Source organism: Neovison vison, chromosome 4 (assembly GCF_020171115.1).
Source record: "Neovison vison isolate M4711 chromosome 4, ASM_NN_V1, whole genome shotgun sequence".
Classification (NCBI taxonomy): domain Eukaryota; kingdom Metazoa; phylum Chordata; class Mammalia; order Carnivora; family Mustelidae; genus Neogale; species Neogale vison.
The window spans coordinates 754869-807129 of NC_058094.1; the positions used below are offsets into that span (position 1 = coordinate 754869).

The following is a 52261-nucleotide window of genomic DNA, read 5'->3' on the forward strand; positions in this document are numbered from 1 at the left end:
GGGCTGAGGAATTGTAAGGACCTATTTAGAAAAGGCTTTCATTAAAGTTAAACTGTCCCTGTCCCCTTCCCCCAGGGGATTCACTTAAAAACAAGTCCTGGAAACCAGCTCCAGGTTACAAAGCCCAGATACAAGGGTGGGTCAGGCCAGGTGGAGACATCCGGACAGTCGCACACTGTCTCCCTGGTTACCAAGGAGTGTGGGCCCCGCCCTTTGGGCGCCCTTTTGGCGCCAATCCCAGCCAAGGTGTGATAGGCTGGGTGCAATGTCTACTAGGGTAAATTGTAAGTCAGCTGGTCACCTAGCATCACTGCGGAGTTTCCTGTGTGTGTTACAATCTCATCGGTCACCTGTGCAGGGCCAGGCCCAACCGCACGGCCTTTGCCCTTAGAAGCTAGTCTGTGAAACAGAGAAGGGTCGCCCTCTCCTGGAAGAGGTGCGGCCCCGAATGTTCGGTTAGATTCCTGACGCTTGGCGCGGAATAAAGCTTTGCTTGACCTTCGCTTTGTATCAGTCTCGCTCCTTTGATCACGGACCCATTATTGGGGCCTAACAGGAATCCCCTCCAGAGACCCAGAGCCTAGGCCTGAAAGCTGTGAACGGTACTTTCTAGGGCAAAAGGAAGCTTGTGCATATGGTTAAGTTGAGGCGGGAAGACTGTCTTGGCCCTCGACGTCATCTTTGCGAGATGGAAGCGGACAGGGGTTCGGTTACAGAAGAGAAGGCAAGTGACGGTGGGGACAGAGACCGGACAAGCACCGGAGTGCGGCGCCCCCGGAATTCTCCCCCAGAACCTCTGGAGGGAACGTGCCTGTGAACAGCTCGATTTTAATCGCCGAGACTGCGCCCGAGCTTCAGCCCCCACAGCGCGGTGCTTGCGGTTCCAGCCTTCAGCCTGTGCTGAGACCCTTTCCGTCCTCCGTCGCGAGAGGATCTCCACGTCCCGACATAGCACCATCAGCGCCAACGTCCAGGCCGCCGCCTCCAGGGCAGCGTGCGGGGGAGGCGGCTCCGCCGGGAGCAGCGGTCCCGGCTCTGATGGCGGGTGCCGGGGTATGGCGGGCCTGGCTCGTCCTGCCCGGCAGGCCCCTCCGCCCAGCGGCTGGCCTCGGGGTGCAGCCTCCAGGACTGGGAACTGGGCTGGGAGCAGGGAGGTTCTGGTCCCAGTGCCAGGTCCTGCCGCAGGCCCGGCCCAGACAGCAGACCGCCTCCCACACACGCTGCGCGCCCTTTGGTCCAAGTCCAGAGTGAGGGTCACCGAGCCGTCCGGAACGTCCTGGCCCTCAAGGTCAAGGCTGGATGGAGGCGTGCTGTCACTTCAGCCACATTCTTCTGGTCAAAATAAGGGACAGCGCCGGTTCCCACGCCAAGGGACGATGCCTGGGCCTCCTTTCCTGCGGGAGGGCCCCGGGTGAGTCTCCGTGTGGCTGCCGGGTCTGTGGCCACGCGTCCTCTGGCAAGGCAGGCGCGCCTGCTTCCGCGGGGGCTGGGAGGCTCAGCGCCCCTGTGTCCACGCGGGGTCCCCGGCTTGGCCTCGGGGCGCCGGTCCGTCAGAGGACAGCGTGTGCGTGGGCTCCGGGTGGCGCCCGCGGTGCTGCCCGGGGAGTGGCTTCCCAAAGCCGCAGCGGGGCGTCGCCCAGGGCCCTGCCGGCCGCACCGGGGACCTGGACCTCTGCGACGGTCAGAGGGGACCGCTGCTCACCTAAGGACTTTCCCTTTGGCTGAAATGGAGGTAAAATTGGTTGACAACCTCCTGAGTGAGTTTCGGGTCTGCGACCCCCGTCTCACACCCGCGCTCGTCGCAGCGGGGTCCCCACTGGGAGGCCACTCCCCGCCGCCACCGGCTCGCTGCGCCCCCACCCCGGCCCCACGCGGCTGCGGCGGGTCCGTCTCCCTGAGCTGTGTCCGCGCGTGCCGAGGTCCCGCGTGCTTCCTCCTCCTCTGGCTCCGCGCTCACACCTCGAGGGCCATCCGTGGGGTGACAGACAGCGGCATCTCGTTCTGGTTTCTGGCTGAGTGATGCTCCACGGGGTGTGTGTGAGCGAGCCAGTGAGTGTGTGGGTGTGCGAGCGAGTGTGAGCGGGTGCGAGCGGGTGTGCGAGACAGTGTGTGGTGTGAGCGTGCGCGCGCCGCCCCCTCTGTCCGCTCCTCTGCGACGGGACAGAGTGTCTCACTGTGTCGATGATGCTGCTCGGACCCCCCCGCCCCCCCACCCCGTGCAGACAGCGGGTGGAATTCGGGATTCTGTTTTCTCCGAAATAGGCAGGAGGACTGCCTGGGTCACGGGGCACTTCTATTCCTGCTTTTCTGAGAAACCCCGCGCTGTTGCCCACAGCACTGCCCCAGCTAGCCCTCCCGCCGGCAGCGCACCAGGGTTCCCTTTGCCCACATCGCTGCCAACGCCTGCTCTTTCCTGTGTTTCCGACACCCGCTGATCTAACAGGCGGGAGGTGACGTCTCCTTGTGGCTTTGCTTTGATTTCCCTGACAATCGCTGATGTCACATGTCTTTTCATGTGTCCGTTGGTCGTCCGCCTGTCTCGGGAAAAGTGTCTGCTTAGACCCTCTGCCCGTTTTTTAATCAGGTTGCTTGGTGGTTTTGTTGTTGTTGTTGAGTTGCACGAGTTTTTGTGTATTCCGAGTATTGACCCCGTATCAGATCGGGGACTTGTAAATATCCTCTCCTGTTTAGTACATTGCCTTTTCCTTTCCGTGATGGTTTCCTTTGCGCACAAGCAGGGGGCGAGGCAGAGACAGGGAGAAACAGACCCTTCGCTGAGCAGAGAGCCCCACGTGGAGCTCGATCCCAGGACCCCGGCATCACGACCTGAGCCGAAGGTAGATGCTTAACCGACTGAGCCACCCAGGGGCCCCACTTGTACCCATGTCTCTTTTTGTCCTGCGTTGCGGAGGCTCTGTTCGTCCACTTCTGAGGGCTGTTTCCGAGGAGGCCCCTCCACATGCAGTTGTGAATTTGAATTTGTTGCGTCCTTGGAAGGAGGCGAGTTCTGGACCTTCCATGCCTCCGTCTTGTGAAGAACTTTTAAAAATATTTTTTGTAAGGCAGGTCTTCTAGCAGGAAATTCTCCATCTTTGTCATGGACTGCCTTTATTTTACCTTAATTTCCCAGAGGTCACTTTCCAGAATTTAGGATTCTTGCTCAAGTCATTGAAAAAGGACTGGAGTGTCATCTCATTGCTTGCTGCCCTCCATGGTTCCAGTCGAGAAGTTAGGTGTTGATCTCACTGGGCTTCCTCACGCGCAAGAAGTCGTTTTTACCTTGTGACTTTGGAGGTTTTCTCTTTGTCTTTTATGATATGCTCCCAGAGAGCAGCCACATCCCTTGGCACGTGGCCCTTCCGCGGCCAACGTCTCCCTTGCACGGAACGTCTTTCACGCTGTGATCTCTTCCCTCTAGGAAGGAACCTCTTCTTCCAAGGGCCCACCTGATTCAGTAGGTCTCACCCCACATAAACTCCCTTTATGCCTCCTGTAATTATGTATAAATAACTTTATTGTGGCTGTAAAGCCCCTTCCCTTCTTGGATTACACAGGGTATGTCCAGGAGTGCAGGCATCCTTGGGGGCCTTTGAATTCTGCCTGCCACATTGCCTCTCTGAGAGGGGCTGGGCTGGAGGTTCACTGCCCTGAGCCTGTCATTCCTTTGCGCTAAGGTCTCTAGTCTTGGCAGAAATGCCCTACTCCATAACCCTGAGACTCGGGGTAGTTCCTAGTTAGAGGAACTCTTAAAATTGTCAACATGTCCATCAAGCTTTAGGGCAGTCGCTGCCCCATCTCCTGGAACACGGCTGTCAGAGGCGGCCCCCTCCACGGCCGGCACTGTGAAGCCCCCACCCCCCTCCCCGGAGCTCGCCGTTCCCAGAACCTGCCTGTTAACAAGTGGAAACCGCCCCGAGCAGACCCGCAAAAAGGAAATGACGATGTGAGATAAATACTCCTTGTAACTAAGGGAAGGACAGGCAAAGCGCAGAGCCACCCCATTAGAAGCACCCGGGTGAGGGAGGGAAGTCCTTCATGGCCTCGAACCTGTAAACCTCACTGCTACCCTTAGGTGGGCTCCCATGCCACCCGGAATCTGCTGTCTTCAGCCCTTTCCCGGGGTCTCCCTGCTGCGTGCCCCGCCCTCTCCCACGACATTGTGTCCCCGTCTCCACTGTCTCCCCAAGGGCCCCTGGCCTCCATGTGCGCTGCCCCCCCACCCCCTGCCCCAGGCTCAGCCCCAGCCTAATGCACTTGCTGACTCACCCCCGTCCCTGGATTCTGACCTCCCCAGTCTTCATTGTGTGGCTCCTGCTGCCGCTAGGCCAGAAGAGCCCCCTCCTTTAGGCGGCTGGAACGCTCCCTCTCCCAGCCCCTTCCGAGGTCGTGTGCTGGCTGCCACTGCCTTGTGGACCATGCCTGGCCACCCAGCCCCATGACAGGCACAGGCAGGTGGAGATGCTGCAGCTGGCGGCAGTGGGGTTGCCCGGATCCTTGACTTCCTCTTCCTGCACCACGTCTGCACCAGGCTGGGATAAAGGAGCTTCCAGTGAACAGACACTTCTCCAAAGAAGACACTTCTCCAGATGGCCAAAAGACGCATGAAAATGTGCTCCACATCACTCGACATCAGGGACATACAGATCAAAGCCACAATGAGATCCCACCTCACAGCAGCCAGAATGGCTAAAATCAACCACTCAGGAAACAACAGATGCTGGCGAGGATGCGGAGGAAGGGGAGCCTCCTGCACTGTTGGTGGAATGCGAGCTGGTGCGGCCACTCTGGAAAACAGCATGGAGGGTCCTCACAAAGTTGAAAATTGAGCAGTCGTACTACTGGATATTTACCCTAAAGATACGAATGCAGGGATCCGAAGGGGCATGTGCACCCGAATGTTTATAGCAGCAAAGTCCACAATAGCCCAACTGGAAAGAACCGGGATGTCCATCAACAGATGAATGGATAAAGAAGATGTGGTATCTCACTCTCTCTCTCTCTCTCTCTAATATATATAATATTTTAATATTATATATTTAATAGTATCTAATTTAATTTAATAATATTTAATATTAATAATATATATAATTATATAATATCAATAATATATATTCATATATATAAATACTATGCAGCCATCAAAAAGGAAATCTTGGGGGGCGCCTGGGTGGCTCAGTGGGTTAAAGCCTCTGCCTTCAGCTCAGGTCATGATCTCAGGGTCCTGGGATCGAGCCCCACATCGGACTCTCTGCTCAGCGGGGAGCCTGCTTCCTCCTCTCTCTCTGCCTGCCTCTGCCTGCTTGTGATCTCTGTCAAATAAATAAATAAAATTAAAAAAAAAAAAAAGGCAATCTTGGGTGCCTGGGTGGCTCAGTTGGTTGGGCCACTGCCTTCGGCTCAGGTCATGATCCCACAGTCCCAGGCTCGAGTCCCGCCTCGGGCTCCCCGCTCCACGGGGAGTCTGCTTCTCCCTCTGACCTTCTCCCCTCATGCTTTCTCTCGCTGTCTCTCTCAAATAAATAAAATCTTAAAAAAAAAAAAAGAAATGAAATCCCCCCATTTGGGACGACGTGGATGGAACTGGAGAGTATCGCGCTGAGGAAGTCCGTCAGTCGGAGAAAGGCAGTTTCATATGAGGTCTCTGATAGGAGGAATTCGAGAAACAAGGAAGGGAAGGAAAATAAAGTAAGATGAAACCAGAGAGGGACACAAGCCATGAGAGACTCTTAACCACAGGAAACAAACTGAGGCCCGCTGGAGGGGAGGGGTGGGCGCGGGGTGGGATGGGCGGCGGGTGTTGTAGGACACTGATGGCTGTCCGAGCTCCATGTCTGAAATGGAGAATACACTATATGTTAACTGAAGCTAAATTAAATTAAAGAAAAAAAGCAGCTTTTCCCCTGCAGAAGGGGCTTCCTAGAGGGATTCTAGACCCGAGTCATTGGGCTGTCAGGGGCCAGAGGTCAGAGGTCAGCGGTCAGGTGTGCCAGAACTGCCAGGCCCCGGAATGCGGCCGAGGCACGGGGGCAGGGAGGCCACTGACCTCACAATGACGGGGTCCGGTCCACTGTCCCCGGCCAGCCCGCCAGCTGCTGGCAGCTGCCGCCCCTGATGCCGGGCATGTCCCTCCTGAGCAGCTACGAGGGCCTGCGGCAGGAGATCCAGCGGCTGGCGCAGGAGAACGAGGAGCTGCGGCGGCTGGTGCAGCTCATCCAGGAAAACCAGGAGCTGAAGCTGGTGCTTCGGAACAGGGGCAGCAGCCTGGGCTTCTGCAGCTCAGGGATCCTAGCTGAGGTGGCTGCTAGCCCCCGGCCATCCCGGAGGAGAACCATCAAGTTCAAGGATGCCGAAAGAGGTGAGAAGCGCCAGGGCCCGTGGAGCTTCACTCCGTCAACGTGTGCCAAGAGCCTGGAAAGTGGGGGGAAGCCCTGCTTCCAAGGGCAGCAGCCTGTCGGGAGTGGAAGGTGCTGGGGGACCAATATGAAGGAAGTGCAGCGGCGAGAAAGTGGTGTTGGAGCAGGGCTGGACCCAAGTGAGGGAGCCACAAGGCTGGGGCTGAGCTGAGAGTTAGTCTGTGCAAAGGCCCTGAGGTGGCAGCAAGCTGGGTGTGTTGAGGCGTCGTGCTGAGCCAGCGCTGGTGAAGGGGAGGGCAGACGAGGACCAGGAAGGCCCTGCAGGTCAGAAGGAACCTGACGGCAGGATCGGGGCCTCTGGGGCTCCCGGCCTGATGGGATGGGGTGGGTGAGGGTCGTTCTCCTGGTGAGAAGTGACAGGCTTGGCTAGGGCAGGGGCCTGAAGGCTGGGTGTGGGGGGTGAGGAGGTGGGTGAGGGCAGCTCCCAGGCTTTAGCCTCAGCTCTGCAAGTAGAGCACTGTCCCTGGTGCGGGCAGGCTCAGGGGACCCCGGTCTCATGGGGACAGGCACCATGCTGCAGGGAAGCCTCCGGCTGTGCAGATCCACAGGGAGATACGGGGAGGGGGCATGCCAGTGCTGGCGCCGGCTTCCATCCCTGCTGCTGAGGGACCTGAGGCGACGACGAGGGAGAGAGTGTGACGGGAGCTGGGACTTACACTCGGGGCTGCTCTGTCCAGACGCTGCAGGCAGGATCACTGCAACAGCTTGCTTCCCACAGTCCTGCAGCCTGGGAGTCCGAGCTCAGGGTGCTGGCGGGGCTCTCGGTGGGGCCCTGCGGCCGGCTTAGAGCTGGCCGCCGCCGTCTAGCGCGTCTGCAGCTTCTGGAGAGAGCGAGTCTCTTCCTACAGGGGCGCTGATCCCGCCCTGGGGCCTCACTCTCACGACTTCATCAGCTCGCGTAGATCCCGCCTCCAAACCCCAGACGGTGTGGGGTAGGTAGGCTCCAACACACGCATTTTGAGGGGACGCCATTCAGGGCATAGCAGAGGGGCCCTCCTCGGAACACTCGCATCAAGAAGGTGTGGTGAAGGAGGCTGGCAGGAGGAAGTCGGGGAGCAAGTCAGGAGCCCATCACGGTAGGTGCTTCCCACACACACAGCTGGGGGGTGGGTGGAGCACGGGGTGGTCAGAGCGGGACCGGGCACTGGGACGGCTGGGGGGCCTTCTTTGGTCTTACCAGCTATGATCTCAGTGGAGGGGACGTCAAGAGAACCAGGACATGAGTGGGGCGGAGGGTCGACCGCGCCGGGGAGGCGCAGCCCAGGGACGGAGCCGCGGGGCGCTGCTGGAAGGGCGTGGGGTGGGGACTGAAGCAGGTGTGCGCTGACAAGGGCCATCACCAGCCACAACGGGAAGATGGTGCGTGTCTGCGGGGGAGGGGGGCGTGGCTGGGCGGCACTGAGAAGGCTGGGCCGTGGGGATCCCCAGGCGGTGGAGGGTGCGGGTCGTGGAAGTCTCCGGATGGATTCTCAGCTGAGGGCCCAGTCGGAGAGGCCGTGTGGGGGATCTGGTGGGATGATCACCCAGTCATGTGGACGAGTGCATGGGCTGTTCGCCGGGCAGCTGCTGTACGGGAACGAAGGAGACACGGTGGGGCCGCAGGTGGGGGTTCTGGCTGGAAGGGGGCTGCTGACCACCACCTTGTGGTTTGCTCAGAGCAAGCAGAGGTAGAGCTCTTGCGTGGTGGCTGTACTGATTATGGGGGGCCCCAGCTGGGCAAGAGGGATGGGGGAGGTGCTAAGCATCAGTGTGTCTGGGGCGTTCCCATGGCTGCGACCTGCCACTGATGCAGGAACACAGTCACCTGCACATGGTCACAGCTCACCCTTGGGGGCGTGGGTCCCGTGTGCCTGATTCCAGGGCCAACCCCGTGGGCTGGGGAGCTCAAGTCCTCCACGCTTGGCCCAGGCAGGGCTGGATGTGGGGAGACACCCTCTGGAGCCTGGGCTGGTGGAGGAGGCCATGGGCCACCAGCAGAAGGTGTGAGCAGACCTGGGCACTGCTCTGAGTCACTGAATCTCATGTCTCTTTCTTGGTCCAGTTCTTTCAAAACCATGTCTCCTCTCCCTCCCCCACCACATGGAAGGGGATGCTGAGGCTGCCAAAGGCCTGCAGGCAGATGGGAGCTCCCTGCTGTAGCCTGGGGTGCACCCCAAAGCCTGTGGTCCCTACCCGGCCCACCTCCCTCCCACCTGCAGGGACCAAGCAGGGCCGGCAAGTTTCCTAGGGGACAGGGGAGCGTGTTGGGGGGGGGGGCCTGCTGGCCTGGCTACCCGGCCTGGGAAGCCCTCTCCACCCGCTGTCCCCTCTGCCTGGGACACCCCCACCCCACGCACACACACATTGTTCCCTCTAGGGAGTGGGAAAGGCCTGCTCCAGTCCCTGCACAGTTTGAGCCCACTCCAAGCTTGGGCACCTCTCTGCCATTGGGGAACAGCCAGCGTGGGAGAGCCATCCGCCTCCTCAGGGCACTCGCCGCAGCTTCTGGGGACATCAGCCCGTCTGTTGTGGGGGTCCTGCTGCTCCAGCCTCGGCTGCGGCAGGGTTAGCCTTGGACGGGCAGCAGGGGTGTTGATAGCTTGTGGGGGGGCCCTTGCCCGCAGCATCTGCAAGCACGCGGGGAGCAAGGGGTTCTGCAGGGCGCGCCCCCCGACCCGCGCTCCCCCCCCCCCCCCCCCCGGCGCCCTGGCCCCATTCCCGCGGCGGGGCCGCCTCGTGCCAGCGCGCAGCTCGGGCTGGCATTTCTTTGCCGCGCGTTCTGCTCTCCCTGCCCCGGGGCTCCCGGAGTGGGCCCCGGGGCTCCTAGGCTCGGCGACCTCTGGGCCGGCTTGGGGCCTGACGGCCGGCGGAACGGAGGTGCCCGGAGGCCGGGGAGGCGCCAGCACCGCGCCGCGCCTGGCCCCGCTCCGCCCCGAGCCCCGCCGTGTCCCCGGGTGGCTCCCGGCGGAGGAGGGAGGCGGTTCCCGGCGAGCCGAGCCTTACGCAACCGGGAGGGCCGTGCGCGCCCGGACCGGTCGTGCGGGGGGCGGGCTCCGCTTCCGGGCAGGGGACGGGGCGGGGCGGGAGCGCGGGGCCCGCAGACCGCCGACCGCTCGGAGCCGACCCGCCAGGTGGGCCCCGCACCCGCGCGCTCGGGACCCTCTCCTTGCCGCCCTGCCCCGGCCGCGCGACCCCCGCGGCTCCGCGCCTCCCGGCCCCGCCCCGGCCCGCCCCGCCGTCTGCGCAGGCCCCGCCCCGCGTCCCCCAGGGCCCGGGCCCGAAGGTCGCGCTGCTGCGAGTGGGGCTTCCCCCGCCCGTCCCCGGCCCCCGTGCCTCTTCGTGCCAAAAGAGCCCAGGCCCCCCGGCCCGTGGGCTTCCGTGGCGCGTCCCCCTCCGAAAGACCTGCTCCGGGCGCGCTGGGAGCCGGGTAATGCAGGCCAGTAGGGCGCCGGACCCACCCTGCCCTCTGAGCTGGGTCTGCAGCTCCCGCTCTGCCCAGGGCTCCTTCGGGACCTGGAACCCTCCCCCCCGCCCCGCCTGCCCCGTCCTCTCCCCATCCCATCTCTACCCAAGGCTGCCAGCCCGCCGATGCCCCCCTGGGCCTGTGGCCTGATCCGCGGTCTCCGTCCAGTTCTTCCCGGACTACCGGCTGAAGAGTCGCTGCTGGACTCCAGCCCCATCATCATGGGCAGCCCCGAGGGGCGTTTCCACTTCGCCATCGACCGCGGAGGCACCTTCACAGATGTCTTTGCCCAGTGCCCCGGGGGGCATGTGAGGGTCTTGAAGCTGCTCTCAGAAGACCCCGCCAACTATGCAGACGCGCCGACTGAAGGCATCCGCCGCATCCTGGAGCAGGTGGCCAGGGCAGGAAGGCGGGGTGTGGCGGGACCTGGGGACAGAGGCCTGACACCGACCATGGGGTTCCCAGGAGGGGGGCATGCCGCTGCCCCGGGACCGGCCGCTGGACACCGGTCGCATCGCCAGCATCCGCATGGGCACCACAGTGGCCACCAACGCCTTGCTGGAGCGGCGCGGGGAGCGGGTAGCCCTGCTGGTCACACGTGGCTTCCGAGACCTGCTGCACGTGGGCACCCAGGCCCGAGAGGACCTCTTTGATCTGGTGAGCGCACCCACTCCAGCTGGTGGCTGGGCCCAGCAGCTCGTGTTTCTCGGGGATGCCATGGTCCCTTGGGGAGGGATGTCCTTGGTCAGTGCTGGCCCAAGGCCGTCCGCTGATAGGCGAGGGGAGGTTCCAGCACTGTGGCCCCCAAGCCCTCGGAGGGCTCACAGGTGGTGCTGTTCTTGTCTGCCACCATGCCCTGTCCCGGACTCGGGTGTGCAGCGACACAAGACAGACCTTACAGGGTGAGGGGTAGGAGCCCGCCCTCCCGACCCTCCCCTTCGGGGTTGGTGGAGGGAGCTGCCCCTGTGGGGGTGGGCCCTTGGCTACACTCAGGTGCCTGGGAGTGGGGAGCTGGCCCCTGGGTGGGCCTTGCTGGGGCCGCCCTGTCTGACCGTGTCTCCTGGGCCTGTTGACAGGCCTGTTGGGACACATCCCTGGCCTGCACTGCCCCACCCACGCAGGGCCCCAGCAAGGACCCTCAGGCCCGGGCGTCCTATGAGTCTCTGCCTGCCCCCAGGCCGTGCCCATGCCTGAGGTGCTGTACGAGGAGGTGCTGGAGGTGGAGGAGCGCGTGGTGCTGTACCGCGGGGAGCCCGGCGCCGGGACACCTGTCAAAGGTGCGGGGGGCCTTCCGGCAAGGGCGCGGGGTCACCTCCGGGGCCCCCAACAGGGTGGTAACGGGCTTCCCGGCAGGCCGCACAGGGGACCTGCTGGAGGTGCAACAGCCCGTGGACCTCGGGGGTCTGCGCGGGAAGCTGGAGGGGCTCCTGGCTCGAGGCATCCGCAGCCTGGCGGTGGTGCTCATGCACTCCTACACGTGAGTGCGGGCTGCGGGCGCTGGGGCGGGCGGGAGGGGCGGGCGGAGGCCAGGACTGCTGGCTCCTGTTGCAGGTGGGCCCGGCACGAGCAGCAGGTGGGCGCCCTGGCCCAGGAGCTGGGCTTCACGCACGTGTCCCTGTCCTCGGAGGCCATGCCCATGGTGCGCATCGTGCCGCGGGGGCACACGGCCTGTGCCGATGCCTACCTGACACCCACCATCCAGCGCTACGTACAGGGTTTCCGCCGCGGCTTCCAGGGCCAGCTCAAGGTGAGCCCCTCGCCCCCGCCCCACCTCCTCCACCGCCAGCCTGAGCCGGCCCTGTCCCCCTCACTGGCCACCCGCTCACCCCAGGACGTGCGGGTTCTGTTCATGCGCTCGGACGGCGGCCTGGCACCCACGGATTCCTTCAGCGGCTCCCGCGCTGTGCTGTCTGGACCCGCGGGGGGCGTGGTTGGCTACTCGGCCACCACCTACCGGGTGGAAGGCGGCCAGCCTGTCATTGGCTTTGACATGGGAGGTAGGAAGGCTGCGGGGGTGGGGGGGGGCAGGCAGTGCGGGGGCGTCTGCGTCTGAGTCACTACTCGTGTCCCTCCCCCGAACAGGCACGTCCACTGATGTGAGCCGTTATGCTGGAGAGTTCGAGCATGTCTTTGAGGCCAGCACAGCTGGTGTCACCCTCCAGGCCCCCCAGCTGGACATCAACACAGTGGCGGCCGGTGGGGGCTCCCGCCTCTTTTTCAGGTCAGTCCCTGCCCCTGGGCTGGGCCCCCCAGCCCTTCCTCCCAGGGCACCTCTGAGTGCAGCCCACCCTGTCCCAGGTCCGGCCTCTTTGTGGTGGGGCCTGAGTCTGCAGGAGCCCATCCCGGCCCCGCCTGCTACCGCAAAGGTAGGAGCTGTTGTCTGCCCAGCCAGGGCCCTGCCCCTGCTGCCCAGGCCCGCCCCAACCCTTCATCCCAGCCCCCGCTGCCCAGTCCTGGGCCCTATCTCCACCCCCCAACCCCTACCCCTTGCACACCTCCCAGGGGGGCCCGTGACAGTGACGGATGCCAATCTGGTTCTGGGTCGCCTACTGCCTGCCTCCTTCCCCTGCATTTTTGGGCCTGGAGAGGACCAGCCACTGTCCCCTGAGGCCTCCCGAAAGGCCTTGGAGGCTGTGGCTACCGAGGTCAACAGCTTCCTGACCAACGGGCCTTGCCCAGCCTCTCCCCTGAGCCTGGAGGAGGTGGCCATGGGGTTCGTGCGTGTGGCCAATGAGGCCATGTGTCGGCCGATCCGCGCCCTCACGCAGGTATGCCCGCCTTTGCCCTTGCCTTCGCCTGCCCCGCCCTCCATGCCTGCGCCCCACTCCCCTGCCTCCCACTCAGGCAATGCAAGCAGGGGGAGGGCTGGGTGGCCAGCAGGGTTAGGGTCTGCCACCGACCCCCTTCTGGTTTCCCAGGCACGAGGCCATGACCCCTCGGCCCATGTTCTGGCCTGCTTTGGGGGAGCTGGTGGGCAGCACGCTTGTGCCATTGCCCGGGCCCTGGGCATGGACACTGTGCACATTCACAGGTACGTGTGGGAGTGGCACCGGTGTCCTAGGCTGGGGCGCTGGCGTCAGGAGGTGTCTCACATTGCCGAGGTCCCTGTCCCACAGGCACAGTGGGCTGCTGTCGGCGCTGGGACTGGCCCTGGCGGACGTGGTGCACGAGGCGCAGGAGCCGTGCTCCTTGCCTTACGCGCCTGAGACCTTTATGCAGCTGGACCAGAGGCTGAGCTGCCTGGAGGAGCAGTGCGTGGACGCTCTGCGGGCCCAGGGCTTTCCCAGGTGGGGAGCGAGGGGCGGGCTGGGGGGCACCGGGCCAGGCCAAGGCCTGCATCCCAGCGCCCCGCCCCCCAGGTGGATTGACCGCCCGATTTCCCAGATGGTGCTGGGGCCCATGGGGGCAGTGGTCAAGGAGGGCTGGGGAAGACAGGACAGGAGTCCCGTTAGGCGGCCCTGTGTGAGCGCCCCTCTGGCCCCTGCCCCAGGTCCCAGATCAGCACTGAGAGCTTCCTGCACCTGCGCTACCAGGGCACCGACTGCGCCCTGATGGTGTCTGCACAGCAGCACCCGGCCACAGCCCGCTCGCCCCGGGCTGGCGACTTTGGGGCCGCCTTTGTGGAGAGGTTGGCAACCGCGCGTCCCTGGGGGCGCTGGTGGGAGGCCCGCCAGCCTGGCCGCCCTGTTCTGAGAGTTCCCTCGGGGCTGGGGACATGCAGGTACATGAGGGAGTTTGGATTCGTCATCCCTGAGCGGCCCGTGGTGGTGGACGACGTGCGCGTGAGGGGCACAGGCCGCAGTGGCCTTCGCCTTGAGGATGTGGCCAAAGCTCAGACTGGGCCTCCCCGGGTGGACAAGGTGGGTGGCTCTGCATCTGCCCACCTCCCACACCCACAGGGACGTGGGGCCGGGCGTGGGCGGGCGGGGAGACCCAGGAGGGAGCCGGACCCGGGAAGCGCACTCAGCCCCCAACCCGCCCACCCACACCCACACCCACACCCACAGGGACGTGGGGCCGGGCGTGGGCGGGCGGGGAGACCCAGCAGGGAGCCGGACCCCGGAAGTGCACTCAGCACCCCCCTCCTCAGATGACCCAGTGCTACTTTGAGGGGGGGTACCAGGAAACCCCCGTGTACCTGCTGGGAGAGCTGGGCTTCGGGCACAAGCTTCAGGGGCCCTGCCTCATCATCGACAGCAACAGGTGGGCTGATGCCTGGTGAGGGCTGGGGGCACAGCTGCCAGGGCCCGGGGGAGCTCGGGGTCCTGGTGGAGGGTTCTCGGGCCCGAGACTAGAGACTGTGGGGGACTCTAGGGTCCCATTAGGGTGGATGCGGCCCCAGCCTGGGGATGTGTGGTGTCTACTTGGGAAGGGGGCTCTGCTCTGGCGTGGCACCTCCAGCCTCTTGTGCCCCTGCCCTCAGCACGATCCTGGTGGAACCGGGCTGTCAGGCAGAGGTGACCGAGACGGGGGACATCCGCATCTCTGTGGGGGCTGAGGCCCCAAGCACAGTGGGGGCCCAGCTTGACCCCATCCACCTGTCCATCTTCTCACACCGCTTCATGAGCATTGCTGGTCAGTGGCTGCCCCTGTCTGTGGGAGAGTGTGTCCAGGGCAGAGGGGGAGCAGGCGGTATGGCCCTCGGGGGTGTGTGGAGAGAGGTGGAGTGTGACCCAGGGGAAGGTGGGCAGTGTGGCCCAGCGCTGGGATGGCCAGCCCCCCGGCACCGGTGAGTACCTAAGTCCCACCAACAGCCATGGGGTCCGTGGACAGGAGGTGGGCTCAGCCCAGTGAACCTGCCCTTGCGGGATCGGGCTGGGGCTGCTCGAGGCCCTCAGTCCTGTGCCTGGGCACTGGCTTCCTACTGTGCTGGGCATGCTGGAGGGGGACGGGTGGGGTCTCAGGTTCTCGGTGAGGCTCCAGGCAGGATGGAGAGGAAGGGGATGGCCCTCACACGGGCATAGTGGCCCGGCTGTGGCCTCTCTGGCTACACATGAGCCACTGCCACCCTGGGGGCCCCTGGAAGGCGGCAGGTCCACGTCTTGCTGTTGTGCGCGTCGGCCGGCTGCGCTGGGGGTGGGGCCAGCGGCTGCCCGTCACTCTGTGCCCCCAGAGCAGATGGGCCGCATCCTGCAGCGAACAGCCATCTCCACCAACATCAAGGAGCGCCTGGACTTCTCCTGTGCCCTCTTCGGGCCGGATGGGGGGCTGGTGTCCAACGCCCCCCACATCCCCGTGCACCTGGGTGCCATGCAGGAGACCGTGCAGTTCCAGGTTTGGCGGGTCCCCTCCTGCTTTCCCTGGCCCCCTCAATCCCTGCCCCTTCCAACCCGGGGCTGTCTCCTGGCCTCAGATCCAGCAGCTGGGGGCTGACCTCCACCCTGGCGACGTGCTGCTGAGCAACCACCCCAGCGCCGGGGGCAGCCACCTGCCAGACCTGACCGTCATCACGCCGGTGAGGACGTCCTCCGCTGGGGCGGCCGCGGGGGTGAGGCTGGCCGAGCAGCTGACGCTCGCTCTGTGCCGCCAGGTGTTTTGGCCAGGTCAGACTCGGCCCGTGTTCTACGTGGCTAGCCGCGGGCATCACGCCGACATCGGGGGCATCACGCCGGGCTCCATGCCACCCCACTCCACCACACTGCAGCAGGAGGGCGCTGTCTTTCTGTCTTTCAAGCTCGTCCAGGGGGGCGTCTTCCAGGAGGAGGGTGAGTGGGGGTGGGGGTGGGGTGATGGCGAGGGCAGGGCAGGAGTTGGTGAGCGGGACAAGGGGCTGCTCCTTACAGCCAGGCCAGGGGGGATACTGGGACACTGCCTAGCAGCCCAGGCCTGCCTTGAGCCTGGGGGGTGGGTCACGACAGTGGTTGCAGACCGTCTCTCAGAGATGACCAGAGGCTCTGAGGCACATTCTGCCTGGGCCCAGGAAGGCCTCAGTGATGTTGGGGGTGGGGAGCTGGCCAGGATACCCATGGGACTGGCCAAAGGAGGGAGAGAAACCTGTTGCAAGGTAGGCAGTGGCCCACGGTGGTTAGTGTGTGCTGCGTTTGCACTGGGTCTGGGGGCTGCAGAGAGCGGTGAGGACAGGGCCCAAGGACTGCCAGCTCTTAGAGAACTTTCCTGGACTTGGGTCTGAGACACTGGGTGGAGGGGTGGCTGTGAAGGGCTTCAGTGGGCCTGCACTGGTCTGCCTGCACACCACAAGAGCCCCCAGCCTGCGTGCAGAGTGGGTGGGTGTTAGAGGGTGGCCCAGAGGCCAAGCTGAGGGTAGTGAGGGGCAGCCACGGTTGCCCTGGGTGGTGCTGACCCTCGAGCTGGGCAGCAGGCATCACGGTAGGGACAACTGTCTCCGAGATCAAGGTTGGCATTGGGGGGGATTGGTGGATGGGGCGAGGAGTCAAGTTTGGACAACTAGGGGTTGGAGGGAGGCTCCGACAACAGGCGGGCACAGGGCAGCTACATGGAAATCGGGGCAGGGTTTGCAGTGTGGCCCAGGACACAGGGGCAGTGGCAAACACAGCTGGTGAAGGCGGCAGGGGCCTGGGAGCCTAGGGGGGCATCCCAGAGTGAGGGCACATGGTGTGGGCAGGGTGGAGGGTAGAGCAACAGAACTGCAGGCCGCTGTCACACACCCAGAGTGACCCAGGCCTGGCTGCCCTCTTGGTTGGGGTGCGGGGAGCAGAGGGCAAGGGGCAAGAATCATGGGAGGGACATGGGCAGGTGCATGACAGAGGACGCAGTGGCCAGGGCCCAAGGGAGTACTGTATCTCAGACTAGGGAGAGAGGCTGTCCCTCGGTCTCTGGGGCTCCCAGATTTGTTTGGGGGGACACGAGGCAAAGAGAGACCCCCTTCACAGTGGTTGAGAGAGCCACACCCCATGGGGCAGTGTGATTGGGGGAGGGTTATGGAAGAGGGGAGGGAAGGCCAGAAAGGGCAGGGGGTGTGTGGCAGGTGGTGGGGGGGTGGCAGGTGGCGGGGACCTGGGGCAGGGAGAATTAAAGATGGAGGCAGGGTTTGCTGAGGGAGGAGCCCCTGCCAGCCCCCGGAGCCTCCAGCTCCTATGAGGTCACAGGCAAAGCTGCCTGTCCTCGTCTGGGGTACCTTGGGGGGCTGGAGTGTGGGAAGGAGAAGGTTGAGCAGATGGGAGGGGGCTGGGGGAGAGCCCGTGAAGGGCCAACATGGGGTGCCCCACACAGTGCCCAATGGAGGTAAGGCCGGTGTGGAGCGGGGCGCCAGGGAGCCTGGGGGCTCGGGGGTCTCAGTGGTGACCTCCTCTGTCCAGCGGTGACTGAGGCCCTGCGGGCTCCAGGCAAGATTCCCGGCTGCAGCGGAACTCGGAACCTGCACGACAACCTGTCCGACCTGCGAGCGCAGGTGGCAGCCAACCAGAAGGGCATCCAGCTGGTGGGGGAGCTCATTGGGCAGTACGGGCTGGACGTGGTGCAGGCCTACATGGGCCATATTCAGGTGGGCCCAGCGCGCCTGGGCAGGGGGCAGCTGGGTGGGGAGGTGGGGGCGCCGGCACCACCTGGAAGGCGGTATGACTGCCCACAGAACATTCTGTCTGCCAGGCAAACGCAGAGCTGGCCGTGCGGGACATGCTGCGGGCCTTCGGAACCTCCCGGCAGGCCCGGGGCCTGCCCCTGGAGGTGTCGGCAGAGGACCACATGGACGACGGCTCCCCCATCCGCCTGCGCGTGCAGATCAACCTGAGTCAGGTCAGACCGAGGCGGCGGGCGGTTGGAGGAGGGTTTGGGAGGCGCGGCCGCCAGGCTGCGGCTGACCCCTCCCCTCCCCCCGCGGGCAGGGCAGCGCCGTGTTCGACTTCAGCGGCACCGGGCCGGAGGTGTTCGGCAACCTCAACGCCCCGCGGGCCATCACGCTGTCGGCGCTCATCTACTGTCTGCGCTGTTTGGTGGGCCGCGACATCCCGCTTAACCAGGTGCGCGTGCGCGTGTGCTGTCGCCCTGAACCGTCCTGGGGGCGCAGGCGACCCCACAGAGGGCTGATCCCGGGGTGCTGGGGGTAGGCGCGGGGATATCCCCCGAGCGCCCTGAGAGCTGGCCCCTCCCCTCAGGGCTGCCTGGCGCCGGTGCGCGTGGTGATTCCTAGAGGCTCCATCCTGGACCCGTCCCCCGAAGCGGCCGTGGTGGGCGGCAACGTGCTCACGTCCCAGCGCGTGGTGGACGTCATCCTGCGGGCCTTCGGGGCCTGTGCCGCCTCCCAGGTGCGGCGGGTGGGTGGGCGCGCTCGGGCATGTTGCGGGGGGTGCCCCTCTAACCCAGTGCAAATGCCACCTGCCCCTGCCAGGGCTGCATGAACAATGTGACCCTGGGGAATGCCCACATGGGCTACTACGAGACGGTAGCCGGCGGCGCGGGCGCGGGCCCCGGCTGGCACGGGCGCAGCGGCGTGCACAGCCACATGACCAACACGCGCATCACCGACCCCGAGATCCTGGAGAGCAGGTGCGCTGCGGCGGCGGGGCCGGGGGCGGGGCCGGGGCGGGGCCGGGGCGGGGCCGGGGCCGGCCGCACTGAGTCCCCGCCCCGCGCAGGTACCCAGTCATCCTGCGCCGCTTCGAGCTGAGGCTGGGGTCTGGGGGTCGCGGCCGCTTCCGGGGCGGCGATGGCGTCATCCGCGAGCTGCTCTTCCGCGAGGAGGCGCTGCTGTCCGTGCTGACCGAGCGCCGCGCCTTCCGGCCCTACGGCCTCCACGGTGAGCGGCCCGAGCCCCTGCCCCCGGGGCCCCTGCGGCCGGGTGTCCTCCTGTCTCCCCACCAACCTCCCCTGTCCCTCCCCCCCGGCCCCGTGGGTTGCCCTCACCTCGCCTCCTCCGGCAGGCGGCGAGCCTGGCGCGCGTGGCCTAAACCTGCTTATCCGCAAGGACGGCCGGACGGTGAATCTGGGGGGGAAGACGTCGGTGCCCGTGTACCCCGGGGTAAGGACTGCGCCCCATCTTTTCTTTCTCCCGCTAGCCCCCCATTGATCCGCCTTCCGCAGAGTGAGCAGAGTTGCAAAGATGACCGGAAACTGAATTTAATTTGGTTTCTGAAGGGCAGAGGGCGCGCGCTGGGCCTCCGTGGTCCAGGCGGGCCGCTGTGGAGGGAGGCGGGGGTGGCTGGGGCCGCAGCGGGAGGCAGCCTGGTGGGGAGGGCATGCCCGCGCTGAGCCTGTCCCCCTGTTCCACAGGACGTGTTCTGCCTGCACACACCGGGCGGTGGGGGCTACGGGGACCCGGATGACCCCGCCCCGCCGCCACCGCCGCCGGGGTCGCCCCAGCAACCCCCAGCCTTCCCCGAGCGCGGCAGCGTCTACGAGTACCGCAGGGCCCAGGAGGCAGTGTGAAGGACGGCCCCCACAATAAACAGCTCTTAAGGCGCCCCGTCCCCGCGGCAACTGGCCAGGCTCACGCTCTGCCTCCGTGTCCGTCTTTCCACCCGGGCCCGCGCCTGCGTGCTTGCGTCAGGAGGGCACAGACACTCGGAGCCGAAGTCCCACGGCCAGGTGGTCAGTGAGCCCCGCCAGGGCGGTGCTGAAGGTCACGTGCTCCACCTCCTGGGGGCAGGAGTCAGGCTGAGGGGTCGCCCCAGCTCCGGCCGGCCCAGCGCCCTGAATTCTGCCACTTACTGGGCTCAGCGGGCCTCCGGCCACTCCCCGGTACATGACATAGTCCACGCGCCGGCCCCGCCAAGGCTTAGTGCGGGGGCCCTCGCCCGGAGGGCCTGCCAGGTAGCGGTGGCGCCCCTCCTCCTGCTCCAGGGCCCTGAGGACGGGCGGTGTCATCACGGCCAGAGGCCAGGGCTCCCCTCCGTGCTGGGCGGTGCCGGACCCCAGGTGTGCACTCACCTCCGCAGCATCTCGGAGGAGCAGGCCACCGAGTGGCGCAGGGTGGAGGTGTTCAGCATCGTGCCTGGGGCAGGGCGGGGAGGGCGGTCATCGGGGGCGCCGAGGCCCCAGAGCCCTCCCTAGGACCAATCCCTGCCCGGGCGCCGTACCCAGGGCCCAGGGCTGCTCCCGGCGAGTGCCCAGCCGGCAGGGGTCCCGGAAGTGGCTGAAGAGCTCGTGCTCCTGCTCCTTTGCGTGGTCTGCGGGGGAGAGGCCAGCGCTCGGTGGGCGTGGCCAGGCGCTGATCCCGCCCCCTGCGGCTTCCCCCTCACCTAAAGAACAGTTGTCGAAGTTTAGGTCACCCAGAAGCACGCTGAAGGCCACGGCATCGCCCCCCGGGCGGCTCTGGGCTTCAAACTGTTGGATCCAGTCCAGCAGAAGCGTCAGCTGTTTGCAGCGCAAGGGCGCGTCCCCTGCGGGGGTGGGGGAGGAAGGCGGAGTCTGGATGCACACCCCACCCCGGCCTCCGCCCGGCCCCGACCTGCGAGCCCACCAGGGCGCTCCACCACCCGGCTCGCGGTGCTTCGGGCCGTGGACAAACGGTGGGGGGAGCGGAGACAAAGACGAGGGCTGGGACCCGCCGCCGCCAGGATGAGAGAGGGGAGACCGCCGGCCCACGTGCTGACCCGTCCGCGGGGCTCACCACTCGGCGCATGCAAGTGCGTGCAGTGCAGGAAGCCCACGATGCGGCGCCCGTCCAGGATGCCCACCTGCGCCTGCAACACCGTGGACCGCCCAGCAACGTCGCCTGTTCGACCCCACGCCCAGCCCTCTCCCCGCGGCCGGTGGGCTTATACCTGTGCGGAAAGCAGTCCTTTGGAGGCCAGCGCGTCTTCGCGCCGTGCGTGGGGGAAGCATCGGAAGGCGGCGCGCAGCAGCGGATAACGCGAGGCCAGCAGCAGCCCGCTGCCGAGCAGCTTGAGGTGCGGTCCGGGCTGCAGGCCGAAGGAGCCCACGTCGTACAGCACCGGGCCCAGATAGGGCGCTAGGCGGCCGACGAGGCGGTGCGCCGCGCGCAGGTCGAACACCTCCTGCAGGCACACGAAGTCCAGCCCCGCCGGCACCGCGGCTATCAGCGACCCACCGGGCGTCCCCGGCCCTGGCGGACTGCAGCCCGTAGTCCCATAGCGCGAGGGCCGCAGGCCGGCGAGGAGCACGGCGCCCATTGCCTCGGCGCGCCGCTGGCTGTGCCGCAAGTTGTTGAAGCGCGCTAGGCCGTCGGGCAGCAGGCACAGGTTCGCGCTGAGGAAGCCGAAGCAGCGCGCGGGCTCAGCGGAGGGGCGCCAGGGCGCCGGGGGCGCCCAGCACTCGGGAGGGGGCCGGTAGCAGAAGGGGCGGCGCCAAGCCTGCAGGGGCAGCCAGAGCAGCAGGCCGGGCAGGGCGAGGGGCAGGCCGGCCAGGAGCAGCAGCAGCAGCGCCCCCACGGCGCCCGCGGCCGCTCTCAGCGCGCGGCGGCGGTTCGCGCGCGCCAGCGGCGCCCCGCAGCCCAGCAGCTGGTCCAGCGCCCAGTAAGCCGGAAAGAGCAGGGCTCGGGCCAGGCGGTGCAGGGCGTGCAGTGCAGGGTGCGGGAAGGGAGAGGGCCGCAGGGTGCCGGACGTCGGGGGCCAGTCGGGAGGGGACTGCATGGCGAGGGGATTTCTTGGCCTCGGGACGACCCCGCGACTCCGTCCCCTCCAGCGTGCGAATCGATTCGTTGGTGCGTCCGCGGGAGCTGCAGGGGAGTCGCGGGTCAAGGCTACGTGGCGCAGCCTCTGCGCGGAGCCGGGAAGGTGCTGTGCTCCCGGGCGGTGCGCGCGCGGGCGGAAACCGGAGCGCCCGGGAAGCCGCGCGCTCCTCTCCCGCGCGGAGTGTCGGCGACGGTTGGAGAGAACAAAAGGGAAAGCGAAAGAGACCCCGGTTTCGCAGCCACGCCTCCGATCCTGCCCGTCCGGCCCCGCCCTCCCCTGAAGGCCGCCGGGAGAACCCCCAGCACTGCCGCTCGGGAACCGGGGCTGGGGAGCAGCCTGCACCCAGCGGAGAGCGGTCCTCGCCGGCGCAGGCGGGCTGGCGAAGGGAGCGCGGAGCGTGCTGCGTTCGACTCCCTCCCTTCTCCCGGCAAGTCCGCGCGGAATTGCAAGGGCGCTCCGGCCGCCGGGACTGCTGGGTCCGCCCGTCTGCCTCTGTTGCAACGTCCATTCGCCGAGTTCAAAGACCCACCCCCAGAGGGGGGACGAACTCCTAGGCTCCCGCTGAGCGTCCCAAGAGCTTCCCCCAGAGGCCTGTCGCCCGTGGTGACGGCTCTGTGACCCCACCCCAAGGAGCTTCCGATCTCGGGGTAAGGGACCGTTGGTTGGGCTTTGTGCGGCTGCTTCCCCCCGGGGCACGTGAGCCACAGGAAAAACAGCTCCCATCCGGAGAGCCCTCTCGCACCTGCTCGGTTGGCTCCCGGGACCTGCTGCCTCGCGCTCCTTCAGCGGCTGCCTGGGCCCCACTTTCTGATCTGAGCTGTGAACCCCACCCCTCATCTCCCCGGTTTGCTCCCAAATTGCCCTGTAGTTTGAGTCAGGGCTGCCATTAAGCCTACAGGCGGCGAGGTGCAGGGCTTCCTGCCTCCCCCACTCCCAGTTCTCCAGGAAAACCTGATTCCCTTTAGAAACCAAAATCTGGTGCTGGCTGTGTTCCCTGTTACTGGTGTGTCGCGATGCTGGGCCTTCTCCGCAGACAGAGCGAGATTTCTATCTACAGATCTCCACATCCCTATATGCAGAGTCCTTCCCTGCCTGTCCTGGGGGTCTGGCTGGATTCTCTGAAGTAGCAGGCCTGGGAGTGGGGAGGGCAGAGAGGCAGGGGGCTCCTGGGTGCACTCCATGACCCTCTCCTTCCTGCATTCCTCGCTGGGGGCTGATAGGAGTCCCTTGGCCCCTTGGAGTCCTCTGGCGGGCACACACGCATGCCGCAGGAGCCACCTCTGCCGGGGTCCGCATTCCCACCGCTTCAGCCCACCCTCGTCCTCCCTTCACAGCCCAGGCCCTCCCCTTCCTCAGGCCGGTCCTCTTCTGTTCCTCTTCTGGGCCAGAGGCTGCTCTGCAGGCTGCCCCCCCCCCGCCCCACCTTCACCCCCCCGCCCCGCCCTGCTGCCCTTTCCTCATCTCACACACACACCCTGGCAAGGACCAGCAGCCTGCCTGCACTGCTTGGTCTGCAGCGCTGCCCACAGGCCCTTCCCCATCTGTCCACAGCTGTCCTGTCTTACAGCACCCCTGCCCCCCTTTCCCATTCTGCCCATGCTCCACCCTGCAGCCCTCTGCACGCTGCCCTCTCCTGCTCAGCCCCACCCCCACGAGCCCTGTGGAGCCAGCCTCCTCTCCCTGGGCCCACGGCGCCTGCGGAACTGGCCACATCTCCCTGGGCTGACCCGGGGCTCGGGTTTGGGCTACTTTCTCCTGGTTCCCTCCCCGCCATCTAACACCCTCTTGCCCTCAAGGAAGGTCCAAAGCTCTCCCCGCCGCCTCTCCCACTCCCCTCCTCCAGCCTAGTGCAGAGGGAAGGATTCCCACACCCACGTCCTGTCTCCTCCCCGCTTCTGCCTTTGACTCTGCACCAGGCTTCAGTACCCCCGCTCAGCACAGTGCTACTGGCCCAGCGCTTCCTGCTCTTCCCCTCCAAGTCTCCCCCCACCTGCCAGGTGAGGGAAGCCTTGGGACCTTTGAACACGCCCTCCCTTAGTCTAACAGCTGCCACCAAGAGCCCCCGGGGTGGGCATGGAGCCCCAGAGCAGGCAGGATTGAAGGGGTGCCAGGGAGTGAGGTGCTGGCCAGCCACCCCCGAGGAGCGGCAGCCCCCGAGTTCTAGCGTCCGTGGGAAGCTTTAATGGCTTTGCACGAGGGTGCGGGGCGTGGTGAACCGGGCGGGCGCGGGCCCGTGTCACCAGATGAACATGGGCTTGCCGTCGTCGTGGGCCAGCTGGCTGAGGCAGGACAGCAGCAGCAGCGCGTCGCTGAGCATGCTGGGGTGCACGGTCTCCACCAGCACGCGCTGCAGGAAGTCCATGCTGTAGGAGCCGCCCTCCGAGGCCGCCAGCTCCGGCCTCTCGCGCAGGATGCCGTAGGCGTTCACCAGCTGCTCCGTCAGCGCCGGGTGCACCCGCCCGTTGTAGCCCAGGCTCTGGAGCCGGTTCATGATGCTCACGTACCGCTGTGTGAGGGTCTGGCACAGCTCCTCATCCAGCTTGTGGTCGCTGGGGTTCAAGGAGGCCTGAGGGGACAGCGGCCATCAGGTCCCTCTGCCCCGCGCAGGCACAGGGCAGGAGAAGGGCAGATGTGGCTGTGGGTGCGGGGGCTGCTGGGGGAAGGGGGCCTGGAGGTCCCGGGGAGAGGCTCTGGGGGGTCTAGGCTTAGGGGGACCCCAGGGGTTGAGCTGCAGGGGAGAGTTCCCCAGACTCCATCCCCGTGGCCTGCTCCCCCCACCAGCACGGATGGAGCTGAGGCGATGAGCGGCCCACAGAGAGCTCGGATGGGAGCCTGAAGGTGTAGGAAAGAGGAGGGGTCCCGGCTGGCCCACGCCCCTGGGGGCCTTTCCCAGGCACCCCGCTGGCTCCCTGCCCTGAGACCTCCCCAGCCTCTCCAGGTCCCTTCTCTGTCGCCCCGCGCTGCCTCCCCAGCACCCAGCACCCGTACCCCTCCTTCAGTGAGGCCCATGCCCTCATGCTGAACTGACCGCCCCAGACCCTGAGCCAAGCACCCTCCGTCTCAGCCCCAGGGGGCCTGCTGCCCCTCTGCGACCCCTCCTGGGCACTGGCAGCAAGGAGGGGCTCCACCCACTTCTTCAGTGCCTGTGCCCCCCAACCAGGCCGTGACTGCGTCCCGTCCCGCAGCAGCTCACCAGGAAGCGGGGAGTCAGCGCCTCCTCTCCACTCCCGCCATGGCCTCTTGGGCACGTGATGTGCACACTGACTCGGGGCCCCTGCTCGGGAGGACCCACACCCAGCCAGTGCTCTGCTGTGGCCATCTTGAAGTTCTTTATAAGTTTTGAACAAGGAGCCCTGTTTTCATTTGCACCGAGTCTTGCAAATGATGTAGCTATCACAGGCGTGGCCGTGCCCACACCCCTGGAATGACAGGTCTGAAGTAGCTGGAGGGGGTCTCTCCCTGCCTGAGCCCCCCTGCACTGGCCGCTGCCCCACCTGCTCATCCCCTTCCCGCCTTTCCCTGGATGCACACCAGGCTGGGTCCTGAGCGCGAGCTGGGTCCTCACCCCCTCCAGGAAAATCCTCTGCCCTCCCCTCTGGTCATGTGAACAGAGCACTCGGACCGGGGCTGGGCTCAGCTAAAGCAACTCCTGACCTCTCGCAGACGCACCCAGAGCCCCGTGCTCAGGACTTTGGGTGCACACTTAGCAGCAGAACTAGCCTGTCTCCTCGACTCGAGGCTCCTCTTGGCTGCTAAGCCTTGCCCCTCCCTTTGCCTGTTCCTGTGCCCCGTGTCGGTGACGGCAAGAGCTCGGCCAAACTGAGTGAGCACGTGAATCTTCATGCTGAATGCCCCAGAGCGGGGCGGGGGGCGCACAGCTTTAAGCCTCGGCCCCCTGGGGATGTCAGGACCCATCCTCTACTCACCCTGGGGCTGCGGCTGAGTGCTCACTGGTGCTGCACTGGGGGCTTGGAGATCCAGACCGGAGCTGGAGTCTGCAGGGGGCCCACCGCACCCACCCCGCCAGAGCGCGGGACAGAGGAGAGGAGTACGGGCAGACAAGGCCAGAGCTGCCCCAAGGAGGTGGCCCCTTGACCGTGGGGGGACAGGAAAGAGGAGTGAGTGAGAAGCGCAGGAAGCCAGGGAGCCGTGCGCATGGGTCCCTGACACACGTTCCGGGCACGGAGAAGCAGGCAGGGCTAAGCAGAGTGTGGCTGAAGGCTCTGTCCTAATGGGTCAGAGACTTCTGGTCCATTGGCATCGTGGTTCTAAAAGATCATGCTGACTGTATAAGGAGATGGACAGAAGCGCAAGAGAGGGTGAGGGTTCTGTCCATCCATCCCACAGATATTCTCAGCCGTCCCCTGTGTGGGGCACTGTCGCTGGTGATGGGATTCCCGTCCAAGCAAAGCCCTCTGGGTTCATAGTGATGAAAAGACAGAGCAGGAAGAGGCTGCCACGGGGAGCCTGGGGAGGGAAGTTCTGCAGCGGAGGGGATGGCAGGGCTGGTGCCTGGAGGATGAGGACAACAGGAGCAAAGGAACCTCCGGGACAAGGAACAGTGTGCACAGCATGGAAGGTGCCAGGAAGCGGGGCACAACTTTTAGTTGAGCACGGAGCAAGGGGCCCACGCGGGAGAGCCGGTTTCAGTGGCTGCTTCTGTCACCGTACTGGAGCCTCCGTTTCCCTGCTAGGACATGAGGGAAACCAGACTGCCTGGCAGCTATTTTGAAGATGAAAGGAAATGTCTCTAGGGGTGATGAGCACAGCATCTGGGCTGCTCTGCCCCACTGCAAGGGGCCCCCAGTTCCGCAGGACACATCAGTGGGCTCTCACGTTGAGCAGAATTGTGTTTCAAAGGAATAGAGGAGAGAGAGGCTCTCCCAGGATGTAGGAGCCAGAGTACAGGTGGGGAGTGCGGGGGAGGGGGGGACACACAGCAAGGCCAACCCAGTCCCTCGCTCTCACACCCTTACAGCGTGAATCACCCCCCAACCTCTAGCATAAATGTCTTTTGTTACTTATCCAAGGCCTCCCAGGCGCGGGTGAGCTCCCCGAGGGCAGAGACTGTCTGCTTGGCATGAACTTGGCAGGCGCTGAATGCCCCATAGTGGGAGTGACTAGATGGAGGGGGAAGGGCAGCTGTGGGGCAGGAAGGTGGCCGCCCGTTGGCCCGGGGGTAGGTAAGTGTAGGTGCAGATGTGTCCATGGGAAACATCCTTAGAGGAAGATCAGTGGGGGAACCTGGTGTTGGATCAGCTGTGGAGGAGGGAACAGGTGTGACCAAACACGCACGCACCTCGCACCTCGGAGGGACGGAGCCCCGGGGCGCACCACCCAGTCCTCCATTCCGACACTGGCCACGTGCTCAGGGACAGGGAGGTGGCAGCCAGTGTAACGGAGTCGTGTGGTTCAGCCGTCGTCCTCCGAGCAGAGGGCAAGCGCTCAGACACCCGCACTCCGGCGACGGCGGAAGGGCCGTCGGATGATGGAGAAGATGGAGACGGGAGACGCGCACCGACGGACGCCGCGGTTAGGGAGGGCAGCGCCGCAGCCGGCGAACTACGCACACCCACCTGCACAGCCGCCCACCTGGGGCGAGGCCGCGGGAGGCGGGGGGGGGGGGGCCGACGCCCCGGGGCGCTGCGGGGGGGGGCCGCCTCTCCGCGGCCGCGCGCAAACCTCCGCCAGGGTCCGCCCGGCTTTGGCTCCCGACGCTCCGCGGGTGGAAAACTGGCGTATGTGCCGGGCTGGAGGGCGCTTCTCGCCCGGAGGGTATCTACCAGCGAGAGACGTGAAGTAGGACCGCGTGGGCGCTCAGCCCGAGAGAGACGCAGGCCACGCGGACGCACGGACGGACCGACGGACTCCTAAGGCTCAGGAGGGACGGTCAGCAAGACCAGACCGGGCAAAGGGGCCGGACTGTCCCTTTCCCTGGAAGGGGGAAGCGCGGGGTGGGGTGGGGGACCGCGCTCGCGCAGCCCGGCCTGACGTCATTACACTCGAGCCAATGGGGTGAGTCTGCGGCTGCGGGCCCCGCCCCCGGCCAAGTCCGGGGATCCCCGACCGCCCACCTGCCCGGACTTGGACCGCGGGGTCCGGCGGAGAATTCGCTGCGTTTGCGTCCCGGTGCCCGGGCGTGTCCTCCGAGTCCTGAGCCGCGGCGAACGCCGTCCCGGGACGTAACACCACCGGGGCAGTGCGCCTCACCACCGGGATGCCTTCCCCGCACCTCGAGATGCGGGAGCCGGGAGGGAAAACTCATGCGATCTTTTCAATGAAAGAGAAAATACATTCTTAGAAAGAAAAAAAAAATCAGCATTTCTTCATGGCTCGGAGAGCCCGCCCGGAGCTCTCCGTAAATGAGGACGAGGGAGAACTTCCCCACATGACGTGGCAGGTGCTGAGGGGGTCGTCGGGCTTCGCGGCGCCTCTTTCCAAAGCGCTTGTGCTTTGGGGGGGGGGGCGCAGTGGTGAAGCGGAGGCCCAGGGGCGAGGTGCGCTCAGGTTTGGGGAGAGGCGGTGGCTGGGACCCTGTACCAACCTCTGTGCCCAGTTTCGGGTTCTCACCTAAACACTGACAGCAAAACCCCTGGTTACATCAGCTCGTGTGGCTTCTGTTCCCTGCAACCAAGACCTGGGGCTTGAGAAGGCGAGAAGTCTGGACGCACAGCACACATCACGCAGACAGGAAGCCTGTGTTCCTACCTAGTGGGAAGCATGATGAGGTTGTCCCATCGACAGCTTCCTTTAAGTAGTGTGCGATATGACTGTGTACACGGAAGGGCCAAGATGATACACAGGCCGTGAGAACCAGACCAAGGGTCTGGCACCTGGAAACAAACCATTGTGCAAAAACCAAAACCATGTGTGCAGGCCAGCGAGTGGGGCCCCAGAGAGCACCAGGGGCCCCGGGCCCTGGGTGGGGGGGTACGCCACAAGGTACCCTCACACGGGTGCAGCTGGGCTCCTGGTCTGCTAGGATTGGGACCCGAAAGGAAGGCTGAGCGCACACGCCCCCAGCAGAAGGCCTTTGCAGCTGGGTAGAAGAGGTGACAGGTCTGGGCATTGGGACAACTTTTAGTTGAGCTTAAAGGATGGCCTAGGCCACTGAACCTTAAAGCAGATGGCCAGGCCCAGTGGAAATAGTCCACAAGTCCCCGTTCAGTGATGAGGCTCTGTTAGAGCTTGTCGGCGGCCACTACACAGTGTCCACAAAGCCTGCGAGCCGGGACTGGAGCTCAGGTTTAGTGGGACAGCAGGTTTCGTGGGTCTGGATAGAATCGAGGGATTCTAGCAACAACCAACGCCGGGTCCAACGTGCAGAAACACAAGATGTTCGGAGGAAGGGAAACCGAAATCCGGGCAAAGTGGAACTGGGTGCTGGTAGGAGCCCGCAGTGGGCCAGCCAAGCAGGCGGGATGCGTGGCCTTGAGAGCAGGAAGATGTCTAGGCTCCTCAGGTGGAACCAGACACGTTCAGCCTGCTGTGGGCTCTACGGAGGGCGAGCCAGGCGGCATCTGCCCGGCCCCCACAGCCTCTTTGCAGGTGGGCTCCGGTGGGGCCGCTCTCAGGAGCCTGGGTGCCAAGTGTGTGGCCCCCGGCAGCCCCGGTCATTGCCGAGGGAAGGAGATAGTTCTGACCACGTGAAAACGAAAAAGCCAACCCCAGGACACGCTGAGTCAAGGAAGAGGGAAGCTCAAACCTGAATACAAACAGGCTCCCTCACAGCCAGCCACTATTCGCGGGGACCACGCACCAGCAGCCGGTGGGCCACTGTTCCCAAGGGCTACACGCCAGGTCTGTAGTCTAGAGATAAAGACGCTGGAGAGAAGGCAGCCGGGAGCACGGAGGGCTGTTTTCCAAAGAAAGCTGGAATGGCCCTCCTCCCCCATCCTGGCCCGGGGTCCCACCCAAAGCTGGCACGTTAGCAGGGGAGGGGTGCACTCTCCCTCCTTCTGGGACACACTTCTGGGCATCCAGCCAAGCACAGCATCCCATGACTACTTCCTGTCCCACTGCCTTGGAGAGCTCCCACATGGGGTGGCAAGGCAGACGTGCCTAAGCACCTTTGGGAAGCGTTGTGCTTCCTGTCCCTCCACGGAAGGAACGGCCTCAGTGAACGGCATGCTAAGAATATACTGGAATGAGCGTGGCCTGAGGCCCCCAGCTGCCCACAGGTTGTGGGACCTGCCTCCCCTGTGCCACCATAGCGGCCCTTGAGGCTACCAGAGGGGTGGGGAAAGCGTCAGTTCGGCTAGTATGGGGAGGGCCCCTGGGAGTGAGGGCTGGCCATCTGGGGGCCACTGCAGGGGCGAAGGAGAGGGCTGTCCCAACCGTGGTCAGGACCGTCCTCTGCCCTATCCTCTGGGGAGGCCACAAGGCCAAGGCCACAGGTTCCTGACACCAGATGCCCTGGACACCCTCAGGCCACCCGGACTGAATGCCAGGCTTCCTCCATTCCAGGGGGGCCTGGGATTCTGATGTCTTGCCCGGGTTGGAGTCTAGGGCCCCCCAGCAGCTCCTCCAAGGCCAGCATGCACCCCATCCCTGACAGGTGAGGGGGCAGGTCCTCTGAGTGGGAGGTGGGAGCCACACACCTGGATGATCTTCTCTGGAATGTTGGAGACAGTGAAGCCGTAGAGCCGCACACGCTCCGGGAAGATGCTGGACAGGATTCTGCGGTCCAGCTGGAAGGCGATCTCCCCCACCAGCCTCTCCCAGGCTAGCTGCTTTGACTCTGGGGACAGCAAGGGGAGAAGGACTGGTCAGGGGCCATGGTCAGCCGCCCAGGCTAGTGCCAGGGAGGTCTGTAAGGGCATCAGGCATCAGGGGAGACCACCCCCCTCATGCTGGACTTGTGTCACCGACCTCGGGGGCTGTCAGGGAACTTGCTGGCCTTTCGATGGGCCATCTTCCGTTCCAGCTCTAGGATGCTTTTCCGAGATGTCTCCATGCCGCGTGGACCCCGGGCGTCGCTGACTGTAGCCGGGGAGGACGAGGTTCGGGGCGGGGAGTGGGGATTTCGTGGAGGGGAGCGGGGTGTGGGCAAGGGCTGGGTGGGAGGGTGGTGTGCCCGGGGGGGAGACTGAGGGGGGCACTGGACAGTGTGGGTGGTGCTCGAGGGAGTGTAGTTGGTGGTAGGTTGGGGGGCGGCAGTAGGGATAGGGACGAGGACTGTGGCAGTCGGAGAGGTGGTTGGGGTCGTGGGGACAGACGCAGGAACCGCTTGTCCCTGAGGGGCACTGGGCTGGGCCTGGGCATCTGAGCCGCTGTAGGAGAAGGTGGTCATGGGGTCAGGCGTGCCCCTGGTCCCGATAGGGGTGGAGGCCTGGATGGGTGAACCCACAAACGTCATGCTGAAGGGCTCCAGGTCCTGGGTCGGCTGGGGATGCTCAGTGGAGATTGGGGCTAGTGACGTGGTAGGGCAGGAAGGAGAGAAGGAGGATCAGAGCAGGACCAAGGACTGGCCTGGCAGTGGGGCTGTGGTCCCTCCCCCTGAGCCAGTTACCTTTCGGGGTGGCGACAGGCCCTGCTCCAGCCGAGGGATGGGGTCCGGAAGGGTACCCCCGGAGCGGATCTGACAGCACCAGATTGCCCATGGGGTTGGCCAGAAGGTTCTGAGAGACACCTAGAGGGGCGGCTGCGGAGGTGAGGAGGGGGCTGCTCAGAGAGACGGCCACGGCGCCTGTCATTGGGGCCATCAGGGCACTGCTCGGAGTCAGGGGGCCAGTTGAGGGCAGGCCCAGGGAGCTGGTCAGCGTGCCCCCCGGGGACACCGCCATGGGGCCGGTCAGGTGGCTGCTCGGAGTCAGGGGGCCAGTTGAGGGCAGGCCCAGGGAGCTGGTCAGCGTGCCCCCCGGGGACACCGCCATGGGGCCGGTCAGGAGGCTGGTGAGCGGGCCACACTGTGGCAGAGAGCCCGGGCCAGGCAGCAGGGGGCTGAGGGGGCCGGTCAGGGGGTTGGCGGCTGGGCGTGCCGTAGTGCCGGGCTGCGGGCTGTTTAGCATGTCGGCCAGGGGTGCCAGAGTCATGATCCCCACTTCATCCAGGAGAGGCTCGTTTGCTGCTGCCGGGGACGGGGGCAGGAACACACCTGGGGGACACAGAGAAAGCACTGAGACCCCAGGCGGGCTCTTCGAAGAAGGGGCCTGGGCCAAGGTGCTGTCTCCCTCTGCGGAGCGGACCAACCCTGAGCCTCTTCTCCCAGGCGGCCCAGACGATGGTACTTTCCCTTTGGGGGCGGTCTGTGGGGCGCCTCGGCAGATCCCCCATGTGGGTCCGGCCCTTTGTCCACATCTTCTGAAGGAGTCTTGCTCCTCCGGGCCCACTTCTCTGAACACCCACCTGCCACCAAGCCAGAGGGCCCGTCCTCAGCTGCCCGCGGTCTCCTGGTGGCTGGTCCCCCGGGCTGCCCCGCTGCCCCGTCCATCCCCCGGCAGGGAGCAGTGGGTCCTGGCCTCCTGTCCACTGCTGCTGTGGGGACAGCCTCACCTCTTGGGTGCAGGGCCTTGGGGCCCTCACGCTCCAGTCCCTGTGTAGGTGGAGGGCCCAGAGAGCCTGAGGGGGTCCCGAGGTCAGTGCCCTTGAATGACCTCTGTTGTGGGGGAGAAGGCCCCTGGGGGCGCAGAAGCTGGGGGCAGGGTGCAGGGAAGGTTTTAACCGAAAACTGTTACCAAGAGCCATTAGCTCAGGGTAGAGAACAGGGAACGGAGCCACCAGGACTAGAAACGAGGTCGTCCCCTCCCCCGTGGGTGGTCGCAGTACAGAGCTCCGTGTTGCCTTGAAGACTTTCTAGATCCGGGGTCCAGAACCTTTCCTATCAAGGGCTGGTGGTAAATATTCCGGGTTTTGCAGGCCCCCCGGTCTCTGTGCTGACTCTCGGCGAGGCCAGGGGCTGGCAAAGCAGCTGCAGACAATGTGGAGACAAACGTGGATCTGTGGCAACAAAACTTGACTCAGAGATACTGATGTCTGAATTTCATGGACTTTTGGCATGTCCGGAAATAGCATTCTTTTGATTTTGTTTCAACCATTAAAAATGTAAAATCCGGGGCGTTTGTAAAAATGTAAAATCCAGGGCGTCTGGGTGGCTCAGTGAGTAAGCATCTGCCTTCGGCTCGGGTCAGGATCTCTGGGTCCTGGGATCGAGCCCCGCATCAGGCTCTCTGCTCAGCGGAGAGCCTGCTTCCCCCCCCTGTGCCTGTCTCTCTGCCTGCTTGTGCCGTCTCTCTCTCTCTGTCGAATAAATGAGTAAAATCGTAAAAAAAAAAAAGTAAACTCCGTTCTTAGCTCCAGGACCTCGTACCCAGAGGTGGCGGCCTCGTCTGGCCTCCTGGCCTCCTGGCCTCCCTGTCTTCCTCCTGGACCGCCTCCAGCACACCCTTCTCTCTGAGACCCTCGCTCAGGGTGGTGGCCCGGCTCCCGCAGGCGCCTCTCTTCCTTGAGCCTCTCCAAATCTTTGTTATTAGGTTTTAGCTGTTCATTCCAGCGTCATTAACACGGACCGCAGGATGAGTTTCGGGCCCGCTGTGGCGATTCGACACTGGGAGGCATCACCTGCAGCTCATCAGCACAGGTGCCCGTCCTAATCCCCACCACCTGTCCCCCGCCCCGGGCCCCCCAGGGTGTTCTCGAGCTCGGATTGTGTTTTCTGGTTTGCCTTTCTCTTTCTTTCTTTCCTTCTTTTTCCATTCGCTGGTTTGTTTCTTAAATTCCACAAATGAGTGAAATCATGTGGTATTTGTCTTTCTCTGCCTTATTTTGCTCAGCATAATACTCTCTACTGCTCCATCACATTGTTGCAAATGGCAAGATTTCATTTTTTTATGCCTGAGTAATACTACACTGTGTGTGTGTGAGAGAGAGAGAGAGAGAGAGAGAGAGAGAGACATCTTCATCCGTTTACCTGTCGATGGACACGTGGGCTGCTTCCATATCTTTGCCACTGTAGATAATGCTGTTACAAGCCTGGGGGGCATGTGTTTCTTCGAATGAGTGTTTTTGTATTCTTTGGATAAATACCCAGTAGTGCGATTGCTGGGTCGTGGGGTAGCTCTATTTTCAACTTCTTGAGGACTCTCCATGCTGTTTTCCAGAGCGGCTGCACCAGCTTGCATTCCCACCAGCAGTGCAGGGGGGCTCCCCTTTCCCACATCCTCGCCAACACCTATTGTTTACTGTGTTGTTGACTTTAGCCCTTGTGACTGGTGTGAGGCGGTATCTCAGTGTGGTTCTGATTTGTATTTCCCTGAAGATGAGTGATGTTGACTACATAAATCTTTATTATTGATTTTCCCCCCGAAAACAGACATTCCAGTGGTCCTTAACACACATGGCTAAATCTACCTTCCTTAAGACTCCCAGAAACATCCCTACATTCCTTCGGAAGTCTCCAGGCTTATTGCTTAAATCTATGCCCGTGAGACACCCTATAGAATGTGTGGCAAGATGTCTTGAAACTTAATTTATTTTTAAGATTTTTTTTATTTGAGAGAGAGACAGCACAAGATGAGTGAAGGGCATGGGGAGAGGCGGCCTCCCAGTGGAGCAGGGAGCTGGACATAGCGCTCCATCCCAGTACCCGGAGACTATGACCCGAGCAGAAGGCAGACGCTTAATCAACTGATCCAACCAGATTCCCCAAGAAAACTGCAAACATTTTTGAAAGGAATTAAAGATCTAAGTAAACGGGAAAGAATCCCATGGACAGTAATACTCCCCAAGTTCACCGGCAGAGTCAGTGCAATCTGTCAGAATCCAGACTGACTTCTTTGTAGGGACTGACAAGTCGATCCCCAAATTCACAACAAATTGCAAGGGACCCAGAATGGCCAAAGGCCATTTTAAAAGCAAGAAGCCATTGTTACAGGTGTCACTTAGTCACCCTGCACTTCTCCCCCTTATACCATCTAAGAAAAAAAAAGAGACACAGAGAGAAGAAAGCAAGGAAGGAAGGAAGGAGAAAGTTCAAGGACTCAGTTTCAGATTTCAGAATTTACTACAAAGCTACAGCAATCGAGATTATGTGGCCCTGGCATAGTGAGCAACATATAGGTCAATGGAATAATATAGGGAGCCCAGAAATAAACCCATGTATCTGTGGTCTGGTTTTCAACAAGGGGGCCAAGAGAATTCAATGAAGGAAAGAATAATCTTTTCAAAAAATGGTGAGGGGACTACTGGAATCCATGTGTAAAAGAATGGACACTTGCCTCACAACATACACAAAAGTTGAATGGATCAAAGGCCTACATGTAAGAACTAAAACTGTAAAATTCTTAGAAGAAAACATTGGGGAAAATTTTCATGACCCTGGATTTGGCCATGTATTCTTAGGTGTGGCCCCAAAACTGTGAGCAACAAAAGAAATAGTAGATGAGATGATTTCATCAAATGTAAAAGCTTCTGTGTCTCAAAGGACACCATCAAGGAAGTAAAAAGGCAACCCATGGAATGGGAGAAGGCGTTCGCGAGTCACACATTAGGTACGAGACATATAAACAGAATCCTTCAAGAACTCAATAATAAAAAAATTAGTTTCCCAACTCAAAAATGGGCAAAGGACATGAACAGACATTCTCAAAGATGATATACAAATGGCCAATTAGCAGAGAAAAGATGCTCACTCAGACTTATTATGCATCAGGGAAAGGCAAATCAGAACCACTTCACACTCACTGGGATGGCTATAATAAAAAAATCAGATAATAAGTATGGGTAAGGATATGGAGAAATTGGAACACTCATACATTGCTGGTGGGAATGAACAAGAGAGAACGACCTTGAGAAACAAGCTGACAGTTCCTCAGACAGTTACACATATAGTCACTGTATGACCCAGCAATTCTGCTCTTAGATAAGATACACACCCATGAGGGGGCGCCTGGGTGGCTCAGTGGGTTAAGCCGCTGCCTTCGGCTCAGGTCATGATCTCAGGGTCCTGGAATCGAGTCCCGCATCGGGCTCTCTGCTCAGCGGGGAGCCTGCTTCCTCCTCTCTCTTTGCCTGCCTCTCCACCTACTTGTGATCTCTGTCTGTCAAATAAATAAATAAAATCTTTAAAAAAAAAAAAGATACACACCCATGAGAAATGGAAACATAAACCCACCCAAAAACTCATATATGGATGTTTATAGCCATGTTACTCATAATGACCCAAAAGAGGAAACCACCCAAGAGTCCTTCGGCTGCTGAATGAATAGACAAAATGTGGCCTATCCATTAATGAAATATTATTCATCCATGAAACAACAGCAAACAACGAAAACGAACTGGAAATCCTGACTCACTCTATAGCATGGGCAACCCTGAACTGTGCAGGGTGGAGGAAACCAGACCCAAAAGTCACATATATATGATTTCCTGTGTCAGAAATATCCAGAATAGGCAAATCTGTACAGACAGAACGTAGATGAACAGCTGCTGAGAGTTGTGGAGGGTCAGGTGGTTGTGGAGGGTCAGGTGGTAGGAGTATCAGAGCTGAAGGGTTTCCTTCTGGGGCAATGGAAATGTTCTAAGATCTTGGTGACCTTTGTACAAACCCGTGGGTATATGAACAACTATTGAATCGCACACTTTAAATGGGTGAATTGCATGGTATGTGAATGACATCCCAATAAAGTTGTTATTTTAAAAATGATTCATTGGGGTCACAGGCATTTAGGTTTGCAAGAAAAACATTCATGGTTCAGGGGCCGATTAAATGCACCCACAGATCACGGAGGAGCGGATGTCCCGCTGCTCAGGGCCACGACTGTTGTGGCTGCAGCCACAGACACGGGCTTCATAGGGTTTGCAACCCATCAGGGTCACCAATGAGAATCCCAGGAGCCACCTGGCAGAAATATCTGATGAGTTTGGGGAGCACCAGTAACACTGAAGCCATGATGTGAGCCAGGGGTCCGCAACTGGCCGCTGTTTGAGAGATTTCCATCTCAAACACCATCTGATTTCACTCATGGGTGGAATTAAGAAACAAAACAAATGAGCAAAGGGAAAAAGAAAGAGAAAGAAAGGCAAACCGACAGACTGTTAAGGGTAGAGAACCCCCTGGTGGTGACACAGGGCAGGTGGGTGGGGAATGGGCTCAGTAGGGGATGGGGGTTAAGGGGTGCACCTGTTGTGAGGAGCACAGGGGTTGTGTGTAAGTGTGGAATCCGTGCGCTGTGCACCTGAGCCTAACAGGACACTGTATGCCAAGTACTGGCATCTAAATAAAAACTAGACATTTGGGGCGCCTGGGTGGCTCAATGGGTTAAAGCCTCTGCCTTCAGCTCTGGTCATGATCCCAGAGTCCTGGGATTGAGGCCACATCGGGGGCTCCACAGGGAGCCTGCTTCCCCCCCCCCCCCGCCTGCCTCTCTGCCTACTTGTGATCTCTGTCTGTCAAATAAATAAATAGAATCTTAGAAAAAAAAAAAACCCACTAGATATTTCCGTCCCACATCTTTGTACTCTAACGCAAAATGTACCTGTGAGGTTTACTCTTCTTATAATTTCTATTTAATTGATTGATTTTTAAAAATCCATAGAGAGAGCACACCACGCACCCATGCAAGGGAGGGGCAGAGGGAAAGAATCTCCAGGGCACTCAGCCCTGAGCAGAGCCCCACGCAGATCCCACCATCAGAGACCAAACCTTAGCAGAAACCAAGAGTCTGGGGGTGACTGACTGAGCCACTCAGAGGCTCCTGATGGATTTTTTTTTTTTTTAAGATTTTATTTATTTGAGAGAGCGGGAGACCAGGAGTGGGAGGGGCAGGAGGGGGAGAAGCAGGCTTCCTGGAGCAGAGAGCTCGATGCGGGCTCCGTCCCAGGACTGGGGGATCATGACCTGAGCCGGAGGCAGACGTCCAGCCAACTGAGCCACCCAGGTCCCTGAGGGAGTTTTCTTTTTTTTTAAGATTTTGTTTTTAATCTCTACATCCAACAGGCGGCGTAAACTCACCACCTCCAGACCAGTGACGTGCTCCACCCCGGGCCAGCCAGCAACCCCCCCTGCATCCCTTCGCAAATTGTATTTAATTGATTTAGATTTGTGGGGCGAACCCGTCCCAGGTTTAGGTGCAGTGTTAGAACCGTAAGGAGAGGTTTAGATTCACTGCGTTTTATCCATTTCACACGTAAGATTATTTAGGGTCCAGGAAGTTTGTTACAGGGGACGATCAAAGTTAGACGCCGTCTGACGCCCCCCACCCGCTCCTCCCAGCGGAAGCCCGTGCTCCGCGCCGCCGCCCCACTGGGGTCGCGGGTTCGGGGCGGGCGCACTGGGTGGCGGCGGGGGCGCTGCGGAAGGTCGCGGCACACCTGCCTCCCGCCCACTGTCAACCCTCGGGCCTCCGACCCCGCCCACCGCCGCTGCCCTCCCCCTCGGGCCCCGCCCCCGGCCTGCCGACCCCGCCCTCTGCCTCCGACCCCGCCCGCCGCCGCAGCCCTCCTCCACGGGCCCCGCCCCGCCCCGCCCCGCCCCCCGCCCCGCCCCGCCCCGCCCCCCGCCCCCGGCCCTCCAGCCTCGGACCCCGCCCCCAGCGTGCCGGAGTCCGCGGCGGGGGCGGGGCTGGCGTGGGGGCGGGGCCAGAGCCGGGGCTGTGACTTTCGACGCGGGAGAACCGAGAGGGCGGCTGGGCCCGCAGACCGGCGGCCGGCGAGCGCGGGGGCTTTAGCCGGTGCTCGGACGGTCCAAGGGTGCTGAGGCGGCGGGAAGGGGGAAAGAGCGAGGGGGCTGATGACAGGCCCTGATGACAGGCTGGCGGGTCCCCAGGGGCGACAGGTCCTGGGAGGACGGGCTGGGATGCTGAGCGTCCGCTCCTGGGGACCCTGGAAGCCCAGCAGGGCTTCGGCGGGCTGGCTGGGCTCTTAGGGAGGACGGAGGGGTCCTGGGGTGAGCGGTGGCGGGCGGTGGGAGAAGGCCCTGAGAGGGAAGGCAGCCCCTGGTTTGGCAGGGCCCTTCTGGAGACCCGGACTAGGCCGCTCCCTGCCTCAGGGTTAGGGTTAGGGTTAGGCATCCCCGGGAGAGGACGGCAGGGGCAGCAGGCCGCGCGGGCGGGGCGGCCTTAGGTGGAGGAGGAGTGGGGGAGGGTCCAGGTAGGAAGAGCAACAGAGCCCTTCCCCGGCCCCCAGCCCCGCCCCACAGCCTTTCCTGGCCCTACGGCCTGTCTGGGCCTTAAACCGTCTGTGTGGATCCGCCTCGCCTGACCAGTGGGGCAGGAGCCGCCCCTGTTCTAGTCACCTGAGCACTCGCGGGGCCTCATTCCGTGGGTCCATGGTTTGTCCTCGCAGGGCCCCGACTTCCCATCCAGGCCGGCTCAACCCAGTGGGGAGGGTGGGAGCCGTGGGAGGAGCCCTGGGGAGCGGGAGGCCATTCCAATCCCGTCCTGGCTCTTCCTCCCCCCCCCCCCCCCCCCCCCCCCCCCCCGCCCCCCGCACTGTTCGCTGGGGCCAAGGCCTGAACCTCTCAGCCCCTGTCTGTTGCCTGCGTCCCTGAGGCCACAGCTGCCGCTCCGATGACCCACGCTGCCCTGCTCAGAACGACGCGCCAAGCTGTGCACACGGGCATGCTGCTTCTCCCCATCAGCAGCTCCGTTTCCCCCGCCCCTGTCCCCAGCGAGTGCTCCTGGGGCAGGTTGGGGCCGCTGCCTTTAGGATCCACAGATGCCCCCAGCCCCAGAGCTCCCGACCCAGCCAGACACAGGGACCAGGCTCCCCCTCAGTTCTTCTGTTGCAATCACTCTGTTTCAGACCTTCCCTGTCTTGGCTTGCAGACGATGCCATTTTTACAAGGAAAGTCGAAGCCATAGTTCTGGAGCTTTCTCTGCCTCCTGCCCTCTTTCCCGTCCAGGGCAGGGGATGAGCCGCCCTCCTCCCCTCTGGGAAGTGCCCCATTCTCTTCGGCACCTTCCTGTGCTGTTCTGGCTTCGTCCAGCCTCAGGGTAACAAACTCCCATCTCTGTGTCTCTGCCTTGTCTCTCTCTCTTTCTCTCTCTCAGCTTGGCTGCGAGACTTGTCCAGCCACCACCCGCCTGCGGCCAGGCCCCTCGCTCCCATTCCCTCCGGCCGCCTCGCTCTTGCCCGCACGGCGTGGGCCTCTTGTGTCTGTACTGGGGTTCAAGTCTAAGCAGGCTCATCCCCACCGGGTCCTCAGAGGCCCCCCATGTCTTTAGCACGTTTCTTGCCTGACCTCCCCCCACCTGTTACTCTGCTGATGCTCTGTCCCCTCGAAGCTGTGCCTCCGAGACGTTGCACGTTGAGGTTTCCGCTCCATGCATCTCTCCTGGGCGGGCTCTGCTGCCCCTTCCAGCTGGCCTCACCCCTGCTGGGGCTTCAGCAATCTCTCTTGAACCGTTTCCCTCTGGCCCTGCTGTCTCCCAGAGAGTCAGATTTGTGGTTGCTCCCGAAGGTGTCCCGCGCGTTCCCAGCCGGGCAGTCCTGTGCTCAGGGGTACCCACCAGCCCAGGCTGTGTTTGCTTCTGCGGACCTTCTGCGGGGGGTGGGGGAGGGCAGAGCTAGGAACCCCTGGGTTTTGGAGGACACAGAGCACAGGGGATCCCAGGAAGAGGAACTGGGGATTGCGTTCACAAGCGCAGATCAAGAACCCCATTCCAGGGGGCGCCTGGGTGGCTCAGTGGGTTAAAGCCTCTGCCTTTGGCTCAGGCCCTGATCTCAGGGTCCTGGGATCAAGCCCTGCATCGGGGCTCTCTGCTCAGCGGGGAGCTTGCTTCCTCCTCTCTCTCTGCCTGCCTCTCTGCCTACTTGTGATCTCTGTCAAATAAATAAATTTAAAAAATATTTAAAAAAAAAAGAACCCCATTCCACGAGGAAGACAAGTCACAAGGAGTGGGCGGGGGAGCAGGCAGAATGAAATTCTCATGAGGCCACGGCCGGGAGCTCCCTGGGGATGGAGACCTGCAGTCTCAGGGGGTCACAGCCCCTGTGATGTGGCCACCTCTGCTGGAACTCCCTCTTCATCCTTCACGTCCAAGCTCTTTGTTTTCTTGAATGACTCAAGTTGATTTCCTGCCGCTCCTTGTTCCCCCTGGCCTCACACCCAGATGATGGCAAGAGCTCCCCGGCTCCCGGCCTCACCCTGGTCTCCTTCGGGTCCCTTTCCCACCGCGGCCGAAGCGCAGACACAGCCACTCTGCCAGGAGCTGCCGGGCACTGCTGCGTCCAGGAGCCTGGTCCCCGTTGTCCTTACTCATCTGACCTCTGCTGACCCTGCTACGCGTTCACCTTCACGGCCCTGCCAGCCCCGCGCTCACGGGTGCAACCACACAGACCTCATACGGGGCACACACACTCACACTCACACGTGGGCACACAACGCTCACGCTCACTCGTGGTACAGACACACGCTCTCATGGGCACACACACTCACTTGCAGGTAGACACACTCACGGGCACACACGCACACTCACGCAGCCTGGGCTTTAACCACGCTCTGGTTTCACATTTGCGCAGGCCCCTGGCCCTGGGCCTGCCCTTTGCATGAGCTGCCGCTAGTCCTGGAGGGCCCTGCTGTCGCGTGGGGCTCGCCCTCCTAACCCCCTAAGCCAGGACCTTCAGGAGGTGGTCCAAGGGTTCTTTTAAGAATCAAGCTCTAGGGGTGCCTGGGGGGCTCCATGGGTTAAGGCCTCTGCTTTCTGCTGGGGCTGTGATCCCGGGATCCTGGGATCAAGCCCCGAATCGGGCTCTCTGCTCAGCGGGGAGCCTGCTTCCTCCTCTCTCTCTGCCTGCCTCTCTGCCTGCTTGTGATCTCTCTCTGTCAAATAAATAAATAAAATCTTAAAAAAAAAAAAAAGAATCAAGCTCTAGGCTTACTTTTTTCTTAAACTTTGGGGTTTCTTATATTTTGCTCCTCCCCTCGTCTTTACTTTGCCTGCTGGGCCATCTTTGCAGGGAGCCTCTGAAAGGAGCAGGAAGACGGCTGGGGGCAGGGAAGCCAACGGGAAGGGGTCCGAGGTGGCAGGCTTCAAGGGGAAGGGGCTCCGAGCCGGAAGCTGGACTGTCGGGGCAGGAGCGCACACCCGACGGGGTCTAGCGTCCCATTGGAGGGGCCAGGTCTTGGTCAGAAACACTGTGGTTGGGACTGAGTGCACGGTGGCCAGGGCTCCCCGTGAAGGGAGCGGCACTTCTGGTGCGGCGGGCGAGAGTGGCGGGCGGGCAGCGGGTGGAGGGCAGGCCTGGGCCAGCCTGGGAGCGCTGGGCCCTGAGGGGGTGCGGGGTGGGACGTCCGGGCTGCTGGTGCTCTCAGGACGCAGAAGGAGGGGGGCTGTCAGTCCCGAAGTCCGTGCAGAGGTGTAGAGGATGCGGCACTTGGAAAGCAGCCCGTGACCTTTCTAGAACCACTACCACTGAGTGTCGGGGTCCACCGCTGGGCTCCAGAGGCCTCGTCGGCAGAGAAAAGCCGTGTCCTCCTCTCAGGGAACAAAGGCGGTTCCAGGCCTGCCTGGGGCCGCAGGGGCCAGGGACAGGAACAGAGGGCGCAGGGGGGTTGGTGCAGGGAGGGGAGCGTGTGGTGTCACAGCTGCAGGACTCTTGTCAGCCGCTCAGCACCCTGTGTCACCTTCGCTGAGGCGCTGTCAGCCGCCGACCCCTCCGGCCGCACCCTGGGCGGTGGCCGCTGCCAGAGTCTCCCTCTGTTATCTTCAGCCCCGGCTTCCGCCCTTCCCGCCGCCCCTGTTCCTATCACAGCCCCCAGCTGCTCCGCGTTCCCCGGGAGCCGTCCTGGCTGGGTCCCCACACGCACCCCGTGGCTTCTCTGCCTCTTCCCTGTCACCCCCGCCCCCCGCCGGGAGAGGTTCTGCGGTCCCAGGGCTCGGTCACATACTCATGGTTCCCAGACCTCAGCTCCTGTCCTGGACTCTGACCCTGGCCCCTGGACTTGGGCTATCATTCGCCTCCCGGCCACCCCCGGGCACAGAGGAATGGGGGTGCTGCGGGGGAGGGTGGAGGGCGAGGGAGGTCGACGGGGGTGGCCTAGTGGACCCGCTAGGGTAGCGCATTTGGATTCCAGAGCTGGGACACTCACAGTCTTTGGGGCTGCTTGGAAGTCCGGCGGAGGGGCAAGGAGTGGCGGGGCTCTGACCACGGACCATTGGGGTGGGTGGCACTTCCATCCCTGTGGCCCTGCGTGCGTGTCCTCCCTCCCCTTCTAGGCCCGCCGTCCCAGCCCCGTGTCACTGTCTGTGCCCTCTCTCCGGGGCTTCCCGAGACCCCGTCTTACAGTTTCCCCGGCGTTGAGGGGGGCTGGTCGCCGCCTCGCTGAGCCCGGAGCTGAACCCGCTGATGGCCAGGCCGCCTGCTTGGGTCTTGATGGCCGACTTGAGCTCGTGGTTCTCCCGAATGAGCTGCACCAGCTTCTTGAGCTCCTGGTTCTCCCTCACCAGCCTCTCGATCTGGTGCCGAAGCCCCTCATAATTGGTGAGTAGAGACATGCCCCGGGGCAGCGGGACAGGTGGCGCCCGAGGGAGGGCGCCGCGCCTGGAGGCTGCCCAGGGCCCCGGGCCGTGCCCGGGTTGGAGGAGGCCGCCAGACTTTGCAAGTTACAAGGCGGGCCCAGTGGGCTCTGGGCATTGTGAGGTCAGAGGCTGTGCCCTCCTCCTTGCCCTGCTCTCCACGCCTCCGGGCTGTGCCCTGGCCCTCCCTATCTGGAATGCACGGACCCTTCCTCTGTCGGGCCACCTTCGCCCTGCCGGCGCCTGCTCTGTCCAGCTTCCTGCAGCCCAGCAAGCTCATCTCTGTCTCCAGCCTCCCCTGCGGCCATGCCATCCCCACGGCACTCCCCCTGCCCACTGTGCCTGGAGCTGCCAGGGCTGCTGTGAGCCTGGGGGTTGGGCACCTCCCCAGCAGCCAGCAGCAGGCCCAAGTGCATGGCAGGATAGGTGACCAGTGCAGAAATCTAGAAAGAAAGCTCATCGCCCACCTTCCTGGCCAGGGGGCCCTTTCCTGGGAGATCAGGCACACCTGGGTTAAGCCTGTCAGCCTTCTCCTGGGGACATTCTACCTTGGATACCTGGACAGTGGCCAGACTTTCTTCCAACCCTAGTGCTCAAAGCCTTTAACTGCTGGCCCAGGGGCTCCCTTGTCCCAGCATCTGCCTCCCTATAGCTTAGATTTGCCAGTTCTGGTGACTCAGGCCCTCCTAGTCCAAGCCCCCCGTGGCAGCCCTCTGCACCCCCACCCCTGTTCTCTGACTTCCTGAATTTTCCAGACTGTGGGCCTTAGAGCGCCCACGTCGTGCCCCTCGTCAGACTGTCAGGTTCCGAGAATTCGGACCCGTGTGTCTGCGCCGCGCCCCTCATTAAGAGCTGTCTACGTGGAGATCTCGCAGGCCTGACCTTGGCAGTCCAGTGAGGCGGAGTCCCAGGCATCACCCCTGGCTCAGAGAGGACAGCGAGGCCCAGGTCGAGGTCAAGGGTGCGCTCCTGACAGTCAGGTGCGGTGCTGACGGGTTTGCAGCATTCCGCTGGGGCCTCACAATGGGGCGGCCCCCACCCTAGACCCTAATCCTGGCAGAGTCACCTGGGCCCTGGGGGCCGGCCCGCAGCCCTTCACCCCTCTCTGCTGTTTACAGGCCCTCCTCCCGTGTGGGAAAACGCGCCTCCCATGGCCTTCTGGTCACCTGGAACACCCAGCGTGGCCTCCCTGTTGGGCTCCCTGGGGTTCGTGCATCCGGGCCGGTTGAACTGAGCAGTGTGGGTGGGTGCGCGTGCCCGGGCACAGGCTGGCTCAGACAGTGCTGTGGAAGTATTTTGTAGAGGGATTAACACCTACAGTTGTGCATTGTAAGTCAAGGTCGTCACCTTCAGTCATGGGGGCGGCGGTGGGGTGCGGTGGGGCTCGTCTCAGCAGGTGAAGGTTTTCAGAGCAGAAAGCCAGGATTTTCCAGGGAAGGAGGTGGTGGCCTCGGGGCTGTCCTGGAGACCAGCCTGAGTGTCCAGGCTGCTGGCCTGGGATATGGGCAACGTTAAGATTCCGTTCCTTAAAATAAATGTCTTCACGCGCAAGCACTCTGACTGACGTGCCCCGTGGGTACTAGCGTCTCTGTCCTTGCACCCCGGCTCTCGAGCCGTGGCCGCGTGGCCACACTGCGTTAGGGTCACGATGTGTTGCACTGGGGGTGAAATAAAACATTTAAAAACTAGAACAGGCACCTACGGTGTCCAGGCACCATCTTTGCCCTGTGGCCCCGACTCAGTGTGGGGAGCAGCGGGACATGGGGTTACTGTGCGGGCTGGGGGGAGCCTAGCGGCGGCTTCCAGCGGGTTGACCCTGAGCAGCACCCCCAAGTGGATGCCGGTGGAGGAGCTGGTGGGGGGGTGTCCGGGTGGGGAGGGCTCTCAGGCGAAGGACCTGCTGGTGGAACCTGAGAGGAAGGGGCGGTAGGGACAGGCCCTGAGCGTGGCCTTCAAGGTCCTCTCCATCCTGAGGGCCATTGCGCAGTCCAGGAAGGCGGCACGGGGATGGCCTGGTGGGGAAGAGCTGCAGGGCAGGAAGGGGTCACTGTGGTCACCCAAGCAGCCGTGGGCAGTGCCGTGGAGGCGGGGAGAGCGGAGCAAAGTTTAGTGGCCACGGGTCCAGACAGGAACAGCCTCCAGGCTTCTGGGAAGAGCAGGGCTGCGTGGTGGGGAGGAAGCGGAAGCGGGCTTGGGGGTGTGAGGCTGAGGCGAGGCCAGCCCCAGCCTTCCCGGACTGCGGCCCCACTCCCTGGTCCTGGGCTTCCAGCCTCTGCCCTAAGCCTCTCCCCCTGGTACTGCTGGGCTGAGCGAGAGAATCCTGGGTAGTCCGCAGTGCCCCAGTGTCCGTGGGAGCATTTGGAGCATAAGGTAGGTTTGGTCTGTTTACGTGCAAATATGTCCCAGAGAAATGTGAGAACAGCAAAAATCACATGCGCTGAACGGACCGCAAAACGCTCCGTAAGCCCACGCCCTCCTCCCCTGCCCCCCCCCCCCCCCCCCCGCTTATTCGGCTCCCACCCTCGGTGGCTGATGAAGGGCTTGTGGTCCGCCCTTCGCCCTGAGTTTCTCATCAGTCTTTGGGTTTTCTTGGCTGTTCAGCCCCCTCCTCAGGCTGCATGGCTCTGGCAGTCCCTTAACAGCCTCAAGCCGTGGATTCCTCCCCTGTGCCACAGTCCTCCCCTCTACCTCCCCGTCTGCCCCTCTGCCCAGCCACCCGTGACCTGGGCCTGTCCCAGGCCTGTGCAGATGTGCACGAAACCCTAGGCACACACACGGGGTGCCTGATCCAGCGGAGTGGTGGGGGCACCTGAAGGAGAATGAAATCCTGAGGGGAGGGGCCTGCACCAGAGGAGGCAGGGGAGGGAGCAGGCCCGGGGGGGAGGGGCGAGGGGCTCCGAAGTCTGGTGGAAGGATGGAGGCCGGGACCTTCCCACGGGCACGTCCGTGGGCAGACAGTGGACAGATACTTGGAGACGCTGCTAGAAAGGGTCCCCCCAGGAGGAGGCGGTCAGATGCTGGCAGGAGCTGCGGTCCCCTCCGGTTTCCCGGGTCCCCTCTCAGCTACTTCTCAGGCCAAGCCCTGTACTGAGCAGCTTGAGTGTCAAGGGGGGACACAGGCCCTCAGCTCACTGTCGTCGGGGGACAGCGTGGTGGCCGGTGAACACATGGGAGCAAGGCCTGGGCCAGACCCCTCTTGGCCGCAGTCTGCCGCTCAGACTAGTGCCAGCCGGGACGCCTTCGGAGGGCGCGAAGCTGGGAGCGACGTCCGTCCATCGATGTTTGTCTGGTTCAAGACGAGCCGGGGCGGCTGGTGACCCAGAGGCCGGGGCTCCCTGGGAGGCGATGCGGGTCTCAACCAGGACAGTGGCGCTGTGAGTCGGAAGCGGAAAACCGCCGTCTTCTTTTACACGAGGTAAAAAACCTTCTGGAAGATCGGCGGCCGTGAGCAAGTCACCGGTGGGAGGCTGCGTCGTCTCCTCCGGGGTCGCAGACCTCGAGGCGTCTCCCGGCTCCCGCAGATACCCCCCGTGGGCTCGGGCAGTGCCGCCTGCTCTGCTCCTCGCAAGGCCGCACAGCGAGTGCCGCGTGTGCTGAGAGCCGGTCTCGTGCCCTATGTCATCGGGGCACTGAGGTGGCCATGGTGGTACCCCACGAGCTACGGAAAATTACAGTGCAGTCGGACAGACGGACCAACGCACGGGAGCCACCACGCGGTGGGCGAGGCCTATGAGGGAGGGGGCCTGGCTGCTGGGGGTCAGGGGAGCCTTCCAGGGGCATGACTTCTCACCACCCCATCCCGGTTAGAGGAATGTCAGGTGGGCCTCTGAGGGGGACCGTGCCAGGACCCGGAGGGCAGGGAGTGAGGCGCGGCGAGCACGCGCAGTGGGGGCGGGAAGGAGGCCGGTGGGGGCGGCAGCAGAGGCCTTGGGGACCCCTCGCAACGTGGACCTCATCCCGAGTGGTGAGTGCCGGGGGCTGTGGCGGGGCCGTGGCTGTCACGGTGGGGGGGGCACACTGGCAAGGCTGTGCTGGGGTCAGGGCGGAGACTGCGCGGTCCCGCCATCCTGCGCAGACGGGGCAGAGTCACTGCCGAGAAACACCAAACCTTCAGGGGGCCGCCAGCGGCCTTTCCGTTTCCAGATGCGTTTTATCACCTGAGACGCTTCAGTCGAGCTGCCCGTGAGGGGGAGCAGGGTCGGGCGAGCACCGTCTGGTGGGCAGACGCCGCGGCTGTTCAGAGGCTCGGCTGCCGGGACGGCCGCCCTGGGACCCGTCAGCGCGCCTGTGGGAGGACGTGCCCAAGGGTCGAGCTCGGGAAGCCTCGGAGCACAACTCCAGGTCGTAGAAGCTTCGCAAGGGAGCTCGACGGACCGACGGACCCGCTTCCCGGCCGCAGGGCCGCCGCCGCCGCGTACCTTCCCCGACACTTGCTGTCGTCACACGCGTTGGTTTCTTCCGATTGAGCGGATGTTCCCTGGGGTCCCGTCGTGGGCCGGGTGCCAGTCCGTCCGTCAGCAAACACCTGTGCCAGGCCCTGCCTGGCCTCGCTCTCCCTGGAGAACTGAGGGGCGGCGCGCGGCTGTTTCTGCTTCCTCTTCGGTGGCGCGTCCGTCGCGGTGTCCGTCGAGGGGTCTTCGCCCGCGGAACACCCAGGCTCAGCCGTGAGGTAACCGGGAGCTTGTCGCCTGCTCGCGGGGCCGGAGACGGAGCCCGCGGCGGCTTTTCTGAAGGAGCCTCGGAGCCAGTCAGTGGATGTGCCCAGACCCACAGGGCAGCTCACACGCGAGCCGCTGAGGTCCACACTGGGCGGGGTGACAGGTGCCTGGTCCCCAAAACTCCCGCCTCCCGGGAGTCACGTGTCCTGGGACGGCTCCACACACGCGGCTTCCAGGACTTCCACTCGCAGGGAGCTCGGCTCCGGCCTTCAGAGCCGCGCGCCGTTCCTCCCGGCCCACGCGGTCACGGCTGCCGCGGGCCACGCTGCCTGGTCAGGCCCTGGCGCTCCGCCTCCGTGCGGCTGCCCGAGGAACGCAGCCGGACAGTCAGCCCGGTCGGGCTCCAAGCTGAAGAAGGAAGGGCTTTGTTCATCTGTGCCCACATCCCTATTTTATTATCATTTTTTTACAGTCATTTATTTTTTATTTTTTAGAGATTTTATTTTGGGCACCTGGGGGTCTCAGTGGGTTGGGCGACGGCCTTCAGCTCAGGTCGTGATCCCGGAGTCCCAGGATCGAGTCCCGCATCGGCTCCCTGCGTGGCAGGGAGGCTGCTTCTACTTCCGGCCCTCCCTCTTCTCATTCTCTCTCTCAAATAGAGAAATAAAATCATAAAAAAATTAAAAATAAAAAAGATTTTATTTTATTCTTAAAAGATTTTATTCATTTATTTAAGAGAGAGAATGAGAGAGAGAGAGCATGAGAAGAGGGAGGGCCGGAGGCAGAGGGAGAAACAGACTCCCCACGGAGCAGGGAACCTGACACGGGGCTCGATTCCGGACCCTGAGCCAAAGGCAGACGCTTATCTGACTGAGCCACAAGGGCATCCCGCAAAAGATTTTATTTTTTTTTTAAAGATTTTATTTATTTATTTGACAGAGAGAGATCACAAGCAGGCAGAGAAGCAGGCAGAGAGAGAGGAGGAAGCAGTTTCCCCGCCAAGCTGAGAGCCCAATGCGGGACTCGATCCCAGGACCCCGGGATCATGACCTGAGCCGAAGGCACAAGTGTAACCCCATGAGCCACCCAGGTGCCCCAAGATTTTATTTTTAAGTAATTTCCACACCCAGCATCCAATGTGGGACTCGAACTCACAACCCCGAGATCAAGAGTTACACGCTCTACCGACCGAGCCAGCCAGGCACCCCCTTCATATTCATATTTTAAAAGTCACTTTTAGGGGCACCTGCATGGCTTAGTCAGTGAAGTTCGGCTCAGGTCATGGTCCCAGGGTCCTGGGATCGAGCCCCGCAGTGGGCTTCCTGCTCAGCAGGAGGTCTGTTTCCCCCTCCCTCTGCCTCCCCCTGCCTGCGTTCCTCTCTCATCACATCGCTCTGTCCAGTAAATAAATAGAATCTTTAAAAAAAAAAAAGTCACCTTTATTGAGGTATGGTTTTCATGCAGTCAAATGTACCCAATTTAAGTGAATAATTTGAGTTTTTCTTTTTAAATATTATTTATTTTAGAGAGAGCCAGCAAGGAGGGGCAGAGGCAGAGGGAGAAGGGACGTCAAGCAGACTAGGGGCTGTGCAGGGAGCCTGACGTGGGGCTGGATCTCACCTTCCTGCGCCTCGTGAGCTGCCACGGTCCCGCACACGCATGACCGCTGCTGCAGCAACGACCAAACATTCCCGTCACCCTGAGAGTTTCCGTGTGCCGCTCTCCAGCGAGCCCACCTCCACCTGCATCATCCTGTATGTATTTCAGCACACGTGTCCGTTAGGGTCCGGCTTCTTCCGCCCAGCGTGGTGGGTTAGAGACCCACGCCCGCGGCGTGTGTAGGGATTGTGCTGCTTTTCATGGCCAAGGAGGGCTCCCTCCACAGCCATCACGGCTGGCTTCTCCGTTCACCGGCTCGTGGGCATTTCAGTCACGTCCAAGTCTGGCGATCACGAATAAAGCCGCTATGAGGAACTGTGCTCCAGTCTTTGGATGAGATCTCTGAGCGGCTCTGCAGGGCCCTGTGGTAAGTATCTGTTTAACAGTACAGGAAACCGCCCAGTTGTTTTCCCAAATGGTTGTACCATCACGCTGTTCCGCCGGCGGCCCCGAGTCCTCGCCGGCGCCTGTTATTGTAAAGCTTTTCATTTTCGCTTTTCTAGTGAACGTGGACTGGCATTAATCGTACTTTCATTTGCATTTCCTTGATGACAAATGCCGTTGAAAATATTCCTGTGTGGGGTGCCTGGGTGGCTCAGTAGGTCGAGCGTCAGCCTTTAGCGCAGGTCGTGACCCCAGACCGGGCTCCCCGCCCACTTGTGCTCTCTCTCAAGTGAACAAAATCTTAAAAAAAAAAAAGAAAGAAAAGAAAACGTTCACATGTGTTTATTGGCCATTTGTGTTTCTCTTTTTACAGGGTTCCTAAAGTCTTTCGACCATTTTTGAAACTACGGTTAAGCATCTTCTAATCATGAAACCGTAGAGGCGCCTCTGGTCTGGACGCAAGCCTTTGTCAAACAAGTGTATTTGCGGGTATTTTCTCCGAGTTGCGGCTTACCTTTTCATTTCCTTAGCAGTGTCTTTTAAATAACAAAAGCTTTGAAGTTTATCAAAGTTTTTTTTTAGTGGTTCATGTTGGTTGTGTCTTAGCTGAGAAATCTGCTTCCTCTAGGGTCTTGATGATATCACCTAAGTCTTCACCTAAATAAAGTTTTTTTTTTAAATCTGGCTTTTACATTTAGGTCTAGGATCTGTTTCAAGTTAATTTTGTGTGTGATATGAGGTACAGACCATATAATCGTGGTACCCAGTTTCCCATTCCCATCTGTTTAAAAAATGTGTGCATAAGTTTAGTTCCGGATTCCGCACTCTGTTCCGCTGACCCGCGTGTTCCTCCCTATGATTATTGTCGCTTTACGGTAAGTTGTGAAATTGGGTGGTGTGGAACCCAACTTTGTTATTTTCTTTTCAAAACTGTTTTGCATTTTCTACATCTTTTGTATTTCCATATATGTTTTAAGATGTTTGTCAAGTTCTACGGTAAAGCCTGCTGGGATTTTGATTGGTGTTGTTGAATTTCTATATCAGTTTGGAGAGACTCGATGCCTTGATGTTGTTAAGGTTTCTGGTCCATGAACATGGTACATCTCTCTGTTTGGGGCTCTCTCCGCCTGTGCCATCAGGACAGTCACTACTGATCTTCCTGCCTTTACTCAAACCACTCCCAGGCACTTCCCTGGAGGACAGCAGAGTCTGGAGCTGCCCATCCTCGGTTTCCACACCAGGCCTTGACCACTCAAGACTCTTCATGTGTCCTCTTCCTTCCACTTGGTTTCCCCTGACCTGCCTCCGTGCATTCTCCTGGGCTTTGAGTTTTGCTGTCCACACTCCCAGGACGATTTCCCACTAGCACTGAGACTGAGCTGTGGTCCTGAAGTCTTAACACTCTGTCCCTGGCTCTGGGATGTGAAGTTCATTCACTGACTCCACAGTTGACCTATGGTGTACCTGGCCCGGGTTGGGGTGCTGGCCTGGGTGTTCCGCAGGTAGGTGTCCTGGGCCAGCCTCCCAGCATGACTCTGGGCAGCACGGCCGTGTTCCTTGGCAAGAAGTGTGATGGAGGTGTGCACACTTTGTGTCTCTTCATCTTGAAAACGAGGATGGATGTGACGATGGCCTATGGAGATAGACATTTTGGTTGAAGAAAACATTAGCCGCCTTTGGCCTCAGTCTAGTTAGTAGCCATTTTGGTGCCCTCTGATGGAAGCCTACTGAGCCCACTGGGCTGGGCTTACCACTCACTGCGCTGAGGGGATCCCTGGCGATGGACAGGTCACGACGGGCAGGCGACGGGGGTCACAGGACCGGTGCTAGAAAGGACGCACTCGGGTGAACTGGGGAAGGCTGTGGAAGCAGGGCTTCACTCCGGATCGCATGCTGGCAGGAAAGCGGGTGTCCTGGGCCTGGGTGTCTCAACACCTCTTCTTTGGAAGGAGGACAGGCCAGAGGCAGGAAAGCTGTCAGTAAGCAGGACCATGCGCTGTGGGTCTCCTGCGCCTGGACGGCGCTGTGTCTTGTCTGTGTCCATATGTGGTCACGGAGGGGACCCACCCCAGACTGCCTGCTGTGACACGGGTGTGGCATGAAATTGTCTGTCACCAGGAGGCCACCAGCGCCTGGGTCTGCGCTGGGCCAGCTCCTGCAGCGCGAGGGCTTTGCGCAGAGGAGCAGGCCTGCCCCCCACGTCGGAGTCTGCTTCCTTCCTCACCTGGAAAAGCAACAGCGCTTCACCCGCGGCTGCCCCCCGAGCCCACACGAGCGCCTTCTCCACGCGGCTCCACAGGTCCGGTCCCAAGCTGCCTCTCCTTCTCTAACCTGGGTGCAGTTAGCGGAAATGCCCCAGCAGGGCTGCGTGCGGGGGGGGGCGCAGGCGGGTAGGCGTCCGAGTCTTGGTTTCAGCTCAGGTCATCCTCTCAGGGTCGTGGGGTCGAGCCTCGTCTCGGCCTCCGTGCTCAGCGAGGGCTCTGCTTGAGACGGCCCCCCGCCCCCCCAGCAGGCTCGTTCGCTCGCAGACAAAATAAATCAATTACAAAAAATAAAAAAGAAAGAAAGAAGAGATGTGGTTCTGGCCTTGCCCCGGGCCTGGCCTGGTCGCTCAGGGCGCCCCCGCCCACCTCCTGACGCCGCGGCCCCAGGCCTGTGGCTGCTTCCACTCCCCTCTTCTGCACATGTCCATGGCTCCCTC

At 62.4% G+C, this 52261-nt stretch overlaps 3 protein-coding genes across 5 annotated transcripts; 1 reads left to right on the plus strand and 2 right to left on the minus strand.

Annotated features, from left to right (window-relative positions):
• The first annotated feature begins 9469 nt into the window (after window positions 1-9469).
• Window positions 9470-19262, plus strand: OPLAH (5-oxoprolinase, ATP-hydrolysing). Of its 2 annotated transcripts, none has more exons than XM_044244786.1 (27): window positions 9470-9523; window positions 10024-10247; window positions 10321-10512; window positions 11033-11132; window positions 11209-11332; window positions 11407-11602; window positions 11687-11852; window positions 11938-12076; window positions 12154-12221; window positions 12358-12623; window positions 12774-12886; window positions 12972-13142; window positions 13346-13483; window positions 13577-13715; window positions 13946-14058; window positions 14279-14430; window positions 14969-15129; window positions 15209-15310; window positions 15386-15560; window positions 17133-17317; window positions 17422-17568; window positions 17658-17792; window positions 17928-18077; window positions 18161-18318; window positions 18408-18568; window positions 18693-18790; window positions 19042-19262. In XM_044244786.1, the coding sequence occupies exons 2-27, from the start codon at window positions 10077-10079 to the stop codon at window positions 19195-19197; spliced, it is 3876 nt and encodes a 1291-aa protein (XP_044100721.1). In that variant the 5' UTR covers window positions 9470-9523; window positions 10024-10076; the 3' UTR covers window positions 19198-19262. The 2 variants fall into 2 exon arrangements, with proteins under 2 accessions (XP_044100721.1, XP_044100720.1); XM_044244785.1 differs by lacking the exon at window positions 9470-9523 and adding an exon at window positions 9682-9819.
• Window positions 18873-21876, minus strand: LOC122904234 (sphingomyelin phosphodiesterase 5-like). Of its 2 annotated transcripts, XM_044244788.1 has the most exons (7): window positions 20535-21606; window positions 20381-20453; window positions 20010-20150; window positions 19848-19937; window positions 19699-19762; window positions 19480-19615; window positions 18873-19407 (listed from the first exon to the last, which is right to left on the minus strand). In XM_044244788.1, exons 1-7 carry the CDS (start codon window positions 21360-21362, stop codon window positions 19315-19317), a joined length of 1425 nt encoding a protein of 474 aa, XP_044100723.1. In that variant the 5' UTR covers window positions 21363-21606; the 3' UTR covers window positions 18873-19314. The 2 variants fall into 2 exon arrangements, with proteins under 2 accessions (XP_044100723.1, XP_044100722.1); XM_044244787.1 differs by having other exon boundaries at window positions 18873-19615; window positions 19848-20150; window positions 20535-21876.
• A 1764-nt stretch (window positions 21877-23640) lies between these two features.
• Window positions 23641-42838, minus strand: SPATC1 (spermatogenesis and centriole associated 1). Its single transcript, XM_044247048.1, has 5 exons — window positions 42628-42838; window positions 30916-31500; window positions 30276-30815; window positions 30005-30144; window positions 23641-23970 (listed from the first exon to the last, which is right to left on the minus strand). Exons 1-5 carry the CDS (start codon window positions 42836-42838, stop codon window positions 23641-23643), a joined length of 1806 nt encoding a protein of 601 aa, XP_044102983.1.
• Window positions 42839-52261: the final 9423 nt, after the last annotated feature.

Coding starts and splice junctions, on each gene's coding strand:
- OPLAH (XM_044244786.1), top strand. CDS start 10,077: ATGGGCAGCCCCGAGGGGCGTTTCCACTTCGCCATCGACCGCGGAGGC. Junction 10,513..11,032: donor GAGAGGACCTCTTTGATCTG/GTGAGCGCACCC, acceptor GCCTGCCCCCAG/GCCGTGCCCATGCCTGAGGT. Junction 17,318..17,421: donor CCTACATGGGCCATATTCAG/GTGGGCCCAGCG, acceptor TCTGTCTGCCAG/GCAAACGCAGAGCTGGCCGT.
- LOC122904234 (XM_044244787.1), bottom strand. CDS start 21,362: ATGCAGTCCCCTCCCGACTGGCCCCCGACGTCCGGCACCCTGCGGCCC. Junction 20,454..20,534: donor AAGGACTGCTTTCCGCACAG/GTATAAGCCCAC, acceptor ACGGTGTTGCAG/GCGCAGGTGGGCATCCTGGA. Junction 19,763..19,847: donor GGAGCAGCCCTGGGCCCTGG/GTACGGCGCCCG, acceptor GCCCTGCCCCAG/GCACGATGCTGAACACCTCC.
- SPATC1 (XM_044247048.1), bottom strand. CDS start 42,838: ATGTCTCTACTCACCAATTATGAGGGGCTTCGGCACCAGATCGAGAGG. Junction 31,501..42,627: donor CCCTCAACGCCGGGGAAACT/GTAAGACGGGGT, acceptor TGTGTCCCCCAG/GTGTGTTCCTGCCCCCGTCC. Junction 30,145..30,275: donor GTTCCCTGACAGCCCCCGAG/GTCGGTGACACA, acceptor TGCTGTCCCCAG/AGTCAAAGCAGCTAGCCTGG.